This window comes from Suncus etruscus, chromosome 3 (genome assembly GCF_024139225.1).
Source record: "Suncus etruscus isolate mSunEtr1 chromosome 3, mSunEtr1.pri.cur, whole genome shotgun sequence".
NCBI lineage: Eukaryota > Metazoa > Chordata > Mammalia > Eulipotyphla > Soricidae > Suncus > Suncus etruscus.
In genome coordinates, this window is record NC_064850.1 from 1641113 (window position 1) to 1713201 (window position 72089).

The window sequence follows — 72089 nt, forward strand, 5'->3', positions numbered from 1 at the left end:
GTTCTTGCACCATACCAGGCAGTGCTGAAGGGCATTCCAAGTGATGCTGAAGAGAACATCTATGCTGGGAACCGAACCAGGGACCCCCGCGTGCAAAACATACGTTTCAGCCTTTGAGCCATCTCCAACCATTGTCCCTACCATTCCTAATTTTACCAAGAAACACTTGAGCGATTGTGTGGCAAAGTAGGAAAAGTCTGTCTTGGTCATTTTCTGGAACTAGAGCTGGAGCTCCAGTCTAGAACTTACGCCTCATGTATGAGGCCCTGGGTTTGATCCCGAGTCCAACAACAGATCATTCATCAGAGTCTGCATTTAGTTGTGCCCTGGGTCCCTTAGATGCAAATAAAGATAGGCAAGAATGCAAATCAAGACAGTTAAGCAGACAGCGTGAACTTATATAAAAGCATCTTTAGACGCATTTAAGTCTATTCGGTCGGTGCCAATATTAAGAAGCATCACGCATCTTCAGAAGCCAAGGTGTATTTCCTGCATAGGAAGAGGTTTATACTTTCACAGAAGAAAACGTCCCACACCCGCTTGGTTTCCCAGTACCACACAGGTGTGAGAAGGACTGTTCTCTGCGTCTGGATACAAGTGACAGCACCTGGGGTCCAGTCTTGGGCAAACTCTCCCAACTGGAAGGAGAGAGACTGGAAGGAAATGCAGCTTGGGGTGGGTCAGGTTGAGGTTTTCGGCCTTCAGAGATTCCAGTGGCCGTCTGTGGGAAGCTCTGAAGGCCGAAAACCTCAACCTGACCCACCCCAAGCTGCATTTCCTTCCAGTCAGCCGTTGGGAGAGTTTGCCTGATTTTCCGGAGGGTTGTTCGTCCGTGGCTTAGGCACTATTAGGCTAAATGGACTTTCCTCACAGGCACGGAGGGGAGAGCAGATGAAAGGAGACGAATGCAACAGCCTTTTATGGCAGCAAACAAAAAAGGGGGCACGCATGTGCCAGTTTAGAAATTACTGTTTTCATTTAAAAATGAGCTAAAAAATCAGGTTCCACTTATCATTGTTCAAACCTTAAATTTTTTTTAGCCGTGTGATTTCATTATATGAATTACAGAACAGTAATAGAGTAATATTACTCTTAAGCCAGCTCACTTAAATTTAAGACATTCAAGACCCAATAATGCAGGAGGTTCTTTAGTTCAAGTTATGCAAATAATATACATTTTTTATTCGGCTTCCCACCAGGTTATACATGTATTATAAACACAACAAAGGCCTCTTTCTTGTACAATATATTACTCAGAAGCTGGTGAAAAATAGAAGCCAAAATATTGTGAATTACATTCTTAAAATGGTTTGGCTTTGTGCTGCTGACTGACATATTTTAAATGCTACAGAAAGCTGGGACTGGAAAAGAAATGTTGACTCACTGTTACCCACCACTGTTGTTATTCATACTGATGTTCTTCAATGTCTAAGTCAGATTTTTATCTTTATTTTCTTTAGAGGGCAACTAGCACGCCCAGCTTTGCTACATTTGGGAAATCAGCGGGGGGAATGATCATACCCCCCCCCAAAAGAAAAGGTACTCAAATGTAATAGGAATTATATGGGTTGTCCCTGAACTCAGAATTGGAGAGGACTATTTTTTTTCTTTCACCAAATCTGATGACTGAAATCAAAATGGGTTTCAATCACAACCACTGTCTCTCAAATATTTTCTATTTTGCAAGTACATTTATTTGCTTTTTAAAAAGTACAGTCACTAACATTAATCTCATTTAGGTTTTAAGAGATTTTTTTTTAAAGTGGGAGTTGCAAAGAAGAGAAATACTAAATTCTATTTTTTGATGAAACGAATATTTGCATTAACCAGTCTCAGCCTCCCAAATAATATGCTAGAGGCTGAGATAGTTCTCCTTCCCAAATTTCTATTTTTGCCCATTTTGTGACTATTTGTGACTACATCTGGCAGTTTGATTTGATAAAAGGAAAAACACGAATCGGTTTTTGAAACGAGTGACTATAAACCTGCTTATGTTTATACATCTGTGCATACATACATGTATAGTGTTAGCTTCATCATTATCTCATATTTAAAAAACGTCCCCTTACTAAGGGAGCTTTTCTTGTTTAGGCCAAGCCCAGGAAAACAAAAATAAAGTGCAAAATAAGAAATGCCGTCCTTTGACTCCGTGACGTAACATGAGCTCTGTGGGAACAAGGGAGCATTCCTTTATACTGGGATGCAATCTGAGCTCTGTGGCTTTGAAAACTCTCAAGTCCCCCACAAAACTCTTTCCTCCCTCTTCCCTCCAACACCCCCCCCCCCTTGACTAATTGATATACTCTCATCAGCCTTTCTCCCGAAATTCTCACCTCACATTCCTTTCTGGGACAGAGTAGGTAGAACCCCTCACAGGAACATGGGCACCGTCACAGTCACACCCTGACCGTGCCCAGGTGCCGGCTAAGTTCAACAAGTGTCAGTTGCGCTTCCATGTCTGCAGATTGTTCTTTCTGGAGGCCAAAGGACCCAGTGGATGGCAGAGGTGGCAGACAGGCCTTACTCAGCCCCTGCTTGAGGCTGTCAGTGCGCCCCCGGGCTCGGTGGAGGCACAGATGCACACACACCTCCTATCACAAAAACATGTGGAAGAATAAAACTTTCCCTCCATCAGATGGCTATTAAGGGCAACGAAATAAAAGACGGTGAGGTCAGAATGATTTCTTAATTGCCTTTCACACCTGGTTTAGAGTGTCCACAGCTGCAGGGAGATGAAAGGAATGATTGATCCTGGCCAAGAGAATAGGTAGGGTAGGCCTGGGAAGGCTGGAGAGTCAGGCACGCTGAGGTGGAGTGAAAAGCAGAATTCACTTTTGGTAGAATTAATTTCTCGCCTGCATGTGAAAAAGAGGGAGGAAGGTGGCTCGGAGGCAGCTCTCATTCTCCAGTGCTGACTGCAAATCCCCCCACTTCCCCACCCCCTTACCCCCCACTTCCCCACCCCACCCTCACTGTAAACAGCCCAGAGAGATTTTTCCAGAGTCAACCGGGCTTCCCTGTGCCCAGGCACAACGCCGGGAAGAGTTTCCCAAGTTTTCTCCCTTCGACGGGAGGGGACCCCAAAAGAAATGAAATATTCGACAACTTGGCGCATTGTTTTGTGACTTGAAGCTCCGGAATCAGGCTGTGAAGTATCAGTGCTCTGTTTTAGTCTAATGCTACTTCTGTCTTTTATCCTTTTTAATTAGAAGGCAAATTCTCAGACCGCCAGGCCTAATCCCTCCACAGTGGAACAAAGCCCAGTAAAGCCTTTGAACACTGTTCAGCCGGGCAGCACAAACCCTAGTAACTGTTGGCTGTTGGGGCAGGATTCTGACCCCGGCTCAGCCATTCTCCTGCAGCCCCTGATGCTCCCTGCCCTTCAGCACCCTATCTGTTGTTCTTCTGTTTAGCCTGAAAAGACAAAAGGGGAGACAATGTGGGAAACTTAGAGGATTGGCTAGGTAGGATGCGGGGAGCTGGTGATGGATAGGGCCAAGAAAATGGACTTTCACGGGAATGGACACAGTGGGGAGAATTGGATCACCAGATTAGGTCTTTAGGTTCAAGAAATTTCTTCATCCCTCACTAAATCTTTTCAGGGACAATGCCACTTTTAAACAATTGTTGCATTTCCAATTACTCCAGGAGTGTTCAAACAAATGCCCCAAACCCTCCATGAAAAGTTTGCTCATATTTGAAACTCGCCAGATGAAAATCAATAAAACAAACACCCCACATTGGTGGCAGGCACTTACATCTCCAAATTATTTACACTTGTAATAATATTTGAGTCAAGAGCATGATGTGAGAGCGCTCAAGCAAAACACGCAATGAGACAGAAACGTGAATTTTTCAAAGCTAATGGGGAACAATCATGAATCAAAAAGCCAAATTCCAAGTACGCAAATATGAAAAAGGATTGTTTGTCTCGCCTCCTTGGGCTCACTGAATTATCGAGCAAGGAAACAACAGATGCTGCTACTTTGCCACAAACTCTTCCAAACTGTTCTTCGAAGGTGCTACGAATGTGTAGAATTACTGTCGGGTGCCAGGGTGTTGTACTAGGGTTTCTAAAGAAGAAATTCTCTCTCTCTCTCTCTCTCTCTCTCTCTCTCTCTCTCTCTCTCTCTTGATTTTTGGTCTTCTTTTCCTTTGAGATAATAAATGTTTTTATTTTCAATATCAAAAATAAGTGTTTTTTTTTTTGTTAAAACTGTCATTTGAACAAAATGACAGAAAAAAAAAAACCCAAGGCACAATCTATTGGGAAACCCATCTTAACCTCACTCCTCTATGTGTGTTTACATATACATATAACATATGTGTGCAAATATATATATATATATACACACATATGTACTAGATATTTCAGGGACTGAACCAAACAAAAAAGAGAAAGCTTTCACTAGAGACATGATATCAGCCCCTTAGATTCCTAAATATAGCAGGTTTTTACCAAATCACTTTCATTTTTCCCCTTTCTTGTGGTTGCTGAAAAGCACAATGATTGGCCCAATCATTTTGGTTGTCTTTGTAACGAGATATAAAATGTGTTATTTACCTGGCTTTGGGTGATGAAGAGGCTGATTTTAATTACAGGAAAGAATTATTTAGGAGTTTAGATCAATGCTATGCAGTGAATGTGTACATTTTATCATTCCCTCTTAGACTCAAAGTTTGGGCTAAGATGCATTAAGGGAGCCTTATTCTTTAGAAGGCTTCATGGCACAGATGTGTTGAGTTTTCTATTTAATAAAATACGATTTGGAATTTTTAAGTATGAGTTTTACATTGATTTCTCTCACATTTATTTTGAGAACATAAGCTTATCTTTTTTAAAAGGGCAGCAACATATGTCATTATACATCATTCCTATGTCTTATCATTATTCAAACGACAAAACCCACTATCTTTCTTAACATTCTCTCTCTTTGCACTTCCTAAGCAAATCCTTTCTCCAGGTCCAACAGTGGCAAAGAAGTGAAACACACAAAGATTGTAAAATACAATGACAAATAGTATTCTATACAGAAGATGCAGGATTGTTGGCAGTCTTCTGTCGGCCTACTTTTAGGTTTGTCTTTACCTTTGCTATCTTCAAAAAGTATTTTACAAATATAGCAACCTACCTTGGGGCTCTTTCAACAACCTGCATTTCCTTATTTTATTTCCTTTGTTCTAATTGAAAACTATCTGAAAATTAGGAAACACTATTTCAGGTCACATATTTACTCCCAGCTCTGATTAAAATTGCAAATAAAAATATATTTAAATTTTGAAAAAACACTCTTTGTCAAGACAAGTTCTTGGGAGCCAGGAGATGGCTCAAACAGCTGGAGCACATCCTTTGTATGGGGGGTGCTGGGTTTCATCTTTAGCACCTCATGGTCCCCCAATTCCTGGAGAAGAATGATCCATGGGTCTTTGAGTAGTCTGGGAGTAGGACTAGTGTGGCCCCACACCAAAATAAATGAAATAAACAGTTCTTCAAAGAGATCATCTTCATGTTTACACACATTCCACTGTCTTATGCTCTAATGGAAATGATCAATAAACATTTGTATAAAAGAGCAAATTCCTTATGCTTGTGTGAATTTTAATAATTACTGAAAATCTTTTCCTCCTTTGACATTGTTTCTTGGGGTTTTGTGCTTACATGCTGCTTTTTGCAGGTATAAGAGGCACATCTTTGGGCAACATACCATAATAGTATTTAAAATGTAGTTTCTCTTTCTTTCTTTCTTTCTTTCTTTCTTTCTTTCTTTCTTTCTTTCTTTCTTTCTTTCTTTCTTTCTTTCTTTCTTTCTTTCTTTCTTTCTTTCTTTCTTTCTTTCTTTCTTTCTTTCTTTCTTTCTTATTTCTTCCTTTCTTCTTTATTCTTTCTTTCTTTCTTCCTTTCTTCTTTATTCTTTCTTTCTTTCTTCTCTTTCTCTTCTTTCTTTCTCTTCTTTCTTTCTCTCTTCCTTCCTTCCTTCCTTCCTTTCTTTCTTTCTTTCTTTCTTTCTTTCTTTCTTTCTTTCTTTCTTTCTTTCTTTCTTTCTTTCTTTCTTTCTTTCTTTCTTTCTTTCTTTCTTTCTTTCTTTCTTTCTTTCTTCCATCCATCTTTCTTCCTCCCATCCATCTTTCTTTCTTTCTTTCTTTCTTTCTTTCTTTCTTTCTTTTTTTCTTTCTTTCTTTCTTTCTTTCTTCTTTTTTTCTTCTTTCTTTCTCTTCTTTCTCTCTTCCTTCCTTCCTTCCTTCCTTCCTTCCTTCCTTTCTTTCTCTTTCTTTCTTTCTTTCTTTCTTTCTTTCTTTCTTTCTTTCTTTCTTTCTTTCTTTCTTTCTTTCTTTCTTTCTTTCTTTCTTTTCTTTCCTTTCTTCTTTTTTCTTTCTTTCTTACTTTCTTTCTTTCTTTCTTTCTTTCTTTCTTTCCTTTCTTTCTTTCTTTCTTTCTTTCTTTCTTTCTTTCTTTCTTTCTTTCTTTCTTCATTCCTTCTTCCCTCCCTTCCTTCTTTTCTTTCTTCCATTAAACCCAGCAGTGTTCAGGGCTCACTTCTGGCTATGCACTCAGGAATCACTCATGGTGGGCATGGGGTGGGGGTACCATATGGAATGTTAGGGATCCGCTGGGTCAGTTGTGTTCGAGGCCAGCACCCTACCTGCTGTGTTACTTCTCCAGCCCCACATTTCTGAAAAGTTTCGAATATTCAGAGATAGTCCTAGACATAAGTCTAAGTGAGTGACAGCTAACCTGAATCCATTCTCCACAGTCAAAACTGGCATCTTTTGTCTTAGGGAATGGCTTCTGTGTTTGTTTTTGCTCCCAAATCACTATCATCTGCCTACTCACCTTGATGATGCATATAAATAAATTCTATTAGAATGGAATAGAAAAGAATGCAGATAAGAGGGACCAAAAACCTTTGAAATTTTTTTTTTACTTTTAAGAAGCAAAGATTTGAATAAACACCAATAATGCATCGGACCTCGTTATCCATCAGCAAAAATAAAACATGGCTATTTCCTATTTTTCCTCTTTCTTAGGATTCACGTCACTTTATTGTACACAAGAGTTGTGAGTGGATGGGTTTGCCAAAGTTAAAATATTTTCTGGGCATTCTAGTTTCTGTTATTGGTATTCATTCTCCCCATTAGAAACTCTGGTGGGTTTCTGAAGTTTTATAATATCAACGAGCACAAATTCTAAGTCTAGCAAAACAAACAGTAACCACAGCAAGAAGAAGCCAACCCTGGACTTAATTCTGTATTCTGATCCATCAGCGCCTGTATAACTTTATCATTAACCGTGTTCTCTAACGGGCCTTACCCTAGAGTGTAGAGATCAAAGAAAACATTCTTTTCTGTCTGGTACACTTTAGTCGCCCAGCCTCCCAACAGGGGATAAAAGGAACTTGCTAAACTGTTGCCGTTTTGCAACATCTGCTATAATTCCCCTAAATCCAGATTTGTCTGACACAGAGGCCTGCTCTTACCTCACTGCCATGTGACAGCAGAACACCAGTCACATCAGGCTCGAGGCTGGCAGCTTCGGGCTATGATAATATGAAGAAAACCTTTTTTTTTTTGCCTAGGGCAAAACACTTGTAACGAAGTATTATTCATCTGGCCAATTTGAATCTTCTCTCCAAAAGGTGCCCAGAAACATATGCAGGACGCCTTTGTGGAAGGCCTCAGCCGCTCGCACGCAAATGACCTGAACCGAGAGGACAAAACCTAATGTCCTGATTAATTACTGCTAAGCGGCTCTGATACACAGAAGAGAGGACGCTGGGACTAATCCCTCGCCCTGTCCTACATTCTCAAAATAGCCAAAACATTGCTGACAGTTATGAAAACAAACCTGTGCACGGTCGAAAAAAGAAAAACTTGGGCCTTATCACTCGGTGCCTTGGACTCGAGGTGCTCAAAATAGGAAAGTCCAGTCCAGGGGGCTTCTTAGGACGAGGAGATGGACCTAGAGAAAATAATCAGGGGTCTGGGCTGGGGGAACCCCAGCAGCATCTGATACTTGAATGGAAATATTTTCTGTGTCAGCTTCCAAGGCAACATGCTTTGGCGGGGGTGGTTCTTTCTTAGGTTAAAACTTGAACAACCTCCGCACAGATATGCCTTATCCCGGAGTAGGGAGATTACAGCGCTTCTTTTCCTGGGAAAATAAGAGGATGCCCATATTTCACCACAAAGTTCAGGCATTTTAGTATTTCAAAGTATTTGAGCGGGGAAGCTATTTTAATTTTATCCGTCTCTAATTATACCTACTTTTACTAATAGAGGAATGCCTGTCACTTTTGCTGATCAAGAACTGTATGGTTAAAAAAATGCAAACAGGAAAAATGCAAAACAGCAAAATTTTTCTATTTGGGGGAGGGGCATGCCTGGTAGTATTCAGACGTTATTTCTGGATCTGTGCTCTTCCTTCCTTCCTTCCTTCCTTCCTTCCTTCCTTCCTTCCTTCCTTCCTTCCTTCCTTCCTTCCTTCCCTCCCTCCTTCCTTCCTTTCTACCCTCCTTCCTTCCTTCCTGTCCCCTCCCTTCTGTCCTCCCTCCATTTCTTTCTTCTTTACTTCCTGTTTCCTCCCTCCCCTTCCTCCCTCCCTCCCTCCCTACCCTCCCTCCCTTCCTTCCTTCCTTCCTTCCTTCCTTCCTTCCTTCCTTCCTTCCTTCCTTCCTTCCTTCCTTCCATCCTTTCTTTCTCCAAAGATCACCAAATCATAGCTCATCTTACTATCAGTCACGAAATATTCGCAATGTCAGTAAATCAAATAAGAAAACATCTCTGAGGGTGAGGGACCTGAACTGATAGTAAAGTAGATAAGGTGTTTTACTTGCACAAAGCCCAGGTTTGATCCTTGAGTCCACTAGGAGTGATGCCTGAACTCAGAGCTAGGAATAATCCTTTAGCATCGCCAGGTATGGCCCCCAAACCAAACCAAACCAAATAATCAAAAACAGAAACAAAAATCCCAGCTTCTCAAAACTGACAATGGCCTTATTTATTTTGAAGTCCATGCTTGAGATCATATACAGACACACCCAGAGTTCTACGTCAGAACAAGGCTGAGCAAAGCCAACTCAATCTGTCTTTGTCAGGGTTCCTGAAGGGCCCAGCTAACGAGAGAGTCTTTCACTCCTGGACTCTCCCATTGATAAAGAGAAGAGACACCTTTCTTCTTTTTTTCCCTTTCTTTTTCTTTTTTTGCTTTTCAAGCCGCACCTGGTGACGCTCAGGGTCACCTGGCTGTGTGCTCAGAAATCGCTCCTGACTGGGGGGATCACAGGGGATGCTGGGATCAAACCTAGATTCGTCTTGGGCAGCCATGTGCAAGGCAAAAGTCCTACTGGTGCGCCATCGTTCCAACCCCAAGAGTCTAATCTTATTTTCAATTTTCAAGAAAGTTTCTGTAAACACGTTATTCCTAGGCACACATGCCTTCACCTGACCCAACTCCATAAGCAGAGTGTTGTACACTGATTGGCTGGAAAGTCTCTATACCACCTGTCCAGGTCAAACACTCATGTTTACTTCTGGTTTACTTCTGGAGCAAATGCCTCAAGCAGGCTCAACAGTACAGCCTGAGTTTTGATGTATTGCTTGGTTTTAATTTTTGGGGTCAATTCTAGCAGGATGTGGGGTACCATGTGGTGTAGAACTGGGCTCAGCCACATACGAAGGCATCACCTTAAAGCCCTGTACTAGCTCACTTGCCCTGTGTTGGTTTTAGGGACACAGAGCCCTATTTCAGTTTACACAACCTTTTCCCCTCACCTTTTCCAACCAATTTTCTCTGCCTTCCCCTACTGGCCCCCAAATGATGCATAATTGGTTGCTGTGGGTTTTTTGTTTTTGTTTTTGGTTTTGGTTTTGGTTTGTGGGCTACACCTGGCAGTGCTCAGAGGTTATTCCTTGCTCTGCGCTCAGAAATCGCTCCTGGCAGGCTTGGTGGCCCATATGGGATGCCAAAATTCGAACCACCTTCTTCTGCATCTAAGGCAAAAGCCTTACTGCTGTGCTATCTCTCCAGCCCCAAGAAATTTTAATAGTCTTGATTTTTAAATCGAGAGGAACAATTTCTCTTTAAGTGGTACAAATCTTGACAGATTTTATTTTATTTTTTATTTTTTTGGAGTCACACCTGCTGGAATGTTGGGGCAACCATGTGCCAAGCAAACACCCTACCTACAAGTGCTATTGCTTGGACCCCTCTTGGTAGATTTTAAGGCAGCTCTATGACTTCTGAAGGATTAGCAAATTGCATGTCCAGGTCTCAGAAACAACAACATTCTGGAAATATTTTAAGGATCAGAAAAAGAATGGATTTACTTTTTATTTGCAATTTCTCTTAGCAGTATTCTTGCGGCCTAAGCATGTACATTTGGGGTACAATTCCGATGTGAATCCTGTCACCTAAGAACTGCACACCCCCCAGTGAGTGACACCATACCTGAACCAGTGTCTTCAACTACTGCGGCATAAATACAACCTGTTTTAGTGGGTTGCTAGGAGAATCCAATGAGATCAAATAAACTTAGAGCAATTTCTTTAGCCGGTTTTGACAATGCTCTCTGCATTTGGTGCTAGGATGAGGTTCATGGAGTGGATAAGGGGGGTGGGGGATGGCTTGACAAATAGAACAGTTCTATCTCAGGGATTTAAATGTGGTTAACTGGAATCACCAGACCAAGGAGCTTGCATTCTTGCCTGCCTCCCCAAATTCTTTGCTCTTAGGATGAGGAAATCAAGTTTCTTTCTCCTTCCTTCCTTCCTTCCTTCCTTTCTTTCTTTCTTTCTTTCTTTCTTTCTTTCTTTCTTTCTTTCTTTCTTTCTTTCTTTCTTTCTTTCTTTCTTTCTTTCTTTCTTTCTTCTTTCTTTCTTCTTCTTTCTTCCTTCCTTCCTTCCTTCCTTCCTTCCTTCCTTCCTTCCTTCCTTCCTTCCTTCCTTCCTTCCTTCCTTCCTTCCTCCTTCCTCCTTCCTTCCTTCCTTCCTTCCTTCCTTCCTTCCTTCCTTCCTTCCTTCCTTCCTTCCTTCCTTCCTTCCTTCCTTCCTTCCTTCCTTCCTTCCTTCCTTCTTTTGGTTTTGGAGCCACACCCAGTGGCAATCAGGTGTTAATCCTTGCTATGCACTCAGAAATTGCTCCTGCCTTGGGGGATCCTATGGAGACACCAGAGGATCGAACCTAGGGGAATCGGTCAGTCCTAAGTCAGCTGTGTGCAAGGCAAATGCCCCACCACCACACCACTGCAGAGGCCCCTCTTTTTACATTTTCCCACCCTCCCCTCTTTTTAAATTTTTTAGATTAATTGATGATGATGATGATGATGATGATGATGACAACTATATCTGAACTCAGAGCTTACTCCTATGTTTATATTATGAAATTATTCCTGGTGTGCTTGGTAGACCATATGATAATCTGGAGATGGATTGGCTGTGTGTGAGATGGCTGCCCAACCTGCTAGACAATCTTACTAGCTCCAAGTTTCCTTTTTTTTTTTTTTTAATTTTGGGTCACACCTGGCAGCGCTCAAGGGTTCCTCCTGGCTCTACGCTCAGAAATCGCTCCCAGCAGGCTCAGGGGACCACATGGGATGCCGGGATTCGAACCACCGACCCTCTGCATGCAAGGCAAATGCCCCAACTCCATGCTATCTCTCCGGCCCTCAAGTTTCCATTTTTAGGGAGAGGATTTTGCCACATCTGGTGATGCTTAAGGGCTTCTGCTTCTTGCTGAGTGGGGTGAGTTCATTCTGGTAGCACTTAGGAAATTATGTCGTGCCAGGATTGAAACTTGGGCCTTCCTACAGGGAAAGATGCTCCCCAGACAATGAGCTTTTTCTCTTCAACCCAAGATCCCTTTTTCAATTAACTTCTCAGAGGCCTTTCCACAAAAGTACTGGCTGAGAGAACATCTCTGCACTCTCATTCGCCAATACCCCACTTTGCATTTTTGAATGGTTTCCTTGTCAACAACCCAACAATACTTAGTTGTCACCACCTTTTTGTTTACAGAGCAGAACCAGAACCTGGTTGAGAGACATCAGCTCACTAGCCAGAGGTCACAGGCATTCTTGAAGATAGAGCCCAACTTGTAAATCCAGGTTCTCTGAGAGAGGTGCTCTCTTTCCACCTACTGCCCATTTGGCCCTCTGCTAAGGGCCCAGGGTGAATGGCAAAGGGGAGGGCACTGTGCAATCAGGTATGGGTGGAAAAGTAGTTCAACCTTTGTAGGTGGCACCCTTGAGTCACCTGAATCCAAAGTCTGCATATTAGCCATTGAGCTACCTCTCTGTTTTACTAAAGTGATTTTTAAAACGAGTATATTAGAAACCCAGGTTAGTAAGAGTGGAAATGTTTCTGATAGGCCGAGTCTCACGGTTCTCTTCCTTCTACTCCAAACTTTACTAACTCACTGGAGTTGTGTAAAGAAGCCAGACATAGAATGAAAAAGAACTCAATAGGCACACTTCTTCGTCATTAAATAAATAATCATCTAAGGGCTGGAGAGAGAGTACAGAGTTAAGCAAGCTATTACCGTGCTTATGTAATAGCCTTTTCCAACCATATGAAAAACGTGGACTCAATCCCTAAAATCTCAGATGGTCCCCCAACCCCCCCTCAGGTATCCAGGAGTGATACTTGAATACAGAACCAAGAATAAGCCCTGAGCACTGCCAGGTATGGGCCAAATGCCAAAACTAAATAAACAAAAGATGTATATGAATCGACTGGAAAGCTTGTTAAAATGCAGATTTTGGTTCAGTATGTCTTGAGTGGGATCTGTCATCCTGTTTTCCTAATCAGAAACAAAGAATGCTGGGATATAGTGTGTAGTTTTCAGGAGTGGATCAACTCAGCTCACTTTTTCTAAATATCAGTGCAAACCTTGGGGGTAACGCAAATATCAGTAGTTTCAAATATCAGTGCAAGGGCTGGAGAGATAACACAGCGGTAGGGTGTTTGCCTTGCATGCAGCTGATCCAGGACGGACTGGGTTTGATTCCTGGCATCCCATATGATCCCCGAAGCCTGACAGGAGCGATTTCTGAGCTCAGAGCCAGGAGTCACCCCTAAATGATGCTGGGTGTAACTAACTCCCCCCTTCAAAATATCCAACCAATAAGAGGTTGTCAAGTGGGTGAGGTAAGACAATGGCTTAAAAACTTGAGTTCTGCGGGAGAGAGCCCAGGGCAGTTAGGAGAAGGCAGCTGAATGAGAAGTGAAGTACATTTCCTGGTGGTTGTCCCAGGGCTGAGGACCTAGTCACCAGGAGGAAGAGAGGGAGAAAGAGCCGAGATGCTCAAGGACTCGCATTTTAGGGAAAGACCCTCTTCGTCCTAGCTGAGGACTTCCTGAAATTGTCATAAGCGGGAATGATACCCTGGCAGCAAATTCAAGTTAAATTGGAGTTGAGATTATGATCAAGGATTGGGACTCTTCACCTATTCCCTGGGGGGAAGATTGACACCCGACCTTTCCTCATCTCTTGCACACTAACTCCTTAGTCAAGGAGGTACTTAAAAGGTCATTTTGGTCATGGGATTTAGGGTATGCTGTTGGAAAATTTGACAGGAAGTTACCAATTTGAATATGGTCTTCTTATGTCAGAGCAAGATTGCTTTATTTTTTAAATTGGTTTTTGGTTCAGACCGAGCAATACTCTGGGTTACTCTTTTCTCAGTGCTTGATGCTGAGTGTTTGAGAGGGAACCATGCAGTATGGGGATTGACTCTGAGGAATCCATCATGCAAAGGTTTACTCCAGCTTTTTGAGTCATTTCCATAGCTAGATTCCTTCTGCTACAATAAGTCTTAATCAATTAATTATTTTTTGTTGTTTTAGGGTCACAAAAATTAGCTGTGTTCAGGGTTTACTATTGACTCTGTGCTCAGGGAACACTTCTGGTTGTCCTCAGGGCACCATATATGTGCTGGAGATTAAATCTGGGTCAACTAGCATAGCAAGGCAAACTCCCTACCCACTGGACTACCTTTCCAGTTCACATTGAAATTGTAGGCAAAGTGACTTGGGCAGATGGAGGCATGGAACTTCAAGAAAGTATTATGCTTCAGTGTTTTGTTAATTAAAGATTCTCAATTCTTGGAGAGAAAAGGGAAATCGCTTCTCATTGGCTCATTAAAATACACACTTGCCAAGAGCCTGCCAGATAAGCTTTTAAGGAACTGACAGAGAGAACAGCAGAAGAGGGAACCATCCATGTACCCTAAACCTTCAACATTGCTAATGCCCTCTTGAATCTGTCCACAATTTTTACCCCCTGAAAACTTAGTGGAGTGAAGAAAAAGAGGGAGGGGGTCTGGAGAGATAGCATGGAGGTAAGGCGTTTGCCTTGCATGCAGAAGGACGGTGGTTCAAATCTTGGCATTCCATATGGCTCCCGAGCCTGTCAGGAGTGATTTCTGAATGTAGAGCCAGGAGGAACCCTTGAGCACTGCCCGGTGTGACCCAAAACCCAAAAGATAAAAGAAGAAAAGAGGGGTGGAAAAAAATAAGGACTACCGTTAAGTTGATTAAGTAAATACTCATTAGAGAGTAGCAGAGGCAAAAATCTGCCTACGCAGTGCAGAAATGTGTCTGATTTAGCTAAAAGTAAAAAGATAAACAGGCTGAAAACTTCATGAGTTGAAAATACTAAGGGATAAGTGGGTGAGGAGACATGGCACAATTGTAACTACCCCTTTGAAACACTGGAGAGCTGCCACTCTTTGCAGTACTTTGGTACCTGCCTGTTTTCTAGAAATGTATACTGCAAATACAAACCAGTGTATCTGGTTTTCCTATCTCTCAATTCTTTTCACAGGAATTCTGTTTCATCCTTTTTCTTTTCACTTCCAAGATATCTGCCTCTGCCCCTCCACCGCCTACCCCCACCACCCTTGGTGGTGCAGAAGAACTTTTTGTTTTGTTTTGTTTTTTGTCTTTTGGATCATACCCAACAGTGCTCAGGGGTTATTCCTTGGCTCTATGCTCAGAAACCACCCCTGTCAGGCACAGGGGACCATATGGGATGCTGGGATTCGAACCACCATCCTTCTGCATGCAAGGCAAGCACTCTACCTCCATGCTATCTCCCCAGTCCCGGTGCAGAAGAACTTAAACCGATTGATTTTGTGCCAATGGGGCATGCACATGATATGCATATTGTAGAATTAGTTGTTTTTCTGTGTTTTAATAGATGAACAAGTCTAGAATCAATCTTTAGTTAATTGATTTGTTTTTAATGCGTAGTTCAGCTTCTTTCTTTCCAAGGTCCTCATAACTGACTGGCCGGAACAAAAGCCATAAAGAGATGATTCAGATTCCAGGCAAAACTATTGAAAGAGATGAAGTTTCCCATCCCTAACTGATGACAATTAGTCCCTGGTATCAGCTCTTCCAGTAGCCAGGCCTGTCCCCTACTGTCCTCAACCTTGGTCTCGGTCACAGAAAACTTTATTGGGTACCTCTGATGATTCTTTTATTAGATTGTCTTCTAGTGGACAAACGTCCTAAAGAAAGTCAACTCTGATGGTTCCGTCATGGAACTTTCCATTAATACCTCTCACTTCCCTCCTACTTTCCTGAAAAACCTAACCAGAAAATTCCTTCCTGAAAGAGATAATAGTGCTGACCTTCACCCACAGAATGAAAATACTTCGGGCCTTGGTCTGCAAAGGTGAGGCAGACAATGGCTCAAATCTGCTTCATTGGACACAAACCCCCATGTTGAAAAGTAATAAATAAGAAAAGCACCAGCTTGACATTTGTTAGATTTAGCAAAAAGACAGCATGCATGCGCAAGGTATGGACCAGCCTGTCCTTCAAGCCAAACTGAAGATTTGAAAGGAAACGAACAACAATAATAATAACAACGCTGCACCAGAGGGATGTCCTTTGAAATCGCTGCAGATTGCATCAAAGCAGCTCATTCCATATGGGGGATAGTCGGGACACTTTTGCGACCATTATGTGCTTTGACGATTCTTGCGATGGCAAATGTGAGACAAATCTTTCGTCCTTCTTTCTTTTTCTAAACTACCCCTATGGGTAGACTTTCTTCCTTCTTTTGCCAAACTTAACTATTTCCAGTTACTCAGTCTCTGGTGAGGGTTGCCATAGTTAAATTCCTGCACCTTGACTTAGTAATTCGATTTACTAATCAAGTTCTGGGTGAGGAATGTTGAACTTTTTGCCTTCCCAAATCATGCATTTCAATTCTCAACACCCTCCCCCCAAAGAACAGTGGCATTGTTTAATTAAAACGAGGGTGCACAGGGGTCAGAAGGGATATCATTTTGTTATTTAGATATAATTTTATTTTGTTAAAAAAATGAACAGAGACCCGTAAGTTCCATAATTGCCCTCCACGGTGAAGAAATAAGTATAGGAGAGAAGAAAAGCACAGTAAGACACAGATGTTAGTAAAACACTCCTTAATACTACCCAAGCGGTAGAAAATGCTACTTTGCATTTGGTCCTCAATGTGACTAACTGCAAGCCACTGAGTAAAAAGTGCACCTCTTAAACTAATTCCTCGGGCAGAAGATAGAGTCACATCTGGAAGGCACCTCATTAATATGCTACAAGGGTCAAGAGATTAATAGCAAAGTCACCTGCTAAAGCAATCAGGAACCTGTTGATTACACAATGAGCTTCCAAAAATAAGATACCAGCCTGTAAAGCAAAATCGAGTCCCAGGGCAACAAGTGCTTCTGTAATTTATTCCTTCTTTCTACGAGGGCATAAAGCTCCCTTTAGAAACGTGTTTTCCAAGCCCTGCTGTGAGCTGTAGGTGTGAGCTTTTCAGTTGATTTATTAATTTTAGTTTCAATCAACGTGTCACCTGCAGACACAAAAATGTAGGCCTCACCACAGAAAATACAATTTAAGAGAGGAAAAAAAAAAAGAAAGAAAGAAAGAAAAAAGAAAAACAGGGCTTTAATTCAAAAAACTGCCAGGCTCTTTTTTTTTTTTTTTTTTTTTTAAGATGAACACTGGAACGCCTATTCTTTGAGATCTAAAATAATTCCCAGCGACATAATTTAAAAAAAATCTAAATTAAACATTTTTGTCATACTTTGAAAGTCGGCCTTAGACTTGAGGGAAGAGGAGCCACGAGGCTGCCAAAACAATCAGTTCCTCTTGTCAGTAGGGGTACATTCTCCCCCAAAGAATCGAATGAACAACAAGTCCCCTGGGCAAAATGTGCAAAAAATTCTCAATTAGTTGTCTTTATTTCGCGATCACTATGGGGTCCTCCACCACACTATAGAATTATGGCAAGAAAGCTGAGCTCTTCACCAGCTTATTAGCATTCTCAGAGGGTTGGAGTGCTGCTGATAGCAGGCCGTTGCCTCCAAGAGCTGTTGGTGGGACCCCTACACTCCCAGGCTTTGTCCTTTTGTCCTTCCAAGCCAGCAGGAAGTGCTGCCCCATGTTCAGGGCATTCTGGGATATCTTCATTCCATTCACAGTTTGCAGAACCGACAGGGCCAAAGCCTTTGTTGCTGCCTCTGACCATCCCTGTGGCAGGTTGAAATGAAAAGCAAAAGCGATCTGTATCAGTTATTTCTCCACGCAGGTTCAGGAAGGAGTCCACTTCCAAATGAACATTCTAGACGGGCTGGCATGGCCCGACGTGGTCAAAGCCCTGTAGGAAGTCCAGGCCTGGATTATAATCTGGCAGCCTCCTTTTTATCCACACTTGACAAGGTTAGGCAAGGGAACAGAAATGAGGGTGGGTTAATGAATATTTTAGACTCCTTGGCCTCGACGTTTTTTCAGCCCTCCAGTCCTCCCCAGCTCACCAACCCCTACCTAGAGCTTCCCCCAAAAGGAGAGAAAAGTCCAGAAAAGATGGCAACCATCCAAAAGAAGTAGCAGCAAGTATTAGAAATGCCTTTTCTGAAGAAGAGGGTATTTGCTGCTGTAGGGAAAACACTATCATGGACTAAATTAACAAGTTGTCTTATCAACCGCCATAAGCCCTGGTTCTAATTAATTTAGTCCTGATCAATAGTCCTCAATGAGACATTGATTTCTGCCTGCTGGAGAGGCAGCCGCTGGAATCACTTTTTCTGTCCGCCACGCACACAGTCACCCAAAGCTTCTGCCTTTTCACATTAAGATTTTGTTTCCCTCCTCCTACATGGGCAGGCAGTTCACAAACCAACGATAACTGAGCAAATGGGATAAAAAGCCTCTATGGACGCCGGAACAGGCGTCCTAACAGGTGTGCGGAGAGTTGGAAGCACTCTCGGCCAAAGTTGTGCTTTCTTTAGAAATGTCTATGAGTGAAAGAGAACACCAAGGAAAGGAAGACAATGGAAGGCTTCACTTGAACTAGAACTATCTTGAACAGCTCACATAAAATGCGCATCTAGGGCTGGGTTTCTTCTTCTCTCTCTTATTTTCAAGCACGCAGGATACTTTATTAAGTCTTCAGCACCAAAGTCTTACTAACAGTAATGCTCTGTGGCCCTGGGCAGAAGCAGATGGCGAGCCTCTGATAAGAATGAAAGCAGGAGCTGGAGGCCCCCCAGATTTGCCTTTTCCTACTGGGGTTGGTGAGCTGTGGGTGGGGGTGAGTTGGGAGAACTTCCCATTTACAAAGCAAAACAAAAACAAAAAAATCTATGACAGCACATTGAAATAACATTGTGATGACCATAAGTTGGAATTTTATATGATCTAATCAGAGACACCATTCTCTTAAGACATAGATCTCAAGAAAGGGGGAAGTTTGCATTAAAGCAAACAGACACACCCTTGCCTTTTTTTTTTAAGGTGACCCCCATCTCAGTTTTGGTGTCTGCAAAGGTTTCTGCTTATGGCCTGACTGTAGGTTTGCTCCCTTTGCTTCAAGGTTTCTTAACATAAGTAAGGCCAAACTTTTCATATATTTTCATGGCAATGCTTTCATTTCAAACGAGGAGAAACATGATAACTGAGGAGATTTTATTTTTGTCTTGGAACTGCTGTGTCCTACTCAATCTCCTCTCACCTCCTGTACCCCCACTCTCACCCTGAAAAGGGGGTCTGGGAACACACGTGCCTGACTTCTTTAGGGTGGAGAATTACCCTCTGATGATGATGATCAAACTAGTCAAAACAAAACATATATTTTATGTTTTTCCCTGTTCATTGCTGGAGTCATATTTGGTGTTAGTAGTTTTCCATTTTCCATCCATCCATCCATCCATCCATCCATCCATCCATCCATCCTTCATCCATTCATCCCTCCATCCTCCATCCATTCATCCCTCCATCCCTCCATCTATTTTTAAAGTCCCCAAAAGTCTTCTCCATTATCTCCTTGGTTCCCCCACGAGTTTCCATAGCACTTTTCAAAAGGATCTTTATTGAGAAAAGGATTGGAAAAACTTTCCTTATATGTGTGGCCCACACCATTAATTGCCTCATCTCCTTTCGTGAGGCCTTATTCCTATGTAAATACCCTTGCATAATGTTACAGGCTATTGTTAGGCCAGCGCCAGTCAGTCGCCACTTATATGCATTTTTACTTCAATCCGCTGCTCAGAGAATGAAAAGATGTCTGGACTTAAGCTGTTTACCAACTGGGCTGAAGCTGCAGAGCGGCAAAACTGAAGAAAGCCCCGAGCAACTGCAGGAACAAGCCTTTACAATGCAAGCAGCCATTTTCAGTTGAGTTATTAACCCGCCCTGAAACTCTTGTAAGCTAGGCCTTTTTTCGAGAACAAATGTGCTGAATCAAACATGAACGAACCAGAACTATTAAGAGAGAAATCCTCTAAAGAACTATTGAACACAACATAGGTTTGTAATCATTTTGTTTCAGTGGCCTGCTACCAACATGATCAAGGATGATAATGTGGGCTCAGTTGTAGATTGGCTCACAATTAAACACCAGCGCGTACAGTAAAAACACACATGCAAGCAACACGCAACGAGTCAGAACACTGCTGCAAGACATGAGAAGGCTGAGTTAATGGCTCACCACCAGGACCTTGCATTTATTTGATCACTACAACTGAGTGATTTTTTTTTTAATAAACAGGAACATTGAAAAAAATTGCTTCCAAATCTAACTCTGGCTGTTTGACGTCCCTCAATCAGATAAACTGAAACCTGAAGTCAGTTTTACTTGGTTGTGAAGATTCCCCGGAATTATCATGCACCTGGCGAAGACACCATGAAAATAAAGGAGCAAAAATCCTACCAAAGAGAGCTGAACATTTTCTCTACATAATAAGCTGCAGGCAAGGAACATTATACTCGTTTAATAGTCCCACCTTCGGAGTCGAGCAGCCTTCGCCTAAAGAAACGCTTGACTATTTGCATGCTTGTTAGGATCCAAAAGAGTGCTTAATAAGTACGTATGGATGACAGGGGAAGCAGCTCATGGCCCGGTGCGACAGCAAAGACACATGGCCACGCGAGCCCATCCACTCACACACCACCCATTCCCAGGAAATCAGTCCGGACTTAATTACCATCACAATGCAATCACATACAGCAGCCAGAGCCCAACACCGTTTCTATCCGAGCTGCAAGCCTCAACCTTGCTTCTCCAGGTCAGCCGCAGCACCGATAACCTTTCCCAACCCACAAATACATGTTCCCTCGACTAATTAAAAGCTCAGGGAGGGGACGGGAAATACCAGCACATCGAATCCCTGCTAGTGAGTGGCGCCTTCGGCTGAGGAAGCTGCCATATGCTGCTGCTGTTTACTCTGAAAGGAAACTGAGTCACTTAACATTTCAATAGGTTAATCAATGGACAATTAAATGGAGAAATTGGTTAACTCGGGGAAAACAATTAACAGGACACTCTATTAAGTACACTTTCTAATTGCCGCAGCTGCGAGTGGAAATTATCGCACGTTAAAGCATCTAACTGGGGTGGCACTGTTTTTTCTTTTATTTGAAAAATGGAATCAACTGAAAAGTCGGGTTTTGTTTTTAGAGATTAGACCGTAGGAATTCTAACATCAACTGCAGTTGGAGCAGACGGGAGCTCTGCGTATTTTTTCATTCTTTCAAGGGCTCACTTCAAGTTGTTGAAATATTTAATTGACAGTAATTAATTAAAATAGCCCAAATCCCTCCTACCAAATTACGGGGTGGTGAATCAAATGGGAAACCGCTCCCTTTGCCCATTTTGTGGACAGAATCACGTTGCAGGATCAGGTAGAGGGAAAGAATTTCTTTGTGATTAAACAATGCAGTGGACGAGTCTTAAATTGAGTGAGAAATTCTGCTCAAAAATTCTGGGAATGGCTTCTGACGGTTGACTGTGTCCCTAGCCTAACTAGATTATGTAAGAATCGTGTTTATGAGGATGAAGTTTAAGTTGGGAGTTTCTTCCTTTGACTTTTTACAGTTTTACACATGCTGTTTGCGATCAAAATGGAGTACGTAGCAAAAAGTTGACAATTTAAAGAGGTCATAAATGTTTTAGGTACTTACAAAGTGCTAAACATACTTTCGAATGAATGAATGAATGAATAACTTGAAGAATTGATTATTGGGGCCCGGAGAGATAGCACAGCAGTGTTTGCCTTGCAAGCAGCCTATCCAGGACTTAAGGTGGTTGGTTCGAATCCTGGTGTCCCATATGGTCCCCCGTGCCTGCCAGGAGCTATTTCTGAGCAGATAGCCAGGAGTAACCCCTGAGCAACGCCGGGTGTGGCCCAAAAACCAAAAAAAAGAAAAAAGAAAAAAAGAATTGATTATTGGGCATGAGAGATTGTACAGTGGGTCAGCACTTGTACTGCACGAACTGACCAAAGGTTTCATCCTCATTATTTCATATGGTCTCCCTGACCCTTCCAGGAAGACTCTCTGAGTATTTTGTATTCTCTCACCACCATCACCCAAAAGAATTGATTATCAAAATTATCTTATAATCATCCTCTCCACTCATCCTTTTGTAAACAAAATAATTTTTTTATTTAAGCACCATGGTTGCCAACATGTTCCTAATTGGGTTTCAGTTATAAAATGCACACTCTCCTTCACCAATGCAATTCTCCCCTCACCATTACCCCCCCCCCCCCATTTTCCTCCTACTCCTATCCCCTGCCTGTCATTGAGGCAGGCATTGTATTTCTCTATCATTGTTAAACTCATCCTTTTTTGTTTCTTTGTTTTTGGGCCATACCCGGTAATGCTCAGGGGTTACTCCTGGCTCTGAGTTCAGAAATTGCTCCTGGCTTGGGGGACCATATGGGATGCCGGGGGATTGAACCGGGGTCCGTCCTAGGCTAGTGTGGGCAAGATGCCTTACCACTTGCCCCAAACTCATCCTTTTTTGATAACATTACCAAACATACATAAGTGGAAAGGATTAATCCTACTTATCAGAGCCTGAGGGTCTGGAGTGGGATGGGAAATCACTTGTAGTTGTGACAGGAAGGCTACACCATAAAGAGGTTATCTGGAGAGACAGTAAAAGGGTTTAAAAGTTCTCCTACATGTGACTGATGCTAGTTCAATCTTTGGTATTGCACATGATCCCCTGAACATTTTAGGCATGATCCCTGAACACAGAACCCAGTGTAAACCCTGAGCACAGCTATGTGTGGCCCCTAAACAATACAAAAAAAAAGTTCTCAACTTGGGTACCTGGTTAGATGCTGAGGTCATGAATCAAAATAGAATTAAAGAAGAAAAAACACAGAATTGGGCAAGAATAACACATCAAGAATCTAATTTCAGACATGTTGAGTCTGTGTGTGATGATAACTAGACAAGTTAAATATACAAGCATATCTCTAGCTAACTGATGGATTAGACTAGAGCAATGAGACAGTCAAGACTGTTGGGTTCATGATTGTTCAAGTCATGGCAGTGGAGAGTCTGTTTTCACTTACTGTGTGTGGACCAAGGACAGAAGAGAACCGAGGACAAGGCCTTGGAAAATACGATCATGATGAGTGGACAGAGGGAGGATGGAAAAGAGAAAAGGAGGGGAAAAGGTCAGAGTGGTCTGAAAGTCAAGGGAAGAGAGAATGAATAATTGTGGAGAAGTTCAGTTAAGGTGAGGAATTTGGAAATACTGGTACCCTAGTGACCTTGCTAAGTCTCCTTTCTGGCAGGTTTCCTTCTGAGTGTTGTTGCCATGGCGGGAAGAAAAGGCAGGAGAGATGGTGATTGTGGAAAGACAAGAAGGAGGGCAGTAATGAGAGACAGAGAGAGAGAGAGAGAGAGAGAGAGAGAGATCATGAAATAAGAGAACTGAGTGAAATTAAGTCAGAGGGAGAGAGGTAGACACAGAATAGTCTCACCTGTGGGATTTAAGAGAAATAAAAGACAGTATTGTAACAACACCCAGAGACAATAGAGATGAGGCTGGAACGACAGACCACGGTATGAAGCTCACCACAAAGAGGGTGAGTGCAGTTAAGAAAATAACTACGATAATGATTATCATCATAATGGTAGCAAGTGAGAGAAATAGGTGGCAGGGAGTGGGGAAGAGGGATATGGGAACATTGGTGGAGGGATTGTTGCACTAGTAAAAGGGGGTGTTCTTTTTTTTTTATAACTGAAACCCAACTACAAACATGTTTGTAATCATGGTGCTTAAATATATTATTATTATTAACAAAAATAAACATTATAAGGAAAGTAAAAAAGAGAGAGAACGAACACATGGAAGATTTCAAGAAGAAATGTTGAAATATTTGGAAGAGCTGCTAAGAGCACTGCAAAGGAAATGTGCCTCAAGATGGATAACAAGAGGCTAGCCGGAAGCACTATTCTTGTGGAACACTCCTCTGCATTGCAATAGAATTCCCTAAGGGGACTCCTTCGTTTACAACATTAATAATCTTGCCTTGTGCCAGGCATAGTATATACCTTATATCGACATTTATATATACTTATGTAGACCTCTAAGGCATGATAAATAAGACAGACAAAATCTCTGCCCTTAAGAAAAAGGAGGGGCCAGAGAGATAGCATGGAGGGTAAGGCGTTTGCCTTTCATGCAGAAGATCATCGGTTCGAATCCCGACATCCCATATGGTCCCCAGAGCCTGCCAGGAGCGATTTGTGAGCATAGAGCCAGGAGTAACCTCTGAGCACTGCTGGGTGTGGCCCAAAAACCAAAAAAAAAAAAAAAAAAAGAGGAGTTATTTTATCTTTTGTTTTGTTTTGTTTTGTTTGGGGGCTAAACCTGGTGTGTTCAGAGTTATTACTGGCTTTGCACTCAGCGGTCACTCTAGGTGGAGTTCAGGAGACCAAATGAGCATGAGGTGCTGGAGGTTACCATATTTTTTGCTCTATAAGACACACCTGACCATAAGGCGCATGTAGTTTATAGCCGTTCTCCTACCTTGCACTCAGGCTACAGCTCCATAAGATTTGCTTTGGGGGAGGAAAAAGTGCATCTAATGGAATGAAAAACACAGTAATTACATGTAAGGCACGGGCCCTACCTGCCATACTATCTCATCAGCCCCCAAACATCCTATAGAAAAAAGATTTCTTTTCTTGTCACACCTTGCACTGCTCAGGGGTTCCTCCTGGCAGGTATCGGGGACCATATGGGATGCCAGAATTTGAACCTGGGTCTGTCCAGGGTCAGCAGCAGGCAAGGCAAGTGTCCTACTGCTGTGCTATAGTACAGCCCAGCATTCTATTTTTTTTATAGTCATATAGTAGTTTTATTCTTAGGAGATGACATGAGAACACTACTGTTTTTGAAGGATTGGGAAGACCCCTCCATTAAAGACCTTAGTGGAAGTATATCCCAGGAGTTATAGGAGTGAAGGGTTCTTTGAGGTTGAAGAGCAGGTATGCTGAGAGGCTGTCTCATATTTCATCAGATATTACCATGGTAGCACCCATGTAAAATGGAATTTTTTCTACCTTGAATATGTATTGAATTGTTCATATTTCATATTTCATTATTTATTCATACTTGTATGCAGTATTTTAAGAAGATGCTGGTTATATAGTAGGCATTCAAACATTATTTCTTCCTGATCAGTGAGTAAAATAAGATACAAAAAATGAGATACCGGGACTGGAGAGATAGCACAGCGGCGTTTGTCTTGCAAGCAGCCGATTCAGGACCAAAGGTGGTTGGTTCGAATCCCGGTGTCCCATATGGTCCCCCCCCCCCACCCCGTGTCTGCCAGGAGCTATTTCTGAGCAGACAGCCAGGAGTAACCCCTGAGCACCGCCGGGTGTGGCCCCCCCAAAAATGAGATACCAAAAAATGTGGGTTTTTCTTGTGGTTGTTAATTGATCTTTTAAAAAAAAATACCCATTCCATAGTACAAAGATGAATTGTTGTCCTGTAAGATCCTCTTTTCTGTGGTAAGAATCCATAATTTTGTTTGTTTGTCTTGTTTTTGGGTCACACCCATCGGTGCTCAGGAGTTACTCCTGGCTCTGAGTTCAAAAATCACTTCTGGCAGGCTCAGGGACCATATGGGATGCTGGGGATCAAACTTGGGTTCGTCCCGGGTCAGCTGCATGCAAGGCAAACTCCCTACCATTGTGTCGTCCACTTCAGGCCCCTAAGAATTCATAATTTTATGTGGACACAAGAGCATCCAAGAGAAAACCTCAAACTTTCCAGTCTCCCTTACGACTACTCATGACTATACAACTGTCTGGTATGAAGGGACTAATCTTACTAGTTCTAGGTAGGGATACTAAAGGGAGAAAGTAATTATTCCTCCCTTTTTTTTTTTTTTTTTTTTTTTTGTGGTTTTTGGGTCACACCCGGCAGTGCTCAGGGGTTATTCCTGGCTCCAGGCTCAGAAATTGCTCCTGGCAGGCACGGGAGGACCATATATGGGACGCCGGGATTCGAACCGATGACCTCCTGCATGAGAGGCAAACGCCTTACCTCCATGCTATCTCTCCGGCCCCAATTATTCCTCCCTTAACTCCATTTCTTGCTTCCTTCCACAGAGTGGCCAGGAAGAGGGTGTGTGGCTCGGCTGTCATCTCGCACCATGCAGACAAAAGCCACATGTCAGGACTGGCACAGTGGGAAGTGAGAAGAGTCTATGTTGTATATGATTGAGGAGCTGCCAGATCATTGAATTGCTAACATCTTGACTCCACAGAAAACAAATTTATAATTTGATTAAGACTGGTCATAACACAGATTATTAACCTAATTTCTCCTATGCTCAGAGGTTTTTATATTGAGGATCTATTCATCAATCATTCTTTTGTATTTATGAATATTATTTAGGGCTGGAGATAGAGTATGTACGAAGGGTGCTTGCCTTGCATGCTGTTGACCTGAGTTTGATCCCTGAATCACATATGGTAACTCAAACCTCCCAGAGTAAGCCAGAAGAACAGCCATGTATAGTCCGAAAACAAACAAAATGAAACAAACAGAAAGGAAATATTGCTCATAGAGAACTGGGGTGTAGCTCAGTGGTACAATACCTGCCCTGGAGGTATTCTGAGACTCTAGTTTTGATCTCTGACATTGCAACAAAAGAATAATAATAACAATTACAATATATAAAATGTATATTACTTAAGCTGTTTTATTAAGATCTCATTGACATAAAATTATATATATTTGGAATATGGTCTCCTCAGGAGTAATTCTTGAGAACCTAGCCAGGAGAAACCCCTGAGCTCCTGGGTGTAGCCCAAAATCCAAAAGAAAAAGAACACAAGTTGATGTTTTGATTATATGTATGCAATATAAAAATAAATATGTAAACATATGTAATGAAATAATCACTCAAATCAAACAATTGGAATGTACGATACAGTACTATTATGTATGTGCATATAGGGAGACAATTATTATTTTTGAAATATTGGATTGTGTGACACGTTTTCTTGCCATTATATTTTAATAACTAACTGTTTTGGGTCGGAGTGATAGCACAGTGGTCGGGCATTTGCCCTGCACGCAGCTGACTCAAGTTTGATCTCCAGCATTCCATATGGTCCCCGAGCTTTCCAGGAGCTATTTCTTTATTTCTTTATTTTCTTTTATTCTTTTTGTTTTTTGGTTTTTGGGTCACACCCAGCAGTGCTCAGGGGTTCCTCCTGGTTCTACACCCAGAAATCGCTCCTGGCAGGCTCGGTGACCATAGGAGATGCCAGGATTCTGTATGCAAGGCAAACGCCCTACGTCCATGCTATCTCTCTGGCTTTCTAGGAGTGATTTCTGAGCGTAGAGCCGGGGGTAACTCCTGAGCACTTACTGGGTGTGGCCAAAAACCCCAAAAAAACTGTTTCTAAGTGCTCGGTTAAATTCCAACTGCATATAAATTCCAATTGAAGATTACCATGCTCTAAAACAAATATTACTTCCCAATGGCTGCACAGCCAGTAAGCCACTTCAATAGATGTTCATATGCCCCTAGCATAACTGGGCCCATTTTCCTCTATACCTCTCTCTCTATACCTCTATATCCTTTTCCTCTGATACCTTGTTCATATTGATCTGAATGTTCATACTTTGACATTTCTAATAAAATTGATTCCCTAAATGTGCATTTTGTCACATTTTAATGTTAACAAGCTATGATTTGAAACAGTTTTTTTTTTGGGGGGGGGGCTACACCCGGTGACATTCAGGGGTTACTCCTGGCTCTGTGCTCAGAAATCGCTCCTGGCTCGGGGAACCATATGGGACAATGGGGAATTGAACCATGATCCGTCCTAGGCTAGCGCCAGCTCCATTACAGCTCCTTACAGCTCCATGCCACCGCTCTGGCCCCTAGAAACAGGATTTTAATCTTTTTAAAAATAATTTTTGTGGGGCCAGAGAAATAGCACAGTGGTAAGGCATTTGCCTTGCATGCAGAAGGACGGTGGTTCGAATCCCGGCATCCCATAGGGTCCCCCGAGCCTGCCAGGAGCGATTTCTGAGCATAGAGCCAGGAGCAACCCCTGAGTGCTGCCGGTGTGACCCCAAAACCAAATATATATATGTCCAGAGAGACAGCAGAGCGACAGGGCGTTTGCGTTGCACGCAGCTGATTCAGGACGGATGGTGATTTGAATCCCGGCATCCCATATGGTCCCCTGAGCCTGGTAGGAATGTTTTCTTAACACAGAGCCAGGAGTAACCCCTGAGTGCTGCTGGGTATGGCCCAAAAACCAAAAAAAAAATAGTGGTTTTTTTTTTGTTTGTTTGTTTGTTTTTGCAGCAGTATCTGCTAAAGTGGATGTTTTGGACACAGTTTATAAACTTTGCTGCCTCTAGACCTCCCGGACCTCTTGTGAGTCTATTATTTGTGACACTCACCACTATTGTCTCATCTTTTTTTTTTGGGGGGGGCCACAGCCGGCGGTGCTCAGGGGTTACTCCTGGCTGTCTGCTCAGAAATAGCTCCTGGCAGGCACGGGGGACCATATGGGACACCGGGATTTGAACCAACCACCTTTGGTCCTGGATCGGCTGCTTGCAAGGCCAACACCGCTGTGCTATCTCTCCAGGCCTTCATCTTTTTTTTTTTTTTTTGGTTTTTGGGCCACACCCGTTTGACGCTCAGGGGTTACTCCTGGCTATGTGCTCAGAAATCACCCCTGGCTTGGGAGGACCATATGGGACACCGGGGGATCGAACCGTGGTCCATCCGCTTGCAAGGCAGACACCTAACCTGTAGCGCCACCTTCCCGGCCCCAGGCCTTCATCTTTTTAACCTTCCAGGACTCACCAGTTCCGTGGTTCTCACCTGGCCTGGATTGTCTATCACCCAATCCAGTGGGAGCAATGGAGGATCCAGTGTCCAGAACTAACTTTGCTGCAATCACAGAGACTCTGGTTTCTCGATTCGCTTTTGGCTTCAAGAGAATCATTGCATGTTGGTGATGGTAAGATTTGGTTTCTCCAGGAGGTGGCTTATGAACTGGGTTCCACGTCCAAAAAGTGTGTAAGTTCTGAGGAGGCAACTTAACCAATGAGTGTGACTGAGGATGTCTTCCATAATTAGTTGACTGTTGCACTTTCTCTTAACGCTGTGGTCAACAGCATACCATACTCTACTTTTTCTTCTTCTCAGGCTCTTTTTGTCTCACTTCTACTACCCAGGGATTATATAGTCTTAAATCACTGTGCTCACCTTTCCACTTTTCTAGGCCAATGGCTGTACCTGAAATGTGTTGGAGATGATAGTGTTGGCCTCATCAAGGACATTTCAACTCAATCTTTTCAGAAGAGAATAAATAAGGTGTAGGAAGAAGTTAAAGAAAGTAGAGTAACAGTCACTGCTGACCTGTATGAAAATTGATTAAAAACACTGTCTCCTGGGGCCAGAGAGTTAGCATGGAGGTAAGGTGCATTCAGAAGGACAGTGGTTCGAATCCTGGCATCCCATATGGTTCCCTGAACCTGCCAGGAGCGATTTCTGAGTGTAGAGCCAGGAGTAACCCCTGAGTGCTGCCAAGTGTGACACCCTCCGACCCAAAAATAAAAAAATAAAACACTGTCTCGGGACTGGAGAGATAGTACAGAGGAGGCACTTTTCTCACATAGGCCAACTTGAGTTCAGACAAGGCCATATGGTTTCCCCCAGCACTTTCAGGAGTAATTTCTGAGTGTAGAGCTAGAAATTAACCCTGAGCATCACTAGGTGTGACCCAAAATACACCAAAAAACAAACAAACAAACAAACAAACAAACAAACAAAAAAAGACCTGTGTTTTTTGCTTGTATACAAAAGAGGATTTAATGTGCAGAACTTGGGTTGGATTTGAGCCTTGAGTCTCTCTTCCCCTCTCAGCTGGATGCTGTGGTACAATGAATGGTGACTTACAAGCAAGAATATAATCGAACATATTAGTATTATATAACTTAAGGAAGCAAATTGGCTTTTTTTTGGTTCTTTTTTGGGGGGGTCACACCCAGCAGTGCTCAGAGGTTACTCCTGGCTCTGCACTCAGAAATCCCTCCTGGCATGCTCGGGGGACCATATGGGTTGCTGGGAATCAAACCTAGGTTCATGCCAGCTTGGGCATGTACAAGGCAACACCCTACCTCTGTGCTATCTCTCTGGCCCACAAGACCTGTTTTTTAAGGTGCTTCTCATTGTGCTGGTGCATGCTGTTATATACAGTTTTATGGAAGAAAAAAGAAAAACCAATACCTCACACTCCTTACTTACAGCCCGTGATTATATGATCACTTGTATTCTTAGGAAAGAGCCTAAATGAGTACTTTCTGTAATAGATGGGTAGAAGGAAAGTGAATTGGGCTGTGTTGAAAGGTGCCATTTCAACCCATGTTTAAATGGAACCGGGGAGATGCTACACGTGGAGTCACATGAGGAACCAGCACAGTTCTGTAGACAGTCTCAGGTTCTTCTAACGAACCAAAATGAAACATAGAAAAACATGCATGGTCAAGTTTATACAGTGTTTGGAATGCCTTTCTGAATTTCCTTTTTCCTTTATTTTTTTCTGCTTCCTAAATTTTTTATTTTTTAAATAATACTTTTATTGAAGCATCATGGTTACAAACAAGTTTGTAGTTAGGTTGGGTTTCAGCCATAAAAAAAGAGCATCCCCCTTCACCAGCGCAACCTTCCCACCTTCTCCCTCCTCCACCACCCCGCCAGTATTCGAGACAGGCATTCTATTTCTCTCTCATCAAGATTGTCATGAAAGTTGTTAGTGTAGGGGCCGGAGTGATAGCATGGAGGTAAGGTGTTTACCTTTCATGCAGAAGGTCATCGGTTCAAATCCCGGCATCCCATATGGTCCCCCGTGCCTGCCAGGAGCAATTTCTGAGCACAAAGCCAGGAAAAACCCCTGAGCACTGCCGGGTGTGGCCCAAAAACCAAAAAAAAAAAAAAAAAAAAAAAAAAGAAAAGAAAAGAAAAAAAGAAAGTTGTTAGTGTAGTTATTTCCCTAACTGCACTCTTCACTCTTTATGGTGAGCTTCATATTGTGAGCCAGTCCTTCCGGCCCTCATCTCTATTGTCTCTGGGCATTATTACAATACTGCCCTTAATTTTTCTTAAAACTCATAGATGAGTGAGTCTATTCTGTGTCTATCTCTCTCCCTGTGACTTATTTCACTCAACCTAATAGTTTTCATGTCCAGCCATAGAGAAGAAAATTTCATAAGGGGAGTCTTCTAGCAGTACTCAGAGACTGGGGGCCACTTTCATTTAAACATAGTTCAGCTGCTGTAGGTCTGACCAGTCAATGCTCAGGTCAGCAATCCAGAACTGTTCTCAGTGGTTTTGGGGGAACCAACCTAATCATGCCCACAGGTTCATGCGTGATGCTGAGTATTGAACTTGGGACCTAATATGTGCTTCTAAGCACATGTTCCAGACCTTTGAGCAATCTCTCTCTGACCCTTTATTTTATTATTTGTGGGTGTATGCCCAGCTGTGCTCAGTGCTCGCTCTTGACTCTATGCTTAGGGCTCATTCCTAAAGGAGCTTGGGTGGCTATCTGGGGTGCCAGGGACTAAACCTGGTTTGGCCATGTACAAAGCAAATTCCTCACCCAATGTATTATTCCACTTTCTTTCACTTAAATCTATAGATCACTCAAACATTTCAATATCTTCCTGCTACACAAGTTCCCACCATTCCACAAAAAAGTTAAATACCCTGCTTTTTCACTCCGACTCATTAAAAATCCCAAAGAATGTTGCACTGGTGAAGTGGGATGTTCTCTTTTTATAACTAAAACCCAACTACAAACATGTTTATAAAGTTATCTTCCAATATTTGATTATGTGTTTATATCAAATTACTCAGTGGGTTAAGTGTTTATAAATTATTGACTCAGACTAATATTACCTTAACTAAGTGTAATTATCTTGCAAGAGGACTTTTACCTCATTTGAACATTTTTCTACTATTCTATGAACATTTTATATTTCTGGTTGCCACAGTAAATTATTTCAGTTTTAAAAATAAAATTTCAAAGAAATGGGAGAATGACAGCTACTCCTTTTAATTTAGGTTTTTTCCTATAAGCACCCATTTTAGACTCAAGATAAACAGAGTCTCAAGAAGGCAGATGGGGCCTCAGATGATGGTGAGGTGATGGGGGAGGAGAAAGGAAAAGGGAAAAAGGAAGTTTCAGGCCTTGGCCTTTGATAGGTCTGAACATTTCACCTAGAGACCCCTTTACTAAACATTCACTAAACACTAAACATTTTATAATAAAGACCTCTTAGGCTTATTTATTTATTTATTTATTTATTTGGTTTTTGGGTCACATCCGGCAGCGCTCAGGGGTTACTCCTGGCTCAGAAATTGCTCCTGGCAGGCTCGGGGGACCATACGGGATGCCAAGATTCAAACCACCGACTTTCTTCTGCATGCAAGGCAAATGCCTTACCTCCATGCTATTTCTCTGGCCCCTGGCAAACATTTCTTAATTGGTTTTTTCATAATTGCTAGATCAGTGCTATTGCCAAAGCAGCATTATCAAAGAAGTGCTCATATATATATATATATATATATATATATGTATATATATATATTTAAAATATGGAATGCTTCATGAATTTGCGTGTCATCCTTGCTCAGAGGCCATGCTAATCTCTGTATCATTCCAATTTTAGTATATGTGTTGCCGAAGCGAGCACTATATTTATAATTTTTATTGAGACCAATGTGAATTGCCAGTCTTTCACAGTTATATTTAAGGGACATAGTGACATTGAATTAGGGCCATTCCCACCACCAGAGTTGACCTCCTTCCACCACTCTTCCCAGCATGCCCCTCATACCTCCACCCTCAGCCCCCCTAGCCTACCAATATAAGAGGTCTATTTTAAGTTTAGATTGTTGTAGTTTGGGTCTCTTGATTCTATTGCTGTTTACATTGGGTTGGGTATTTAGGCCTGATTATTTTTTATTTCCACTCAGTGTTCACGAGACAGCTTGCCCCTGGTACCATCACTTTATTTTTTTCTCAATTTATGAGGCAGAATAAGATGATGTTCTATGGTTGTTGTTGTTGTTTTGGTTTTTGTGCCACACCTGGTGACGATCAGGGGTTACTCCTGAGTATACGCTCAGAAATTGCTCCTGGCTTGGGGAACCATATGGGATGCGGGGGGATCAAACCGAGGTCTGTCCTAGGCTAGCACAGGCAAGGGAAATGCCTTATTCACTTTTGCGACCGCTCTGGCCCCAATGTTCTATGGTTTTTGTTGAAAAAAAAAAAAAAAGAATGTAAGGAGGATCCCTTGTCTAGAAGCTATAAATATAAATTTAAAGGAAAAAAGAAAAAAAAAGAAAAGAACAAAACAAGAAAACATAAAAAGAAAGGGGGGAACTGGTGTGGCAAGTTGGTTTTTATTTCATCATCATCATTATTATTATTATTATTATTTTGCATAGGCTCATTGTGCACAGTACTTTGCATAAGTATTGGGGAGGTTAGAAAGGGAATTCTCTTGCCCTTGAAGCATACTGTCATGGGATCAACTACAGGATTTGGACATGTTCATTGTCGAACCCCAAAGTCTTTTTATGGTGCCAGGAAACATTCTGCTCAGTTGCGATTGTCAAAGTGGGTCTCAAGGAAGTACTCTTGACAGAAAAAGTTAAAATATGAAGAGATGTGTCTATCTAATAACATAACTGCCATGGTAAAGGAATGCAAAGCTTTCAGTGGGAGCCCAGGACATGAATCTATCCTACTTGGAGATTATATAAGGCTTCGTGGAGGAGAAGGAAGGCTGTGAGTCAACACTTTGGAGCCTGCTGCTGAGGGACCATTTAATCGTCTGATTATGTAATCTTTCTCCCTAGGTTTAGCTCTCCTGAATTTCCCATACTGAGCTTCACTCTCCATTCTCAAATACTCTTCAAACACTATGTTTATAGCAAGCTAAACAGAATGATTTTCTCTTTTTTACAACTATTTATTTTACAAATACTTTTTTTTTTTTTTGCAGGCAGGGAATAGTTGCTTAGCTATGCCTGGCAGTGGCAGTCCTCAGGGACTACTCAGTTTTTTTTTTTTGTTTTTGTTTTTTTTTTTTGTTTTGTTTTTTGGGCCACACCCGGTAACACTCAGGGGTTACTCCTGGCTATGTGCTCAGAAGTTGCTCCTGGCTTGGGGGACCATATGGGACGCCGGGGATCGAACCGTGGTCCAAGGCTAGCGCAGGCAAGGCAGGCACCTTACCTCTAGCGCCACCGCCCGGCCCCTACTCTTAGTTTTTTTCTGTTTTTGTTTTTGGGCCACACCCGGTGATGCTCAGGGGTTACTCCTGGCTATACACTCAGAAATCACTCCTGGATTGGGGGACCATATGAGATGCCAGGGATCGAACTGAGTTCTGTCTTGGATCAGCACATGCAAGGTAAATGCCCTACTGCTGCACTATTGCTCCGGCCCCTACTCTCAGTTTTATTCTCAGTGGTCACTCTTGTGTTCAAAGGTCACTTTGTGCTCAGGGCGCTTGTGGTGCCAGGATTGAACTGGGCCAGGCATATGTAAGGCAAGTTCTCAACCTGTGTACTATTTCTCTGGCCTTCCTCCCACCTTTTATTTCTTATTTCCTAGGCTACTTCTTAGAAGCTTTCCTTGAAACTCTTAGCTTAAGTTGCTTCATTCCTTCTTCCTGACCCTAGAAAACATACTTCAACATATAAACTGAGCCCTATAACTAGATCTGGTCTACCACATGCAAGGAAAGAACCCAACATTCTGCCCTTTTTTGTAGGCCCTCATTGTGTTCTACTAAGGTAGTATTTGCCTCAGTTGTTCTGTGCACATGCCTGCTTTTCCCATTTGACTCTGAATTCTTAGGCTAGCAAGCATTTATTTTAGTTTCCTTGGGGACTACCATTAGAAATGGCCTTTAGTTTTATAACCTAGTGTTTGACGAATGAGTGCTTCCATAAAATCTTCCACAGAAACACCAATGGTGGCATGATTCGCTATGCACTTCTCACTGAATGCCACATTTGAAGCATGGTAACATAGCAAATGGACATTTGCATCTTGTAACATAATCAGAAGTGGCCCAAGACATATCCTCCCAGTTTTCCAGCCCACTCCCTATTAGAAGATGCCTGTCTGAGTCTCAGGTCTGTCGTGTTCATCTGGCTATCACCCAAATGGCATGCATTCATAAATAATGACACTGGAGAAGTTACTTTCTTTAGGCTAATCACTCACTTACAAATTTAGCATATATTTTTCAGCACCTACTCTGTCATAGAGTGCTATTCTAGATGCTTCAGATTCAGTGATCTGATCATAATATTTCAGGTAGAAGGGACCCCAGGAAACACTTGAGAATAGGTGTTTACACACAAGAAATGTTGTTTTTGTTTTTGTTTGTTGTTTGCTGTTGTTTCTTGTTTTCAGGTCACACCTGGCAGTGCTCAGGGGTTAGTCCTGGCTCTATGCTCAGAAATCACTCCTGGCAGGCTTGGGGGACCTTATGGGATGCCAGGATTCAAACTACCGACCTTCTGCATGCAAGGCAAATGCCTTACCTCCATGCTATCTCTCCAGCCCTTTTACCTGGGGACTTGTTAAGAATGAAAATTCTCTTTTTTATTTATTATTATTTTTAAAATAACATATTTATTTAAGCACCATGATTGCAAACATCTTTGTAGTTGGATTTCAGTCTTAAAAAAGAACACACTCGCCAGAGAGATAGCATGGAGGTAAGGCATTTGCCTTGCATGCAGGAGGTCATCAGTTTGAATCCCAGCATCCCAATTGGTCCCCCATGTCTGCCAGGAGCAATTTCTGAGCCTGGAGCCAGGAATAACCCCTGAGCACTGCCGGGTGTGACCCAAAAACCACACACACACACACACACACACACACACACACACACACACAGAGAGAACACACCCCTTCACTAGTGCAACACTCCTACCAAAATTCTCCACCCCCTGCCTCTATTGAAGACAGGCAAGAATGCAAATTCTCAATCAATAGAACCAGAAGTTCTGGGTGGTGGATTAGTTACTCTTGGAATTCTGAGCCCAAAGATTATTGTTCAGTCTAGTCTAAGTCTACACTTAAGAGGTCGCCTATGTCACACAGCTCATAGTGGTCCTTCAGTTCCCACCGGAAAGTGGACAGTAAGGTGAAACGTTCATTCGTGCTTCTCATATCCTTGATTCGTTCGGGGTGACTGGGTGGGTGGGGGGCTCAGTCAATGAGGGAGCATTAGAAAGTTCTTTTTTTTCTTTTCTTTTCTTTTTTTTTTTAGATTTTGGGCCACACCCGGTGAAGCTCAGGGGTTATTCCTGGCTCTATGCTCAGAAATCACTCTTGGCTCCAGGGACCCTATGGGACACCAGGGATAGAATCCAGATCCGTCCTGGGTCGACCATGTGCAAGGCAAGGCAAGCAGCCTACCACTGTGCCACCACTGCAGCCCCAAACATCAGAAAGTCCTAATCCTAGATTCTGCTTCGACTCAAGGCTGCCATTTTTCCTTAAAGAAGCCTTCTCTTCACAAGACCTTCTCCACTGAGGCTCATGCTCCTTCTGTGATTGCCTTCATGTTAGAACTTTCTGCTTTCTCTAGCCCTAAATCATGGCAGAGTCTGAAATATCTCAAGCCCCGAGCCCAAATGTAGCAAGTAACTTGCTGTAAGTAAGCTCTCTTATCTGAGGATGCCTTCTGTTGTGTTTGGAACTCCACATGATACACCATTTGCCTCCACCCTGGGTTCAGATCTCACCAGTTCCTCACTGGTCTGCAGGAAGGAGCTATCGCTCAATGGGAACCAGTAGCAATATGATCACACTGCCTTGGGTCATGACACTCTTGGAACCCACGACCATTTTTCTTTTTAAAATACTGAATAATTATCTTTTTTAATACCAATGAAGTTATAAATAAAAAAAATTTTAACTTCTAGTTTTGTTTGGTTTTGGTTTTGGTTTTGGTTTTTGGGTCACACCCAACAGCACTCAGGGGTCATTCCTGGCTCTATACTCAGATATCACTCCTGACAGGCTTGGGGGACCAAATGGGATGCCGGGATTTGAACCACCGTCCTTCTTTTTGCAAGGCAAATGCCTTACCTCCATGCTATCTCTCCGGCTCTAACTTCTATTTTTGTTTTTTAAGGTGCACACCTGATAGTGCCCAGTGCTTACTCCTGGCTCTGTGCTTAAGAATCTCCCCTGGCAGGGCTTAAAGGAACATATGTGGTGCCTGGAAGGTCAACTGCAAGCAAGACAAGAGCTTTATACACTCAGCTCCTTAAATCTTTATTTTATTTTATTTTTTGGGGGGGTGGGCACACCCAGTGACGCCAGAAGTTGCTCCTGGCTATGCATTCAGAAATTGCTTCTGGCTTGGGGGACCATAAGGGACTCCAGGGATCTAGCCCAGGTCTGTCCTGGGTCAGCCAGGACTAAGCCCTGAGCACTGCTGGGTACAGTCCTCAAATTAAATCAAACCAAAATAAAAACCCAATAAAGACTCCTATACGTCCAAAATTGTGTGCTACATTAGAGTGGTAACATCTTTGCTCATGTATTCTGTATTGTATTTTCAGTCCAGGATGAGTCCTGGCAAAGAGCAGACATTCAACAACTACTTGTTGAATTAAAAAAAAAACAAAACACTCACAAGCATTTGTAAGTATGGTACAAGTTTCCAGATGGTACCATCATTTCTTTGCCTGACTTACTTCACTTAAACCTCCCAACGCCCTGCCCTATTAGAGTAGATAATATTTATACCTCTTTTATAAGCAAAGAATCTGTTAAAGAGCACCCCTAGTTCATAACGGTGAGAAGTGGGACTTACAATCAGGCAGTCTGTACTTGGAAACCACCACAGCCTAAGCCATTATGTTAAATCTCAATAAAACACTTAACAAATGAGAGTGGCTAACGTTTGGTTAGTGTGTCAATAAAAGGAGCTATTTTCGCATTTATTATTGATAATAATCTTATTGATAATAGTCAATGACCCTCAACTAATATCGTCATTTTGCAGATGGGAAAAGAGCGTTGATGACACTGTCAAAGGCGCAGTCGTTAAGGTTCATCCTAGGAAGGAAATTCAGGACTCAAGAACTGTTTGAGTTGAGTATTTATCCATTTGATTATATCAGTTATACATTTATAAAAAATAATTACAGGGCCCGGAGAGATAGCACAACGGCGTTTGCCTTGCAAGCAGCCGATCCAGGACCAAAGGTAGTTGGTTCGAATCCCGGTGTCCCATATGGTCCCCCGTGCCTGCCAGGAGCTATTTCTGAGCAGTCAGCCAGGAGTAACCTGAGCATAGCTGGGTGTGGCCCAAAAACAAAACAAAAAAAAAACCCCAAAAAATTATATATAATATCTACTCAAAGGACAATCTTTTAAGTTTCATCTCAGCAGGGTATGTCAGTGACACAATTTTCACTCATAATTTTCCCAAAGATTTCATTGTCCTTTGTCAGGAATACTTGATAGTATGTATTTGCTTCAAACATCAAAAGAGAAAATAGATAATATCTTTTTTCTATTACATTCCCTTATCACTGTCTCTTTTTTTATTATTTTAATTTTAGTTTTTTGTCTTGGGATCATACCTGGTGGAGCTCAGAGCATACTCCTGGCCTTGCACTTAGCACCGGAGTGGTTTAGAAATTGATTCATGGAGACCCAAATCTTAACAGCTCATTGGGAGAAACTTGGGTTCATTGAAATATTATTTAGTTTCCTGCTGCATATAAATCACTAAATTTAGTTATAAATACTCAATATTTAAGAATAAATACTAAATCTTATTGAGCTTACTGATGAATATAAATTTCCTGGGGAACAATGGGACGTCGGAAGTTATATTTTAGGGCTCTGCAAATTTTATTTGAGAGTAAAACACAGTAAAATTGCAGATAATTTTTATATTCTTTGAGAGATGGAAGTACAAATTAAACATCTCTCACTATAAATCTTTATTTTGACTTCGTAATTTTCTATTATTTATCATTGTGTTACCTACTGTCTCCACTAATGAGTATTTCTGCAAGCATATAGAATAATGAGAATTGTTATAATCACAATAATGATTTTGATTTATAGAAATAATTTTTCAGTTTCCTTTGGGGCATATGTGGCTATGCTCAGGATTTATTTGTAGCTCTTTGCTCAGGAGCTCTGAGGACCACGGGGGCTACCAGGGTTCAAGTTCAGTTTGGCTTGTGCAAGGTGAATGCCTTACCAGCTGTGAGATCTCCCCAGCCCCTTGGAAAGAACTTTTAAATTTGCAAAAGAAGTCTCAGCTGTATACAATCTAGTTCTATTTGATTTTTCTTTTAATTATCAGTTTAAAGAATTGGCGACTTACTAGAAAATCATTATCGTATTTTCCGGTGTATAAGACAACCAGGCGTATAAGATGACCCCCTAGTTTTAACTGTAAAATAGGTTTAGGCCTATACTTGCTGTATAAGACAGAATATTCCTGTGCTGCAGCTGTATCTTCCACAGTGAGCCAATCACAACAAGCAAAGGTCCAAAGATTCTACTGTCATAGACTTCCTCTCTGACTCTGGCCCATCTGAGCAGGCTTTTGACAGTGTAGATTCAGGTCCAGAACATTGTCTACTTTGCATGCATAAAGAGCCTGCTTGGATTGGCTGAGTCAGAGAGGCGGTCCGAGCAGCCTTGCAGTGATTGGTGCAGAACAGTGTCTCATTTGCATGCATCAAAAGCCTGCTTGGATTGGCTGAGTCAGCGAGGTGGTCCGAGCAGCCTGGCAGTGATTGGTGCAGGATCGAGTTGGAAAGTTCGTTTTGTGGCAATATATTCAGACAATTTTCATTTAGTGGCATATTGAAACATTTTTCGGGATATACTTGGCCTATAAGACGACCCCCGATTTTCGGTTGACTTTTTTTTGTTTCAAAAGTCGTCTTATACGCTGGAAAATACGGTAGATAGATTATTTGATTAGTTTTAATTTTGGTTTTTGGTCACACCTTACAGCTCAAAGGTTACTCCTGGTTCTGTGCTCAGGGGTCACTCCTGGAGGGGCCATGGGCCCATTGAGCTAGAGTGAGTTGCTTTCAAGGAAAATGTCTTAATCCCTGTAACATTTCTCCCAGGTTATTCTTTTTATTATTTATTTTATAATAATAAAACATATATTTTATTATTTTATATCATTAACAAATATATTTTATAATTAAAATAAACAATATTTTGTTTATAATAATAAATATACATATATTATATATATATATATATTAGTGCTGAAGCTAAAACCTGGCTTCCTGCATGCCACGCATGTGGTTTACACCACCAGGTGTGATCCCCAAACAAAACTAACAAAAAAATTAAACCAAACCAAAGAATGCTGAGGCATTCCCAACCATGTGTTTGTATTGGACATGCATTGAAACAAACATTCACAACACACAACTGCTTCACCAGACAGCTCTCCTCCTCACAATCCATAAATAACTGAGTGAATTTTAAAAATACATTTATCAGGGTTTTATTTTCTGTTTTTGTTTTTGAGAGGGCCCATCAGCTGGTTGTGCTCAAAATTTACTCCTGGCTCTGCACTCAGGGATCACTTCTGGTGGGTTCTGAGGACCATATTGGGTGCTGAGATCAAATGTGAGTGAGCTGCGAGCAGGAAAAGTGCCTTACCCACTTTACTATCTCTCCAGCCTCGGTTGTGATTTTTTTCTTTTTCTCCTAGACAGTGCACAACGCAGCATGGCGAGTCTGTTTTTATTTAATGCTATTGCAATTTTCCTCTTTCTCAAATGAATTTCTCAATAGTGTCTGATGGTTGTAGTTTTTGATTTTTTTTTTATCAATTAGCTTATGCTGGGAAAAGCCTTTCCTGTCTAATATAGAATAATGATTTTTTTCAATCTGTCAAGAGGGTTATTAATAAGTGCCACCGGTGGGTTGAGAACATTCTCTGGTGTTTGCTTTAGGGGAGCAGGGGGATTGTTGGAAACCTTAGTCAAACTGAACCATAATTAGAGAGAAAATGTTAGCAATTAGAACTATACATTAGGCTTTCATTGACTACCATGGCAAAGTCAAGGGTGGCATTTTGATTCGAGTTCTTAGGTGCAGCCAGATGGATTGCTCGTTACAGGATAATTTCCCGGGACCCTTTGCATTTCCCAGCGTCACGAAACAGCTGAGAACATCACCCAGCCAGAGACTCTGAATTTAGTTTCTGGGGGGGTGAGAAGTGGAGTAGGAAGTCGGGTAGTTATCAATAGTCTACATAATCATTGACATTATTGAGAATCTTTTTATATGTAGAATCATGTTTGACCAAGAAAACAGTGTGGGAACAGAAACATTCATCTATTTTAATTTTTTATTTGCATCTCTTTTACTTTTTTACTGACAAGGCATGGTTCAATGATCTTCGCATTAGAAAATCCCCCCTTTTAGTGCTTCAACTTTTGACTTTTCTCAATGATCAAAACAAGCATTTTAAGTTATGGGGTATATATATCTCCTTCAGCGTCTAAGGCAAATGTCCTACTGCCGTGCTATCTCTCCGGCCCCTAAAGAGAGCACGTTTTAAGATTTAATACCATTTTCCCCTTTTAATTTTGGCTGTTTTGCTATGCTTGGCTGCACTTGGGGACTGCTCCCAGTTCTGTGCTCAGGAACTACTTCTGTTGGTGCTTGTGGGATCATGAGGTGCTTAAACCTGGGGCCTCTACATGCTAACAGGCACTCAACCCATCAAACTATATATATATATATATGTTTGTGTGTGTGTGTGTGTGTGTGTGTGTGTGTGTGTGTTTTGTCTTTCTGGGGCAATGGGAATGATGAGAGTGATTTGGCTCATAACCTGCAGCAACCAGGGGCTATTTCTGATTTAGTGTTCAGGGGTGAACCCAGTGATGCTCTAGGGACTTGTGCAGGGAACTGAAATGGGGTCAGCCACACACAAGGCAAGGTCCTCACATTTAATTGAAATATCACATCTTAACCCAAAATAAATCTGAGGAGAGAACAGAGGGGTAGTGTGCTTAATGAGAAAATGTCATTTAAGTCTGAGATGAAAAAAAAATGAAGGCCAGAGTTTCAGTACCAGAGTTAAGGTGATTGCCTTGAATGTGATTTACCTGGTTCAACCTGCATATGGGCACTGCATATGGTCTCCTGAACATTCTGATATGGTTCCCCAAACAAACAAACAAACAAACAAACAAAATTTGGGTCCTGGAACAGTGAAGTGGTTCATAAGAACTATTAGTGTGTTTTGCCCCATAAATTCACTATTTGGACCACCCAGTTAATTAAACAATATATGGCTTCCTAGCACTGCAGCCCTCACAAGCAGTTAATTGAACAAATAATAAAATAAATAATAAATCATAAAATAAATAAAGCATTCACATTCACTGGCTTTTCATCTTCCAGGACAATCGACATGTCCATAGTGTGTGGTGACTCAAAACTAGCATCCATTGGATAATCAAGAGGTACCAGTGGTTTTCTTGGTCCCGGTAAGCTAATAGCGGAATTAAATGCCAAGACATCTTTGCATTCCTTGCTGGGCTCATCAGGCTTTTTCTGTGGCTCTTCAGCTTCATCCATTTGTTTGTTTGTCTGTTTTGTTTTGTGTTTTTTTTGTTCCTGTTTTTGTGGGGTTTTTTTGTGTTTTTTTTTTTGTGGGGTTTTTTTTTTTTTTTTTTTTTTGGTGCTTGTGTTTATTGTTGGAGTCCTCACTGGATATTTGACACTACTTTTTGTACTGGTGGAATGCTTCACCTTTTTTTCTCTCCTTCGTTTCTCAAACCGATGTTGAGAGCCTCTAGAAGAATTCCGCTTATTTTCGGCGTATTAGACTTTTACCCCAGTTTATTACTTTTCTCTCCTTCAAACAAAACCACGTAACTTGAACTAGCTATTCCTGGCCCCCCAATTAGAGGGGGAAACAAGGGAGGCACCAGGACCAAACAGGTGCAAGACTACTAAGCAGTAGGCGAGATAGAGAGGAGACCACATATTCTAGCTACCCTGGGGGTGAGGGAAGAGGATATGGGTGGTAGGACAAAAACGGAGGTGTAGGGAGGACAATTTGGTGATGGGAATCCCCCCTGATTTTATGTAAATATGTATCTAAAATATCATTGTCAACAATATGTAAGCCACTATGATCAAAATAAAAATTAAAATAAATAAGTAAATAAATAAATAAATAAATAAATAAATAAAGCATTACAAAAGGGGACCTGGAGGGATTGTACAGGGGTTATGCAGTAGCCTTGCATGTGGACAAAGCAGGATTTGAGTCCCAAGAAAAAACTTGTTTTGATGACAGAATTCAATTATTTATTTGTTTTTGTTTTGGGAGACAGCCCTAGTGCTGCTCTGGGGCTACTCCCAGCTGGGTTCAGGGGTCAGGAACAACACGGTGATATCCAGGCCACACACCTAGTGACTATGTGCTGGTGATCACAGAGGCGGTGCCAAAACTAGAGTTCCATGCTGTAGGGTCTGAGTTGACACCCACGTTAGCAAAGACAACTTCCAATAATGCAAGAAGCAAAAGGGGGTTTATTCAGCTAGCCAAGTCTCATCCAACCAGTAGAGTTAATAAGGATACCCAAAGCAAAATCCTAGCCAGTTTATATAGATATCACAAGCATTAACAGCACAAGCACTCCATTGGTTAATACAAACAGTTCAACCTTTATAACATACATGATTGGCTTTTTCAGTTTGCACACAAAGCATATTTTTTTTTTTTTTTAGTATTGATGTACTCTGAGACATCTGACTCAACTTTGGTTGTCAAGGGGGCCTTATCAGGTGGAACATTCCAAATCCACCTAGATCCTCTATCCTAGCAGAATAAGGAGGTCTTGACATCCCTGCATTCCTTCTGTGGTTTTATTTCTGAATTAACTCCCTCTGCCTTGGCTCAGAGTGGAAAAGTACCTAAACTTTTTTTTTTTTTTTTTTTGGTTTTTGGGTCACACCTGGCAGCACTCAGGGGTTACTCCTGGCTTTGTACTCAGAAATCGCTTCTGGCAGGCTCAGGGGACCCTATGGGATGCAGGGATTCGAACTACTGACCTTCTGCATGCAAGGCAAACACCTTACGTCCAGGCTATCTCTTCGGCCCCAGTACCTAAAGTTTTAACCTGCTTCAAGAAGAACACTTTACTAGGATTTGGGTTCATTTAGTCTAGGGCCCTGATCATGGACCCAGGGGACCTTGGTTCTCACGATGCCATCATGGCAAACGCTCTATTTCAGAGCCACATCCCAGGGTCCAGCAAAGGTTCACTTAAAACTTAAGACTATTTTGTCTGAAGTCAAAGTTTAGTTACAGCATTTATCTTTCACAAGCTCCTCTGCGAGGAGCCACTGATTGAAAATACCTTCCAATTAGGTGCAACACTATCATTGGGTTCTAGTTTTTCACTTTGGCTTTCAGGTCACACCCTATGGTGCTCAGGAGGGAAGGGGCATATCAGGAGACCATATTTGATGCCAAGGACAGAACTCATGTTAGCAACATGCAAAACAAGCATTAAAGCTTAAAGCATTGATTAGATTTAAGTTTGATATTTTTTTTTGTTCAGATTAGTTTATAAGTGTATCTTTATTGATTTGGGGCAGGGGGAGTGCACATTTGCTTGTGCTCAAGACTTACTCCTGGCTCTGTACTCAGGAATCCCACCGGTGGGATTATGTGGAGTGCGCAGAGTCGAAACCCAGTCTGACATACGTAAAGCAACTACTCTATTCGCTGTATTCCATCTTGCTCCATGTATTTCTAGTCTTAAAATAGGAAGCCTTTTCCTAGCTGTCTTTTTCTAATGTAAATAGTCATCTATGCTTCATATCTAGATCGAAGTAAATTAATCTCTATCACCACACAAAAAGGATTTGCTCAATTCTGTTCTTCTTTCGTCATACATTAACTGGAATGCTTCCAAAAATTTCTCTTTCACTGCTAGAATTGGATCAGGATCCAAATATATTTGCATTAAGCCTGTAATAATTATGCAGTGAAATACGGTATTTTATTTAGGCTTCTCTATATTTGAATTTTTACTTTTCTCTTGCTGCTTTTAGGATTCCTTATCTTTGATTTCTCTCTTTTTCTCTCTGATTTTTTTGTTTTGTTTTGTTTTGTTTTTGGGCCACACAGGATGGTGCTCAAGGGTTAATTCTGGCTGTTAACTCAAAAATCGCTGCTGGCAGGCTCAGGGGACCACATGGGATGCTGGGAATCAAACTCAGCTCTGTCCTGGTTTGGCCACATGCGAGGCAAATGCCCTACCACTGTGCTATTGCTCCGGTCCCTTTCTCTGATTTTTTTTTGTGTTTTTTTTGGGTCACACCCAGCCGTGCTCAGGGGTTATTCCTGGCTCCATGCTCAGAAATTGCTCCTGGCAGGCACGGGGGACCATATGGGACGCCGGGATTCGAACCGATGACCTTCTGCATGAAAGGCAAACGCCTTACCTCCATGCTATCTCTCCGGCCCCTCCTTTCTCTGATTTTTTAAAAATTTGTATTGTGTTTTAGTGTACATCTGTTTGGTTCTATTTGGTTTTCCTAAAGCTGTGTGTCTGTTTCCCTTCAGTTTAGGGACATTCTTGACTGTCCATTCTTCAAGTAAGACTTGCTCAAAGGACTGGAGGATGTGCCTTTCATGTAGGAGCTCTGGATCCCCAGCTCTGAATGATCCTTCCAAATCCCTTGGAAGCACCCCCAAACACTAAACAGGGAATATCCCCTGAAAACTATTGTGTATGCCCCACAAACCAAACTAATAATTCTAACCTTTCCTGTGCTCTGAAAAATCTTCTGTGGGAGGCCCTATGAAGCAAATAGTCTTTCTTTTTAAATTGTCCTATAAACATCTTATGTTTTCTCATTTTCTAAAATTCTTTTTTTTTTTTGCAGGTCTTTGTGGATGATATTCTCTACTCTATTTCAAGTTCACTGATTTGGCTTTTGTCCTGCTGTTGAAACCTACACATGTATTTTTTTTTGTTCAGCTATTGTGTTTTTTAGATTTATAATTTTTTTGTTGTTTTCTTTTGGGGCCATATTTGGCAGTGCTCAGGGATTACCCCGGGTTCTGCACTCAGAAATCACTCCTGGTGGGCCAGGGGTACTTTTGGGGCACCAGATATTGAATCTGGGTTGTCTGTATGCAAGGGAAAGGTCCTTTCTCTTGTATGATTGCTCCAGATCCTAGCTATATAATTTATGTTTCAATTTTTTCATATGATTTTAGTATTTATTGACATTCTCTTCCATTGATCTCATTTTCATGAGCATCATTAAGATTGTTGCTTTAAAGTCTTGTTCAGAAAGTAAACATAGCTCTATTGTGTTTGAGGTTTACCATAATACTTTGATGTCATTCATCACTGTGATAAATTTCCCTTTTTTCCTCATTATGTCTGGCCTTATGACAGGGTCTGACTGAGGGACTGTATTTGGGAAGGTCTGGGTTGCAAACAGGAGTTCACTATTCTAAGTGTGTGCCAATAGCTGATCTTTGCAACTGCTGGGCATTTGTGATGGTAAGTGTGGTTGAAGCTGAAGGTCTAGCTAGCATGAGTGACCCAGAGGTCTCTGTTGAATAATAGCCCTGGTTGGGACTGGATGGTGATGGATGGAGAGGCCTTTCTTCTCTAGCCCAGGCCACGTATCTCCAACCCCTTCCAGCCGGCGGGTCTGAGGGCTCAGGGTGGTGGCAAGGAAGATTCACATCAGTCAAGTTTCAGGAGACATCAGCTTTATTCAAGGCCCTAGACAACAGGTGTGGCCTATAATCTTAAACCTATTTATGCATGCTCTCTTCAGCTGGCCCTGCATCTTAACTTCTCTGCCATGTCTCCTCCTGCTGCCTCTTCCTTGCTGAATCTTTCCCAATCTCTCCTCCAAATCTCTTTCCTGTCCCTGAGGTGATCTTCTTGATACCTCCCAAAGATCACTTCCAGAAATGGGCAGGCCGGACTAGCAGGTCAGGTTACACCAGAAGAATGGAGGATGGAGTAACAGTCTGTAGCCATGAGTGCCCAGAGATGCCAACAGCATTGAGGTTGAGCATATCTGAAGCCAAGTTTCCCACTCACTCGTGCCCAACAGCAGCTGTGATGTCAAGTAGACCTGGAGCATCCGGAGTTCATGATTACCAGTGCCCAGCAGCAGCTGTGGGACTGTGTGGGCCTGGGCAGAAACTGGATGTTCATGGTCAGGACACCTGACAGCAACCCTAAGGTCATGGAGGTCAACCAGAGGGGTGTACAGTCACAAGAGTCCAAAAAATGTCTTAGCAACTTATGGTGTCAAGTTGAGTGAGTTTAGGTAGCAACCAAGGCTTCATGTACCTATTAATAACTGCATGCCAACTTCCTGGGGCCTGATGGCACCCAAGGGGCCACAGAAATATGGAAACATAGCACTTGAGTAGTCATTTCAAGAAGGCCTGGGCAGCATGGGAGGTTTGAATTTCCGATGGCCAGCAAACTCTAGGTTGTCATAGGATGGGGTCATGTCAGGGAAACCCCTATTGAAGAGAGAAAGCTTTCAAGGAAGCTGGGCTTCAGTCTCAACTAGTGACAGCACATATCTTCTGGGAGACAAGATTCTGGATGGCTGTAGGATAGCAGGAAGCATAGAATCTATGAGGTTCCCTTGCTAATTCTTTGTCTTGAGAGGGCTACAGAGCACGTTCTCTATGGAGGGTTTTCCCTATATTGGGGTATTGAAGTGTGGTTTGGTTGCAAGCAATCAGACATACTCGGGTTAGGCAATCTTTTTTCTTATTTTGAAATAAAGTCAGGCTTTATTTGGAAATTTTGAAAGGGGGAGGGAGAGAATGGGGTAGAAAGAATGGGCTTCAAAAGTGTAAAGACCCTCACACCTATCTCAGAGTTCAGGTTTGAAAGTATGTATCTCAGAGGGGAGTTATGGGCCATATTCATGGGCCCAGAAAACACACAGGCTTTCTTTCTGCTTTATGTTGTTCTATTTTTCTTTGGGGGCTCTACCTAGTCACGTTGAGGGCTTACTCCTGGTTCTCTGCTCAGGGATTACTCTTTTTTGTTTGTTTGTTTTTGGGCCACACCTAGCGTTGCTCAGGTGTTACTCCTGGCTGTCTGCTCAGAAATAGCTCCTGGCTGGCATGGGGGACCATGTGAGACACTGGGATTTGAACCAACCACCTTTGGTCCTGGATTGGCTGCTTGCAAGGCAAACGCCGCTGTGCTATCTCTCCGGGCCCTCAGGGATTACTCTTGATTGGGTTTGGGGGAAGATCTGTGGTGCCAGGGATAGAACCCAAGTCATCTATGAGCAAGTCTTACCTGCTGTGCTCTCTCTGCCCCAGTACAAATATTCATGAACAAGACCTTTCATGTCCCCACTGTCTCACTGATGAGCTGGGTCAGGGAGTGTTCTCAGCTTTTTATTGAGAGTCTTTTACTATGGACAACCAGAACCGGAGTGGCATCCATCACCACTGCTATGGGTGATGTCATCAAGAAGACTTCTGATAGACCTGAAACCTTTGCCTATATCCAGTGTTTTAAGTATAGTTTGGTGAGGTTTTAAAGTTTGGTTTGTTTTGAGGCCATGCCCAGCAGCACTCAGGGGTTACTCCTGGCTCTGTGCTCAGAAATCACACCTGGCAGACTTGGGGGACTATATGGGATTCTGGAGATGGAACCAGGGTAGCTGTGTGCAGACAAACACCCTACCTGCTGTGCAATCACTCAGCCCCCCTTTAAGAATAGTTTTATAAGGTCCAGAGTGATAGCACAGCAGCAAGTGTTTGCCTTGCATGCACCAACACCGGATGGACCCTGGTTCGATTCCTGACATCCTGTATAGTCCCCGAGCCTGCCAGGAGCGATTTCTGAGCACAGAGCCAGGAGGAGTAACCCCCGAGTGTTAACCTGAGCACCTCTGGGTGTGGCCCACCCTCTTAAAAAGAATAGTTTTATAATAACAAGTTGTTAGGTGTTTGGTACACCCTTTTCTTTGCATCCCCCACATACACTCGCCCATCCACACAGAAGCGCGCGCGCACACACACACACACACACACACACTGTTTCTTAAGGTAAAGTTTCATGTTATAGAAATATCTTCTGTGACCAGAGACATAGAGCAGGGCTTATGTATGTTTATGCATATAACTAACCCTACTGTGATCAATCCCTGGAATCATCTATGATTCCTGAGCACTGTTGGGTATGGCTCTATCTCCCTAAAAAAATTGGTCACATAGTTTACATATAGCTTCTTTAGTCTTCTGTTTTTGTAAGCAAGTCCCACATAGTCAATGGCATTTTCAGGAGAGTTTTTCCCACTTCCGTTAGCAACCATATTTCTAGAAAACAATGGCCAAAATATTCATACTACATATATCCTACAAGAACTTCTGCATTAATTTTAGACTTACTTCCCAACCAGAACTATTTTGATAAATGCAAATAGTTATTTTAAAACTGAAAACAAAAACTTATTTGCAGTGTCATAGTCTCTTATTTGAGGAATCTCTCAGGCTCAAGCTGATCCCAAAGCATAATACTTTCCTTTCATGAGCAAGTGTTTCGACATTTTACTTGACTTTCATGTCATTGTCTCTTGCTGATGAGACATCCTTCTCGATAATGCTAATGGATAAAGTTATTTAGAAAAGAGATTTCACGCCACTCAGAGGAATCTCAGAATTGAAAAATCAGCCAGAAGTAAAGACAATAATACCCTAAGCCTAAAAATCTGGTCATTTTATCACACTGTTAGTGCCCGCGCTAACTGGTCCTTCAAGATTCGGAAATGGGGGTGAGAAAACTAAGCTGTCTTCTTAAGCAAGGGTGGTGTGAGGATTAGGGAGATAAGAGACTGGAGCTCACCAGTAAACAGATTGGAGTTTCTCTCCTTTAATGGCTACTGGAGAGCTTCTTGGTGAAACCAGTCTATTTTTATCAGCTGAGACTTTGTCCCGTGACGCAGTTTGGGGGCAAGAGAGAGTTGGGAGTAAGTGTCCTAAGACAGACCTAAATCGGGGCCAACAGTTTCACACTTGTTTTTAAGGACATTCAGAAGTGAAATAAATCTCTCCCCTTTCAACACCCAGCATGCATGATACCCTTTAGCAGCAATATTGCAAACAAACCAGTGTCTAAAAGAAAAAGAGAGAGAGGGGAAAGGGAAGAAGGATGTCTGCTACTGAGGCAGGCAGGAGAGCGGGCAGGAGGGAACTCGATACATTGGTGGCCTGAAACGAGCACTGTTGTACATGGGATGGCTGAAAGGCGGTCATGAACAACTTTGAACTTTCTATCTCATGGTGATTTAATGAAAGAATTTATTTGTATAAGAAAAGAAATCAGAGAAATTAATCCATTAGTTCATTTGAAGAGAGAGGAAAAGTGGGAAACATGAGAGAAAATGGAAGAATGAGAAAATGAGTAAAGAAAATTTCAGGGAGGGAAGAAGCAAGAGTAAAAGGGATAGAAAAAGAATCTGGAGGAGAAAGAACAGAGAAAATTGTGTGTGTGTGTGTGTGTGTGTGTGTGTGTGTGTGTGTGTGTGTGTGTGTATGTTTAAGAGAAAGGGAAAGAAGAGAATAAGAGAGAAAGATGGCTGGGTCTTGAGAGGCAGAAAAAAATTTTTTTTTTTTTTTTTTTTTTAGTCAAAGCTGGGTTTTATTTCATGAATCAGGAAAAACTCAAAATGGGCCAGAGCGATAGCACAGCAGTAGGGCATTTGCCTTCCATGCAGTCAACCTGATGGACTGCAGTTTGATTCCTGGCAACCCATATGGTCCCCTAAACTTGCTAGGGGCAATTTCTGAGCACAGAGCCAGGAGTAACCTCTGAGCGCAGCTGAATGTGACCCAAAATTTAAAATAAACAAACAAACCTACAAAGATATGTTTATTACAATCCTATGCCCTATGTGACAGTGTTTACTTTAAAGGAATCTAATTAAAAAATTGCAAGTGAACTTTAGGATCTCAAATTAAGTTTACCTTGGGTATTGGTAAGACTAAAATTCAGAACAGAATTATATTGAAAGACAAAGGAAGAGAACATTAGCAGGATGAAGCAATGTGAAGAGAGAAGTTAGAATAATTAAGTCTAAAAAGACAAGGAAAGGCAAAAGGGGAAACAGAACTGGTTGAGTGAATAAACAGGTTCTTCCTAAAAACTTAAAAGGAAACCAGTCTTATTCAAACCTAAATTTCAGATGTCTGGATTACAGAACTGTAAAGAAAATAATACATGTTTAACATATGAAGTACCAAATGTGTTCTAAAGTAAAAAAAAAGCAACACAGAAAACAAATGGATCATATTCTATCATCGCTGTTGTCAACCGAGTTCCAAGTATGAATCCACCCTTCTGGTTTTTCAAATTCTTGTTGGGTTCTTTCTCAAGACTGGCAGAGCTGGACAGCTTTCTTGGGACAAGCAGATTTTCTGGTTATTGCCCCCTACACTAACTTAGATCATGTGTTTAGGTTTTTTTTTTTTTGTTTTTTTTTTTTAATTTATTTAAACACCTTAATTACATACATGATTGTGTTTGGGTTTCAGTCATGTAAAGAACACCACCCATCACCAGTGCAACATTCCCATCACCAATGTCCCAAGTCTCCCTTCGCCCCACCCGACCCCCGCCTGTACTCTAGACAGGCTCTCCATTTTCCTCATACACTCTCATTATTAGGACAGTTCAAAATGTAGTTATTTCCCTAACTAAACTCATCACTCTTTGTGGTGAGCTTCCTGAGGTGAGCTGGAACTTCCAGCTCTTTTCTCTTTTGTGTCTGAAAATTATTATTACAAGGGTGTCTTTCATTTTTCTTAAAACCCATAGATGAGTGAGACCATTCTGCGTTTTTCTCTCTCTCTCTGAATTATTTCACTCAGCATAATAGATTCCATGTACATCCATGTATAGGAAAATTTCATGACTTCATCTTCTCCTGACAGCTGCATAATATTCCATTGTGTATATGTACCACAGTTTCTTTAGCCATTCGTCTGTTGAAGGGGCATCTTGGTTGTTTCCAGAGTCTTGCTATGGTAAATAGAGCTGCAATGAATATAGTGGTAAGGAAGGGGTTTTTGTATTGTATTTTTGTGTTCCTAGGGTATATTCCTAGGAGTGGTATAGCTGGATCGTATGGGAGCTCGATTTCCAGTTTTGGAGGAATCTCCATATCGCTTTCCATAAAGTTGAACTAGACAGCATTCCCACCAGCAGTGCATAAGAGTTCCTTTCTCTCCACATCCCCGCCAACAATGTTGATTCTCATTCTTTGTGATGTGTGCCATTCTCTGGGGTGTGAGGTGGTATCTCATCGTTGTTTTGATTTGCATCTCCCTGATGATTAGTGATGTGGACATTTTTTCATGTGTCTTTTGGCCATGTGTATTTCTCTTTGTCAAAGTGTCTGTTCATTTCTTCTCCCCATTTTTGATGGGGTTAGATGTTTTTTTCTTGTAAAGTTCTGTCAGTGCCTTGTATATTTTGGAGATTAGCCCCTTATCTGATGGGTATTGGGTGAATAGTTTCTCCCACTCAGTGGGTGGCTCTTGTATCCTGGGCACTATTTCCTTTGAGGTGCAGAAGCTTCTCAGCTTAATATATTCCCATCTGTTAATCTCTGCTTTCACTTGCTTGGAGAGTGCAGTTTCCTCCTTGAAGATGCCTGTAATGTCCTGGAGTGTTTTGCCTATGTGCTGTTCTATATATCTTATGGTTTTGGGGCTGATATCGAGGTCTTTAATCCATTTGGATTTTACCTTTGTACATGATGTTAGCTGGGGGTCTAAGTTTAATTTTTTGCAAGTGGTTATCCAATTGTGCCAACACCACTTGTTGAAGAGGCTTTCCCTGCTCCATTTAGGATTTCCTGCTCCTTTATCAAAAATTAGGTGGTTGTATCTCTGGGGAACATTTTCTGAGTATTCAAGCCTATTCCACTGATCTGAGGACCTATCCTTATTCCAATACCATGCTGTTTTGATAACTGTTGCTTTGTAGTACAGTTTAAAGTTGGGGAAAGTAATTCCTCCCATATTCTTTTTCCCAATGATTGCTTTAGCTATTCGAGGGTGTATATTGTTCCAAATGAATTTCAAAAGTGTCTGATCCACTTCTTTGAAGAATGTCATGGGTATCTTTAGAGGGATGGCATTAAATCTGTATAATGCCTTGAGAGGCAGAAAAAAATTTTTTTAATATCTTTATTTAAGCACCATGATTACAAACATGTTTGTAGTTGGGTTTTAGTTATATATATAAAAAAGAACACCCCCCCCCTTCACCAGTGCAACCTTCCCACCATCAATGTCCCCATCTTTCTCCTCCCCCATCCCTGCCTATCTACCAGACAGGCATTCTATTTCTCTCACTCATTGTCATTGTCCTGGTAGTTGTCAGTGTGGTTATTTCTCTAACTGCACCCACCACTCTTTCTGGTAAGCTCATATCCTGGGCTGGTCCTTCCTTCCAGCCTTCATCTCTATTGGAGAGACAGAAATTTAAAACCAAGAAATCCGGGCCTGGAGAGATAGCACAGCGGCGTTTGCCTTGCAAACAGCCGATCCAGGACCAAAGGTGGTTGGTTCGAATCCCGGTGTCCCATATGGTCCCCCGTGCCTGCCAGGAGCTATTTCTGAGCAGACAGCCAGGAGTAACCCCTGAGCACCGCCAGGTGTGGCCCAAAAACCAAAAAAAAAAAAAAAAAAAAAAAACAAACAAACCAAGAAATCCATCTTCAGTGAAGTATCTAGCAGCAGCTTTATATGACTTGATCAGAACAAATCAAGACAAATGAGCCCTCATCCATTGTTTCCCTTACAATGATGTTAAAAATGTCCACAATTCTATTAGGGAATTTAGTACTTAAGACATAGTATATATTATTATTGGCCTTTACCTAATCCATAATGAGCTCAATAATTTAGGATGCACTTTTAATTAAAAGTGCTAACGATATTAGCATTTTCCCCTGAGCAAAATATTTCCCAAACAAAACTCATTTTTAGGGGCAGCACGATATAATAGCTCATCAGATCTGGTGTTTGCCTTGCATGAGGCTGACCTAGGTTTGTTCCCTGCAGTCCCATATGTTCTCTGAGCCTGCCAGGAGCGATTTCTAAGCACAGTCATGAGTAATCCTTGAGCACTGCCAGATATGGCTCTCAAACCCAAAACAAACAAACAAACAAACAAACAAAAAAACACTCATTTTTTTAACTCCTAGATGATGACACCATTTTTAGAAGAGACGGAAGAAATGACTGTCTTTTTCTCTTATTGACATAAATGTGTTGTCCAGAGGCTGACACCTTGGGCCCCGGGCATACATGTATTCTAACCACTGAGCCACACCCTGGCCCCAGTATGCAGGCTTCTAAAACTAAGGATGTTTAGGGTCAACATTTGTTAGATGTTTTGCCAGACTTCATCTTCCCATCTACATCTGAACAATCCTCAGTTTTCTTTTCTGAACCATGTGGTTCTGTGAAAGTTGATCTTCTGTGTCCATATCAGGCAGGAGTGACCCGTGCCAATCATTACATCTCAGCCTCTAGACTGCAGGAACTGTAGCAATCGACATGTGAACTGAGCATAACTACTATGCAGTGGTGAGAGGAGGATTATGGGAATTTTGGAACAACTCTGACACAAAAAAATGAAAGCATATGGCCCCAAAAGCTGTGAGCAGCCATTTTGGGACTAGGAATGGAGCCAGCCCTAGGATGATGCTGACACAGAGAGATGGAAAGAACCCAGGTCTTTCAGATATCCTTGAGGCATTGGATGAAGCTGTATCAAAAGTATTTCTATGTCTGGACTTTTTTAGTTATGTGAGCTATATATTTTCTTTACTATGTTACTTCCATCATGGGTATACTTTAAATATTTTTTTCCATAAAAGAACTGAGTTTCCATTAAAAAAACATAAGACACATTTTAAGTAATGACTGTATATTTTGACAAGATCATGGGACAAGTAGCAGCAGAATTTTACGGTGGGAAGGTGCTTTTAGCTACTGCAGAAAATAAAGTCTTTTCAGTTGGTCAGGGATTTTAGTCTGGTTTTCTTCCAAGAATATCCCATTGCCATAGGATGTTAAAGCTTTGCATGACTAAAATTCTGACTATTGTAATTTGCTTCTGATTTATCCTTCCTCTGTAACATGTGAAATTGATGCTTCAAATATGTGCCAATTGAAGAAATAGCCCTACAGGCAAACATTAAAAGGGAACATTTAACTAAGGTAATTTTTTACATTTGGAAATAAAAGGCAATTACAATACATGTTTCTGTTACATTAATTATAGTCACATTTCTAAAAATATTTCATTTATACCAGGAATCCTTTTAGATCATTCAGATACAAGAGAATTATGGAAGACACAGTTCTTACTATCAAGAAGTTTATAGCCTGTGGGTTGGAAAGATAATACAAAGGGTAAGGTGATTTTCTTGAATGTAGCCAACCCCAGTTTTATACCCACCATTGTACTTTGTTCCGTGAGTACTGTCAAGGGTGATTCCTGAGCACAGAACCACAAATGATCCTGAGTATTGTTGGACGTGGCTCCGATTCCAGCTCCAAAATATTTTCATAACCCAGATGAAAAGAATTAAGACACGAACTTTAATGACTAATAGAAGCTATTACTTTGATGGAATAAAAAGTGTCATAATAAAGATATAATGTGATATGTATAGAGATCGAATGAAGAAGTTGAAGTTGGAGAGAATGGAAGGAGCAAAGATAGGTTCCATAATGATGCTGTCATTTGAGCTGGGTCTGAAGAATAGTTGCTCTTGTGACCCCCATTCCATTGCTCCTTCTTACCATCCATTAGCAGTTCAATCATTCATTCAACAAATACTTGTTATTTATATATGAATTGTCAGGTACAAGGCAACTCCTGGAGACAAAATTGTGTGAGACAAATAGACATCACCTCTCCCCGTGCATGCAATTACAAGTCATGAGAATGCTAAGTGGGAGAGTGGGAGGGTATCTCATACAGATCCCCAACTTCCAATTAGCTCCACTTGACTCAACAGAACTCTTTTTTTTTTTTAATTTATTTCTGGGCTGCACCTGTTGATGCTTGGTATTATTTTTGGCTTTGTGCTAGGGATCACCCCTGGTGGTGCTTGGGGAAACATGTTGTTTTAGGGTCCAACCAGAGTCCCTCACATCTAAGACAAGTACTTCAGCCACTGTACTATCTCTACAGCACTTCAAAGCCTCAATATTTACTCTAGTTTTGTTTTGAGATTGTTTCTGGTAGCACTGAGGGAAACCATGTAGTGCCAGGGATTGAACTTGAGTCTCTGCATGCAAAGCATATGCTCTATTCTTTTGATTCATCTCCCTATCCTTTGTTTTGGGAAGAAAGAGGGGTCACATCCAGCAGTGCACAGGGTATGAATATTTTCAAGAGTAACCCCTCATGTCAAGAGTAACCCCTCATGGTACTTGAGGAACCATATTTACTGCTGGGGATTAAAAACAGGTTGCCCATGTTCCAGCAAGCATGTTACCTTCTGTACTATCTCTCCAACATTCTTTTTCTTTAAAAAAAATAATAACATGGTAAAAAAGGACTTTTAGGGCAGTGCAGATAGTATAGCACTTGAGTCATATTCAGCTGCTTCAGCCACTACTCTGGTTCAATACCCAACATAAAATATGGTTCTCCCAAGCACTTCTGGGAGTGATTCCTATGCATAGTACCAGGAGTTAGCCCTAAACACAAGGAAGGAAAGAAGAAAGGAAGAATAAAGGAAGAAAGGAATGAAGGAGGGAGGGAGGGAGACTAGGAAAGATTTGCAGAGAGAGAAAGGAAGGCAGGTTGAAGGAAGACAGGTTGAAGGGAGACAGGCTAAAGGAAGACTAGTTTAAGGGAGACAGGCTAAAGGAAGAAGAAAGAAAGAAAGAAAGAAAGAAAAGAAAAGAAAGAAAGAAAGAAAGAAAGAAAGAAAGAAAGAAAGAAAGAAGATAAAGAAAGAAAGAGAAAAAGAAAGAAAGAAAGAAAAGGAAAGAAAGAAAGAAAGAAAGAAAGAAAGAAAGAAAGAAAGAAAGGAAGGAAGGAAGGAAGGAGGAAGGAAGAAAGGAAGGAAGGAAGAGAAAGAAAGGAAGGAAGGAAGGAAGGAAGAAAGAGAAAAGAAAGAAAAAGAAAGAAAGAAAGAAAGAAGAAAAAAGAAAGAAAAAAAGAAAGAAAAGAAAAAGAAAGAAAGAAGAAAAGAAAAAAAGAAAAAAGAAAGAAAGGAAGGAAGAAAGAAAGGTAGAAAGGAAAGGAGGGAGGAAGGGCAGGAGGAAGGAAGAAAGGGAAGGGAGGAGAAAAGGAGGAAGGAATGAAGGGAAGGAAGGAGGGAAGGAAGGAAAGGAGGGAGGAGGCAGAGAGGGAGGGAAGGAAGGAAAGGAGGGAAGAAAGAAGGGAAGAGGGAGGGAGGAAAGGAGGGAAGAAGACTAGAAAGGACTTGCAGAGACAGAAAGAAAGACATGCTGGTTCTGGAGTTGCAACACTGGTATGACTAGAGAAGGTCGGAGCAGCACAGATGGGAAAAACTGTAGTGCCTTGTCTAATGAGTGATGGTCTTTAATTCAGAAGACAAAGGGGAGCTAAACTCAACAATTTTTGAGTGATTCATAGGAAAAGGTATAACTGAAGAAAGAATATATATATATTTTTTTTTAATAAAAAGGAAACTGGGGAGCTGGCAGATGACTCAAAGAGTTGAAGGATATGCTTTGCATATCCTGATCTCCTGGGCACCTTCAGAGAGATCCTTAAATATGGAATTCTCTTCAAGCTGGAAGAATCCCCTGAGCTCCTCTGGTGTTGTGCTCACCCCCCCAAAAAAAAAAAAAAACCAATAAACTGGCCTGGGGTAGCTCAAGTGGTAGATAGAACACATGCCTAGCATGTATGAGACCCTGAATATGATTCCTAGTACTGCCAATAAACAAATAAAAAAAAATAGAAACTGCTGAAAGACAAATTTTAGCATCAGCTGAAAATGGCAAATGCAGAACAAAAGTTATTTATTTATTTGATGCCTATTTTAATGAGTACATGCTATGGGATATAGATTCAGCTGAAAACAGCATTGTAAACAAGATAAAAGCTGACTTCTCTTCCACTTTGAAGTGGATGAGGACAGTTTCCAGGAGCTGTTAAGGGTTCTGAAAGGAAAAAAGGGAAAGGAAACCCTTCGCTTTAAGTAGGTTACTAAAGAGCGTACATTCTTAATCTGCCCTTTTGGTGCCAAAATGAAGTGTTTGGGCCATAGTCACATCTAGGAGGGTTAATATTGTCTTCTATATTTTTGTTAAGCCTACAGCTATGGAAAATGTTTTAGGAGATTGCTTTCTAAGATCATTCTATGTTCTATGTTCCTTTACTAAGAGATTTTGGGAGATATTACTATTGGAAACAAAATCAATTTTTTTAAATTTTGCTTTGTTTGGAGTTAGGCTTATTGCTCAGGGCTTATTCCTGGTTCTTATGGTCAGGATCACCCCTGATGGTGATTGGGGACCCCTACGGGGTGTTGTGAATCAAACTGGGAATGACTGTGTGCAAGGCAAGCACCATCACTTCTCTGTTAGTTCTCTGATCCTGAATTTGAAAATAATATTGATGATTGTTACACCTACTCAAGTTTTGATTAGCTTTTTTAAGTATTATTAAAAAATTCAAAATCGAACAGCTTTTCAACTCATTAATAAGCCAGAAGTAAAAAAAATCTATTCTAGGAGCCGAAGAGATAGCCTGGAGGTAAGGCGTTTGCCTTGCATGTAGAAGGTCGGTGGTTGGAATTCCGGCATCCCGTATGGTCCCCTGAGCATACCAGGAGCTATTTCTGAGCATAGAGTCAGGATTAACCCCTGAGCACTCCCGGGTGTGACCCAAAAAACAAAAAAATTAAAAAAAAATCTATTCTACTCCCATAAATAATTAGAAAAGCATATTTTAAAATGACCTATGTATGTAAACATTTCAATGGGATTATTATGTTATTGACCCTACCCTGATCCATGATTGTGCCCTACCCTAGGGTGTGACCTGGCATTCTGCTCCCACCCTAGGGTGGTACCTATTTCTGCTCCCACCATTGGGTGGTATCTGATCCCACCATTGGGTGGTACCTGATTCTGGGGGATAAAAGAAGGGTCTGTGGAAGGTGGGGGGCTTTTGGCTGGAATTGAGGCTGAGGCTTTGGGTTTCAGTCTTGTCCACCGAATAAAGCTAATATTTCCACAAACCTGACTATCTGTGAGCTGTTTACCCACCGCTTCACCTCAGAACCGCCGGCTGAACAGGGTGGCAGACTCGTGCTTCAAGCTGGAGGAGAAAGACCTCATCCTCCATCCCTCCATCAGTCAACCTCATCAGGGGCTGACTTGCAACAACCTAAAGTAGTAAACTAAATATGTGATATGCTTTTATGTCTGCAAGAGTACATACTGACACTAATATTGTATCACTGAATTTTATGTTAATATTAAATATATTATTTTCCTCTTGATTTTTCTTTTAATTTTTTTAAATAATATCTTTATTTAAACACTGTGATTACAAACATGATTGTAGTTGGGTTTCAGTCATAAAAAGAACACCCCCCTTCACCAGTGCAATATTCTACCACCAAGGCTCCCATCTCCCTCCTCTCCCACCTTAATTAATTTCACTTTTAAAAATGACAACCCCATGGCAAGTTGAAATTTTGTAAATATTTTGCTGGAGAGAGTTTAAGGGGCACATATGTTGATCTATGTAGCCGTGGAGGCCCCAAAACTACTGGAGTTTTCCTGGTTGCCGCTGGCTCTGCATCACCTGCTGAAGCTTTGATCCCCCAGCCCAGTCAATGGTAGATCACCGGAAGTGATCTCTGGAGCCCTGAGCAAGACTTAGCATGCATACCAAAAATATAAAAAGACTGCCATGCCAAATTTATATACTTTTTAAGTTAATTTATTATTTTTTTTTTTGTGGCTACAACCCTTAATGCTCAGGATTTACTCCTGACTCTGCACTCAGGGGTCACTCCAGGGTATTCTTGGAGAACTGAATTTGGTGCCAGGGATAGAGCCAAAATAAGCCACAGGTAAAGCTTTACTTTCATATTATCTCTCCAGTCCCTAAATTAGTTATAAAATATAGTTTGGGTCACATAGTTACAAGAGTGTTAATGATTATGGGTTTTGTGGGGGGGGGGTTGGCCCACACCCAGTAGGTTCTGTGCTCAAGGTTGACACCTGGTAGGCTTGGGTAGCCAATATGGTGTTTTGGGGATTGTATCTAGGTAGGCCTCATGCAAGGTAAACACTACCCACTCCAGTGGTCCTCAAACTATGGCCCATGGGCCACATATTGTATTTGTATCTGTTTTGTTTCTTCATTGCAAAATAAGATATATGCAGTGTGCATAAGAACTCATTCATATCAAGGTGTTTAAATAAAAAAAAAAGAATTCATTCATAAGTTTTGCTTTTACTATAGTCAGACCCTCCAATGGTCTGAGGGACAGTGAACTGGCCCCCTGTCACCTCAGCTCCATGTTTGTTTTTGAGGTAAAAAGACCTAAACTTACTTACTAGGCCTTACTAGACCTCAATGCCACCAATGTGCCTGAAACCCTCCATCACTATTCCTATGTTACTTACATATACCTCTTCATTTTTACCCATTCACTCTACTCCTTATTTAGTACTCTCAGTTCTGTAATCAGGGACTTGGGTTTATTGTCATTTGATAATGTCTATGTCTTTGTTTTGTTTCTCTATATACCACAGTTGAAGGAGATCATCTGGTATTTGCCTTTCTTTGACTTATTGTAGGACTCACCCTGATGCCCTCCACTTCCATTCATGTTGTAGCAACCCACATGATTTCATATTTTCTTACAGTTGCATAGTATTCCATTTTGTATCCATTCATCTATAGTTATACATTTGATTGCTTTCATATCCTGCTTATTCATCATAATGAACAAAGGTGTGCATAGGTCTTTTCAAATTACAGTTTTGTGTTTTGGGAATAGATACAAGAAGTGGAATCACAAAGTTATATGGAAGATTTATTTTTAATACTTTTTGGATAAAATCTCTATACTCTCTTCCTTTGAAGTCAAACCAACTGTGAATAAGGGTCCCTTCCTCACTGACAGAAGATGGTACTTTATTGTCATTTTGATATGCATTTCTCTGACAATAAGTGACAAGGAACATGCTTTCCTAGACTATTGAGCATAGATATTTCTTTTTCTTCTTTTTTAACAAATGCAGTCAGTAATCAATAGAAAATGTCCCTGTAGAAGTGGTGTTCCCGGCTCCCTGTGTGTGACACCAGGCGGGGAAAATCCGGGAAAGTACACCGGCCCAGTGGGGCTCAACTGTGAAAGACTGTGAGTGTGACCTGTCTATGTCTGTCTACTGTCCTCTTGCGTGAAACTCTTGCGAGTGGGGCAAAAAAGAGCCTCCAGAAACCTCGCTCGCCCAGACGCCATTTACAGGGAGGGACTTCAGAGCATAAAAACCGGCTAACCTGTGCAAAAGCTGGCTCCCTGTGTGTGACACCAGGCGGGGAAAATCCGCGAAAGTACACCGGCCCAGTGGGGCTCAGCTGTGAAAGACTGTGAGTGTGACCTGTCCATGTCTGTCTACTGTCCTCTTGCGTGAAACTCTTGCGAGTGGGGCAAAAAGAGGCTCAGAGGAGCACGGCCGCTCCGCTTCGCTACGCGGCCGTGCACTCTTTCTAAGGAAAGAACTCCATTGCAACAAGAAGGAAAAAATCACACTAAGAACGGCGCTATATCACAGAAGCAAACATTTCTCTCTGGACTGTCTTCTCTGTTGCATGCTCGGGCCTAAGATTTGACCCAGTGTGAGGCTTCATCCACGGAGGACTCCCCTCCCTTAGAGGCAAGTCAGCCCATCCAGAAAGGGAGGAGCCAGAGGAGTGTGCTGCCTACATCATATAGACAATGAATACCACCACAACACGTAGAAAAACCCACAATACAAGTGTGACAATGGGGAAACAACGCAGGCCAGAATCAGACATAGAGAATGAAGATGACAATTCTGAGGACCAGATAATGACCAACCAACTAATCAACCTCTCAGATAAAAACTTTAGACTAGCAATATGGAAGGTGCTCAACAGACTCCAAGAAACCATGGATCGAGTTGAACAGAACACTAATAAGAACCAAGAAAATATGAAGGCAGAAATGACAAAACTCCAAACTGAAATAACATGTCAACTAACAGGACTGAAAAAGTCAGTAAACGAAGTGAATGACAAAATGGATAAGCTCTGGGACAGGGTATCAGAAGCTGAGAATAGACTTGGTGCTGTGGAAGATGAGATACATAACAATTCCATACAGCAGGAGAGATTGGACATAAAACTTAAAGCAAATGAGCAGACAATGGAAAAACTAGTCAAAGAATGGGAACAGACGAAAATAGAAGTCTATGATAAGATCAACAGAAACAACTTAAGAATCATTGGAGTCCCAGAGACCCAGGCAGAAAATTTCCAGGAAGAATCAATGGTCAAGAACATCATTAAAGAGAAACTTCCAGAGCTAAAGAATATATGTGATCAAATCCTGCCTGCCCGAAGAGTACCAACCAAAAGAGACCCCCAGAAAAAACACCCCAAGACACATCCTAGTCACAATGACAAATCCACCAGATAGAGACAGAATTCTGAAAACAGCAAGATCAAAAGGGGAAATCATGTTCAAGCAAGCTTCCCTGAGATTTACAGCAGACCTGTCACCAGAAACACTCAATGCCAGAAAGCAGTGGTGGGATATTGTGACAAGACTGAATGAAAATAATGCTTCACCCAGAATACTATACCCAGCAAAACTCACTTTCCGGTTTGATGGAAGAATACATGGTTTCACAGACAAAAAACAGCTCAGAAACTTCACAGACACAAAACCAGTCTTAAGAGAAAAACTGAAAGACCTAATCTACGACAAGACTACCCAAAAGACACACCAAATTTTGAAATAAAGATGGCGTTAAATCCCAGGACAATTCTTTCTCTCAACGTCAATGGACTAAATGCACCAGTTAAGAGACACAGAGTGGCTAAATGGATCAAAAAACTCAATCCAACCTTCTGCTGCCTACAAGAAACGCACCTGAATAGTCAGAACAAACATAGACTCAAAATAAAAGGCTGGAGAAAAGTTATCCAAGCAAACAACACCCATAAAAAAAGCTGGAGTGGCCATACTAATATCAGATAATGCAAACTTTATACTCAGGAAGGTTGTAAGGGACAAAGACGGACATTTTATATTAATCAAGGGGTACGTAGAGCAGGAAGAATTCACTCTCCTAAACATATATGCACCGAATGAGGGGCCAGCAAAATATTTAATACAACTGTTGACAAATCTGAAAAATAATATCAACAACAACACAATAATTGTGGGGGACCTTAACACGGCTTTGTCAACACTGGACAGGTCAACCAGACTGAAACCCAACAAGAATATACTAGACCTGAGGAGAGAAATGGAAGAAAGAGGCCTAGTGGATATATATAGGACACTCCATCCCCAGAAACCTGGATACACATTCTTCTCCAATGTACATGGGACATTCTCCAGGATAGACTACATGCTGGCACATAAAACATACCTCCATAGATCAAGAGGATAGAAATTTTGCAGACTACCTTCGCTGACCACAAGGCTCTGAAATTATTTGTGAACTCCAAAGGGACTCAGAAGAAACACTTTAACACCTGGAAGTTAAACAGCCTCATGCTCAATAACCAGTGGGTCCGAGATGAAATCAAGGAGGAAATCAAAAGGTTCCTGGAAACAAATGACAATAAAGACACAAACTCTCAGAACTTATGGGACACAGCAAAAGCAGTACTGAGAGGAAAATTTATAGCTTTGCAAGCACACATCAGGAAGGAAGAAGGGAGCTTACCTGAGTAGCTTAATGACACAGCTAATAGAACTAGAAAATGCTCAACAAAAGGACCCAAAAACAGGGAGACAGAAGGAAATAACAAAGCTGAGAGCAGAAATCAACGAAGTGGAAACCCAAAAAACAATCCGAAAGATCAACGAAAGCAGAAGTTGGTTCTTTGAAAAAATAAACAAGATTGATAGACACTTGGCAAAACTCACAAAGAAAGAGAGAGAGAGAAACTTGAAAACGCGTATTAGAAATGAAAAGGGGGAGATCACTACTGATATGACAGAGATTCAAAGGGTAATCAGAGAATACTTTGAGAAACTCTACGCCACTAAAATTGAGAACCTGGAAGAAATGGATAAATTTCTGAACTCATATAATCTTCCACGGTTGAATAAAGAGGATGTAGCATATCTAAACACCCCCATCACCATTGATGAAATTAAAACAGTAATCAAATGTCTGCCAAAAACAAAAGCCCAGGTCCAGAGGGATTCACTAATGAATTCTATCAAACTTTCCAAGAGGAACTACTGCCATTCTTGGCAAGACTCTTTCATGAAATTGAACAAACAGAAACACTTCCAAATAGCTTTATGAAGCCAACATCACCTTGATACCTAAACCAGACAGAGACGCTACCAAAAAAGAAAATTACAGACCAATATCACTGATGAATGCAGATGCAAAGATCCTCAACAAAATCCTGGCAAATAGGATTCAATGCCTCGTTAAGAAGATCATCCACTACGATCAAGTAGGTTTCATCCCAGGAATGCAAGGCTGGTTTAACATCCGTAAATCTATCAACATAATACACAACATCAATAACAAGAAAAATAAAAACCACATGATCATATCAATAGATGCAGAGAAAGCATTTGATAAGGTCCAACACCCATTCTTGATCAAAACTCTCAGCAAGATGGGAATGGAGGGAACCTTTCTCAATATAGTGAAGGCCATCTACCACAAGCCAGTGGCAAATATTATCCTCAATGGAGAAAAACTGAAAGCCTTCCCTCTAAATTCTGGCACAAGACAAGGCTGTCCTCTCTCACCACTCCTATTCAACATAGCACTGGAAGTACTTGCTATAGCGATTAGGCAAGAAAAGGATATCAAGGGAATCCAAATAGGAAAGGAAGAAGTCAAGCTCTCACTGTTTGCAGATGACATGATACTCTACTTAGAAAACCCTAAAGACTCTATCAAAAAGCTTCTAGAAACAATAGATCATATAGCAAGGTGGCAGGCTACAAAATTAACACACAAAAATCAATGGCCTTTCTATATACCAATAGTAATAAGGATGAAATGGACATTAAGAAAACAACCCCATTCACAATAGTGCCACACAAACTCAAATATCTTGGAATCAACTTGACTAAATATGTGAAGGACTATACAAAGAAAACTATAAAACTCTGCTCCAAGAAATAAGAGAGGACACACGGAAATGGAAACGCATACCCTGCTCATGGATTGGCAGGATTAACATCATCAAAATGTCAATACTCCCCAAGGCATTATACAGATTTAATGCCATCCCTCTAAAGATACCCATGACATTCTTCAAAGAAGTGGATCAGACACTTTTGAAATTCATTTGGAACAATAAACACCCTCGAATAGCTAAAGCAATCATTGGGAAAAAGAATATGGGAGGAATTACTTTTCCCAACTTTAAACTGTACTACAAAGCAACAGTTATCAAAACAGCATGGTATTGGAATAAGGATAGGTCCTCAGATCAGTGGAATAGGCTTGAATACTCAGAAAATGTTCCCCCAGAGATACAACCATCTAATTTTTGATAAAGGAGCAGGAAATCCTAAATGGAGCAGGGAAAGCCTCTCAACAAGTGGTGTTGGCACAATTGGATAGCCACTTGCAAAAAATTAAACTTAGACCCCCAGCTAACATCATGTACAAAGGTAAAATCCAAATGGATTAAAGACCTCGATATCAGCCCCAAAACCATAAGATATATAGAACAGCACATAGGCAAAACACTCCAGGACATTACAGGCATCTTCAAGGAGGAAACTGCACTCTCCAAGCAAGTGAAAGCAGAGATTAACAGATGGGAATATATTAAGCTGAGAAGCTTCTGCACCTCAAAGGAAATAGTGCCCAGGATACAAGAGCCACCCACTGAGTGGGAGAAACTATTCACCCAATACCCATCAGATAAGGGGCTAATCTCCAAAATATACAAGGCACTGACAGAACTTTACAAGAAAAAAACATCTAACCCCATCAAAAAATGGGGAGAAGAAATGAACAGACACTTTGACAAAGAAGAAATACACATGGCCAAAAGACACATGAAAAAATGTTCCACATCACTAATCATCAGGGAGATGCAAATCAAAACAACGATGAGATACCACCTCACACCCCAGAGAATGGCACACATCACAAAGAATGAGAATCAACAGTGTTGGCGGGGATGTGGAGAGAAAGGAACTCTTATGCACTGCTGGTGGGAATGCTGTCTAGTTCAACCTTTATGGAAAGCGATATGGAGATTCCTCCAAAAACTGGAAATCGAGCTCCCATACGATCCAGCTATACCACTCCTAGGAATATACCCTAGGAACACAAAAATACAATACAAAAACCCCTTCCTTACACCTATATTCATTGCAGCTCTATTTACCATAGCAAGACTCTGGAAACAACCAAGATGCCCTTCAACAGACGAATGGCTAAAGAAACTGTGGTACATATACACAATGGAATATTATGCAGATGTCAGGAGAGATGAAGTCATGAAATTTTCCTATACATGGATGTACATGGAATCTATTATTCTGAGTGAAATAAGTCAGAGAGAGAGAGAAAAACGCAGAATGGTCTCACTCATCTATGGGTTTTAAGAAAAATGAAAGACACCCTTGTAATAATAATTTTCAGACACAAAAGAGAAAAGAGCTGGAAGTTCCAGCTCACCTCAGGAAGCTCACCACAAAGAGTGATGAGTTTAGTTAGAGAAATAACTACATTTTGAACTGTCTTAATATTGAGAATGTATGAGGGAAATGTAGAGCCTGTTTAGGGTACAGGCGGGGGTTGGGTGGGGAGGAGGGAGATTTGGGACTTGGGTGATGGGAATGTTGCACTGGTGATGGGTGGTGTTCCTTTTATGACTGAAACCCAAACACAATCATGTATGTAATCAAGGTGTTTAAATAAAAAAAAAAAAAAGAAGTGGTGTTCCCTGCACCTCAAAGGAGATAGTGCCCAGAATACAAAAGCCACCCACTGAGTGGGAGAAATTATTCACCCAATACCCATCAGATAAAGGACTAATATCCAAAATATGCAAGGTATTGGCCGAACTATACAAGAAAAAAAATCTAACCCCATCAAAAAATGGGGAGAAGAAATGAACAGATACTTTGTAAAAGAAGAAATACAAATGGCCAAAAGGCACATGAAAAGATGCTCAATTTCACTAATTGTCAGGGAGATGCAAGTCAAAACAACTATGAGGTACCACCTCACGCCACTGAGATTGGCACACATCACAAAAACTAGCAGTGCTGGCGAGGATGTGGAGAGAAAGGAACTCTTATTCACTGCTGGTGGGAATGCTGTCTAGTCCAACCTTTATGAAAAGCGATATGGAGATTCCTCCACAAACTGGAAATTGAGCTCCCATACGATCCAGCTATACCACTCCTAGGAATATACCCGAGGAACACAAAAATACAATACAAAAATCTCTTCCTCACACCTATATTCATTGCAGCACTATTTACAATAGCCAGATTCTGGAAACAACCAAGATGCCCTTCAACAGACGAATGGCTAAAGAAACTGTGATACATATACACAATGGAATACTACGCAGCTGTCAGGAGAGATTAAGTCATGAATTTATCCTATACATGGATGTACATGGAATCTATTATGCTGAGTGAAATAAGTCAGAGGGAGAGAGAAAGACGCAGAATAGTTTCACTCATCTATGGGTTTTAAGAAAAATGAATGACATTTTTAGCAGTATCTCAGAGACAAGAGAGATGAGGGCTGGAAGGTGCAGCTCATGACATGAAGCTCACCACATAGAGTGAGAGTGCAGTTAGAGAAATAACTACACTGAGAACTATCATAACAATGTGAATGAATGAGGGAAGTAGAAAGCCTGTCTGAGTACAGGTGTGGGTAGGGTGAGGAGGAGGAAGATCTGGGAAACTGGTGGTGGGAATCTTGCACTGGTGAAGGGAGGAGGAGGGAGATCTGGGAAACTGGTGGTGGGAATCTTGCACTGGTGAAGGGAGGTGTTCTTTACATGACTGTAATCATACAACTCCAATCATATTTGTAATCACGGTGTTTAAATAAAGATAATTTAACAATAAAAAAAGAAGTGGTGTTCCCAGATTTTCAACCATCTACAAATGGAATGTGTCTACCATGCCCCATGACAAGAAAGAACAGCAGAAGGAAGAGAGCTAGACATAGGTTTCACTTATTTTATTCTCATTTGACATTACTTGCTCCATAGATGAAAACACAGCCCTTTCCTGGGCAACCTTTAATTTTCGTTCATTTCTCTATCCTTATTTATTTGATAGCTCGTTAATTGCCTCTAAGCAGAAAAGATGTTTCCTTTAAGAAGGTTAAACAGAGTTTATTGACATAAGTGAATTGGTTGAAGAAAACACTATTAAATCAAAGACACTTATTTAAACACCAAATGAATCATTTAAAGGCAAATTGGAGGTCATATCTCCTTCTAGCTAAATAATGTTAACCAGTAATGAGATGCCCGTTTTAGATAGAGGCACATTCTCGGGTTTGAGCCACTGGCAGGGTGAACCGTGTGCTTCAGTTTTCTAAATTTATTCAGAGCCCATAATTAAATCAACACTTTAAATGTCAATATTTTAAATCATATCTGGTCACAACGCAGTGTTGTTTTTTCATAATATGATGACACTAAAAACGGTTCATCAATAGAAGGAAAAAAAGAAAAAAGGCTAAAGGCGAGTGTCTGAGCAATGATCCTGCTGTGGAAATGGATTCACTTTAGGCGCTGAGCCTAGCATATTATCCTAAATCAGTCCTTGGCATTGCCTGGGTCACAAGACCCTTCACAGTGTTGTGTGTAGCTGGGACCCTTGTTCAGTCCACTCCATGACAATTCAAGACAATGCTAAAGTGCTTTCTGTTAGAGAGGGAATGCCGTCCCCCAGGTTGTATGGCATTTTATTTCTTTACTTTTATGGCACTGTGGATGGAATCCAGGGTCTTATACACACAAAACCATGTCTGCCAGTTCTTTTTAATTGTTCTTTGGTTAGATAGCCAGTCCTGGCAGTGTTTGGTGGTGATTCTAAGCTCTGTATTTAGGAGTTGTTCTGAATGCAAAGCATGTGCTCCATCTTTGCACATTTGGCCATTCCCATGCCTGATATGTATTTTTTTCATGTCAGAAGGGTCATGTGCCAACGTCATAACAAGGTTGAAGGGAAGCACATATCACACAGGTGTGTGAAAACCTGGTCATCATGCTTATGAACCAAAAAAGAATCTGATATGTATTTTTAAAACTTTTTCTTAAACATTGTGATTTTCAAAGTTGCTCATAATATAGTTTAAGGAACTCCGTGTTCTTCATTAATCTCACCACCGGTGTGACCTTCCCTTCACCAACGTTCCCAATTTTCTTACCCCTTCCCCAAGTCTGCCCCTTTAGCAGATACAAAGTAGTTTCCTTTATAGTGCTTGTTACAATACACTAAAATATAGTTACTCTTGCATTATTAATAATTTCTTTGACGAAGGGGTTGTAGGAAAACTGGGCACAGGACGGCATATGTGTGCTGGTTCTCTAAGATTGTGTGCAGGCTGACTCTCTGAGGTTGCACACTTCTGTTGTCCATCCTTGATACTTTGACTTTGTATTTCTTTCCTCCCAGTTGGAAGATATCACAACACACTACCACACACTACCAGAACATGGTCTCGTGCTCTTCTTACAAAGCCAACACATGGGCAGCATTCCCCACATTGCTCCATTAGTTTATGGTCATTGGTTTCCGGTAGCCAACCTTGTGACTACATTGACTGTTGAGCGATGACAGGTGCACCTTCCAAGCTCTTCCACTGGAAACCTAAACTGGCTGATGCCCAACAGATGACCCAGACAAGGGTCGAGAAGTTAAAGGATCCAATCTGACCTTAGCTCACCCCTGTGGATGGGACCATCAAATGGTCTAGTAGCTTCTATTTCAATCATAAATGATAGGTGTATTATTGTATATCTGCATCTGCAGAGAAGATGGAGAAAAAGACCACCACTGAACAATATTTGATTTGAGGTCTTTTTTTTCTCTGCCACACCCGTTTGATGCTCAGGGGTTACTCCTGGCTAAGTGCTCAGAAATTGCTCCTGGCTTGGGGGAACCATATGGAATGCCAGGGGATCGAACCGCAGTCCTTCCTTGGCTAGCGCTTGCAAGGCAGATACCTTACCTCTAGCGCCACCTCACCGGCCCCAGAGATCTTTTTTTTAAGTACTAGCATCCATCTGATTTTCTAGAAGTCTCTTTGTTGATTTTATAATGGCTTTGATATTGCCTATTTTATCAATGGATGTTTTCTCTTCCTATGTCATGGTCTATGACTTACAAAGAACCGGACTCAGTTTTGAAACACGGAGATAACTCTTGGAATAACAGCCCATGATTGATACTCCTGTGTTCGCATCATCAACTAAGTGGAATTATAGCCTCGGAATCCCATTTTCCTCCCAACCACATTACTCTCTCTTCAACAGAGAACCCGCTTATGACAAATCGCCCATCAGAAAAGGCTTACTGTGATGTGGGTGGGCATCATATCTTATGATTCTGTGGGCTTATGGCCTGACCCATTATTTTAAGGATGAGAAACAGTCAAGGGAAAACTTGGTTCAAGCAATGCTGAAACTGCTCATTAAATGAGAGAGAGAGAGAGAGAGAGAGAGAGAGAGAGAGAGAGAGAGAGAGAGAGAGAGAGAGAGAGAGAGAGAGAGAGAGAGAGAGAGAGAGAGAGGACTAAAAGGAGCCTTTTCTGAATTATTTCAGAATGATATTTATTTCAGATCCTCTTTCCCACTTCCTCACTCCTGGACCCCCTTCCCCCCATTAGATGGAGGGTAAAAAGACACTTTGTGTTTAAGGTTAATCAAGTTTCAGTACAATTTTTTTTTTTCACAAATTAGAATCACACTAATCTTTTTTTCTTGCTCTAATGTGTGGCTGTTGAAATCCTCAGCTGTGATAAATTAAGCTACTTATTAATCTAATTATCGTACATTCATCCTCGAAACCTTCATGTGACTTGAAAAGGCCATTCAACCTTTTCCCTCCCCTCCTAGAAAGGGCTCAACCTTGCACCAATTAAGATCATTCTGAAGGAAGGCTTTAAAAAAGCTTTTTCTAATCACCCAACGGAACACGGAACAGTGTGGAAACCAAGCTCAGCTCTGGGAAAAAAGTTTCACATTCCTTTCTGTCTGCCAACTTGTAGGGTTGCGTTGCCCAGAGGAGGAAGACCTCATTTTCCTATTCAGTTGTTCTTCCACCGACTTCCAAACAAAGTCCGTGTAATGACTGCGCAAATAAAGTTGCAGTATGTATTTAAAAATCAATTGTCCCTTCTTGGGCTATAGAAATGCAACAATACCCAGATTTGCTGGTAAATGCCAGCGCCAACCATAGGAGCGAGAGCTTGTACTGTGTCTGTACAGTGGCGTCCTTTTGACCCCTAAAGCATCTATTTACTATGCAGATTTTTAAAGGCCTTTTATGAATCATCTATGGATATTAAAATATCCTCATCCCCATCTAGGTTCAATTTAGGATTAAAAAGTACGTGTCACATGTATCATATCTTAAGCATCCATTCATTGCTAAATGACTTCTTTTTACACGACGGAGCTATTTTACATTAAAATTAAACGATCTATTAATTTGAATGCAAAGTAGCTGCAGGGAGAGGATGCCATGTCGAGGAGTGGTTCCCCCCAGACTGAAGGCAGGGGGGGGGGGGTGGGGGGGGGGGAAAAGCCGGCCGGTGAGTCAGGCAGATTGTCCTCAACTCTTGCTCGGGTGCCTGGCAAACTTGCCACTGTGACTAGTTTTTTGAAGTGAAGATTAAAAGAGCGGAATTATAAAGTCTAATTACATTTTATTGAAACTCG

General features: G+C 41.5%; 2 non-coding genes across 2 annotated transcripts; both read right to left on the bottom strand.

The window, feature by feature from the left end:
• Positions 1-32435: 32435 nt before the first annotated feature.
• On the bottom strand, positions 32436-32539 carry LOC126004761 (U6 spliceosomal RNA). Its single transcript, XR_007494019.1, has one exon. It is a non-coding gene; the product is annotated as a U6 spliceosomal RNA (small nuclear RNA).
• Positions 32540-69330: 36791 nt separating this feature from the next.
• Positions 69331-69434, bottom strand: LOC126005329 (small nucleolar RNA U13). The gene has a single exon (XR_007494463.1). It is a non-coding gene; the product is annotated as a small nucleolar RNA U13 (small nucleolar RNA).
• Between the last annotated feature and the right edge of the window lie 2655 nt (positions 69435-72089).